This window comes from Eschrichtius robustus, chromosome 7, assembly GCF_028021215.1.
Source record: "Eschrichtius robustus isolate mEscRob2 chromosome 7, mEscRob2.pri, whole genome shotgun sequence".
Lineage (NCBI taxonomy): Eukaryota > Metazoa > Chordata > Mammalia > Artiodactyla > Eschrichtiidae > Eschrichtius > Eschrichtius robustus.
In genome coordinates, this window is record NC_090830.1 from 94463802 (window position 1) to 94535890 (window position 72089).

The window sequence follows — 72089 nt, forward strand, 5'->3', positions numbered from 1 at the left end:
GGTAGTGTATTTATGTCAAACTTAATTTCCCAATTCATTCCACCCTCCCCTTCCCTCACTGTGTCCACATGTCCGTTTTTACATCTGCATTTCTATTCCTGCCCTGCAAATAAGTTCATCTATACCATTATTCTAGATTCCACATATATGAGTTAATATACGATACTTGTTTGTCTCTTCCTGACTTACTTCACTCTGTATGACAGACTCTAGGTCCATCCACCTCACTACAAATAACTCAGGTTCGTTTCTTTTTATGGCTGAGTAATATTCCATTATATATATTTACCACATCTTCTTTATCCATTCATCTGTCGGTGGACACTTAGGTTGTTTCCATGTCCTGGCTATTGTAAATAGTGCTTCAGTGAACATTGGGATACATGTGACTTTTTGAATTATGGTTTTCTCAGGGTATATGCCCAGTAGTGGGACTGCTGGGTTGTGTGGTAGTTCTATTTTTAGTTTTTTAAGGAACCTCCATACTGTACTCCATAGTGGCTGTATCAATTTACATTCCCACCAACAGTGCAAGAGGGTACCCTTTTCTTCACACCCTCTCCAGCACTTATTGTTTGTAGATTTTTTGATGATGGCCATTCTGACTGGTGTGAGGTGATACCTCATTGTAGTTTTGATTTGCATTTCTCTAATAATTAGTGATGTTGAGCATCTTTTCATGTGCTTCTTGGCCATCTGTATGTCTTCTTTGGAGAAATGTCTATTTAGGTCTTCTACCCATTTTTGGATTGGGTTGTTTTTTTTGATATTGAGCTGCATGTGCTGTTTGTATATTTTGGAGATTAATCCTTTGTCTGTTGCTTCCTTTGCAAATATTTTCTCCCATTCTGAGGGTTGTCGTTTCATCTTGTTTATGGTTTCCTTTGCTGTGCAAAAGTTTTTAAGTTTAATTAGGTCCCATTTGCTTATTTTTGTTTTTATTTTCATTACTCTAGGAGGTGGGTCATAAAAGATCTTGCTGTGATTTATGTCATAGAGTGTTCTGCCTATGTTTTCCTCTAAGAGTTTTATAGTGTCTGGTCTTACATTTAGGTCTTTAATCCATTTTGAGTTTATTTTTGTGAATGGTGTTAGGAAGTGTTCTAATTTCATTCTTTCACATGTAGCTGTCCAGTTTACCCAGCACCACTTATTGAAGAGGCTGTCTTTTCTCCACTGTATACTCTTGCCTCCTTTATCAAAGATAAGGTGACCATATGTGTGTGCATTTATCTCTGGGCTTTCTATCCTGTTCCATTGATCTATATTTCTGTTTTTGTGCCAGTACCATACTGTCTTGATTACTGTGGCCTTGTAGTATAGTCTGAAGTCAGGGAGCCTGATTCCTCAAGCTCTGTTTTTCTTTCTCAAGATTGCCTTTGCTATTAGGGGTCTTTTGTATTTCCATACAAATTGTAAAATTTTTTGTTCTAATTCTGTGAAAAATGCCATTGGTAATTTGATAGAGATTGCATTGAACCTGTAGATTGCTGTGGGTAGTATAGTCATTTTTACAATATTGATTCTCCCAATCCAGGAGCATGGTATATCTCTCCATCTGTTTATATCACCTTTGATTTCCTTCATCAGTGTTTTATAGTTTTCTGAGTACAGGTCTTTTGTCTCCCTAGGCAGGTTTATTCCTTGGTATTTTATTCTTTTCATTGCAATGGTAAATGGGATTGTTTCCTTAATTTCTCTTTCTGATCTTTCATTGTTATTGTATAAGAATGCAAGAGATTTCTGTGCATTAATTTTGTATCCTGCAACCTTACCAAATTCATTGATTAGTTCTAGTAGTTTTCTGTTGGCATATTTAGGATTTTCTATGTATAGTGTCTTGTCATCTGCAAGCAGTGACAGTTTTGCTTCTTCTTTTCCAATTTGTATTCCTTTTATTTCATTTTCTTCTCTGATTGCCATGGCTAGGACTTCCAGTACTATGTTGAATAAGAGTGGTGAGTGTGGACATCCTTGTCTTGTTCCTGATCATAGTGGAAATGCTTTCAGTTTTTTATCATTGAGAATGATGTCTGCTATGGGTTTGTTGTATACAGCCCTTATTATGTTGAGGTAGGTTCCCTCCATGCCCACTTTCATGAGAGATTTTTATCATAAGTGGGTGTTGAATTTTGTCAAAAGCTTTTTCTGCAACTATTGAGATGATCTTATGGTTTTTATTCTTTAATTTGTTAATATGGTATATCACATTGAGTGATTTGCATATATTGAAGAATCCTTGCATCCCTGGGATAAATATCACTTGATCATGGTGTATGAGCTAATCATTTTTGAGGAAATAGGTCAGGAAAATAATAGTGACATGTAAACACAAAGGGAGTTTGTCCTTGGCCTACTTTAAGTTTGAAATTTATCTACATTGTTACTGTATACTTCTGCCAAATTTTTGCACTCTAATGTGCACTCTGACACTAGTTATTTGGGGTCAAAACTCGCCTAGTTAGAAATAAAGGAAATAGCCCGTTAGCATCTCAATATACCACTCTTGCATGATTTGCTTAAGCAGAAGAGACAAAGAACATTTATTACCAATTGGAAATTTGCCATGAAGTTTCTCAAGTGTTCTAAATCCCCGTGTTAATTAAATTTTAAGTAAGGAAATTACATTAACTGTTTTATATCATAAGGACACTGTTCAGCCCAACCAAAGGCAGTAATTTTTTAACTTTGACCCAAGTGACCTGTTAGAATTAATGACATTTACAAAAATTTATTATTTTCTCCCTGCAAGTTTACAGGAATATTGCCTGGATAATTATCTAAATTGTATCAGATGACAGTAGTAACGTAAGTGAGAAAAATTCCCTGAGAGATTAGGCAGAAATAATTAATTGTAGATTAGAATTGTTGGATGTATCTTTTCAAAAGATCGCCATGGGTAAGTTTTCCCAATATAGGCAATTTATCCTAGGTCACATAAATCCTGATACCAGAGCTAGTTGAGTGAAATATTCACATCTACCTTTAATGAAAGAGTTTTATGTGGAAGGAGTATGATTTGGAGTTTACCTATAATACAGTAGAACAATTTAAAATGTAATTTCAGGGGAAACAGCAACAACAAGAAAGGATGCACTAAGCAACCAATCCATGTCATGACCTATCCAAGCCCCTATTCCTGTAGCTATTTGTATCAACTCATAACTGAGCCCAAGGAAACAGCTGGTTCCTATCAATGCTGAGTAATTTTTTATAAGTAAGCCAAAATTGTAATAAAACATAGATTATAAACAAACAGGAAAGCATTCAAACAGCAAAGTTTTTATATGTATATATGTCACCTTTTTCTTTATTCCTCTGTCAGTGTACATGGGTTGTTTCCATATCTCAGCTATTGTGAATAATGCAGCAGCAAACATGGGAGTGCAGATAGTTCTTTGAGATCCTTATTTGAATTATTTTGTATACATACCCATAAGTGGGATTACAGGATCATTTGGTACTTCAGTTTTTTTTTGAGGACTTTTCTTACTGTTTTCCATAGCTGTGGCACCATTTTACATTCCCACCAAAAGAGTATAAGAGTTGCAATTTCTCTACAATTTTATCAACACTTATTATTTTCTATAATAGCTATCCTACCAGGTGTGAGATGATATCTCATTGTAGTTTTGATTTATATTTTCTGGATAATTAATGATGTTAATGATGTTGAGCATCTTTTCATATACCTGTTGGCCATTTGTATGTCCTCCTTGGAAACATGTCTATTCAAGTCCTTTGCTTATTTTTTATATGAGTTTTTTTTCTTCCTTATGGAGTTGTAGGAGTTCTGGAAATTAATTACTTATCAGGTACATGGTTTGCAATATTTTCTCCCATTCAATAGTTTGCCTTTTCACTTTGTTGACTGTTTCCTCTCCTGTGCAGAAGCTTTTTTGTTTGATGTAATCCCACTTGTCTATTTTTTATTTTGTTGTCTGTGGTATGATACCAAAGTGTATTGGGTATGATACCGAAGTATCATATCCAAGAAATCATTGCCAAGACCAATCTCAGGAAGGTTTTATCTTTTTTCCTAGTTTTACAGTTTCAGATCTTATGTTTAAGTCTTTAATTCATTTTGAGCTGAATTTTGTATATCGTATAAAGTAGGGGCCCAATTTTATTTTTTGCATTGGATATCCACTTTTCCAAACATTATTTGTTGAAGAGATTCTCCTTTCCCCACTGTGTTATCTTATCATCCTTGACAAAGATACAGTTGCCTGTATATGCAGAGCCTATTTCTAGGCTCTCTATTCTGTTCCATTGGTCTTTATTCTGTCTTTATGCTAGTACCATACTGTTTTAATTACTATAGCTTTGTACAGTAATATATTTTGAAATCAGTAAAAGTGATGCCTCCAGTTTTGTTCTTCTTTCTCAAGATTGCTTTGGCTATTATCAGTCTTTTGTGGTTCCGTATGAGTTTTAGGAGTGTTTTTTCTATTTCTATAAAAAAAAATGGCATTGAGATTTTGATGTTGCTAGCATTGACTCTGTAGATTGCTTTGGGTAGTACAGACATTTTAACAATATTAATTCTTCCAGTTCATGAACATGAGATGTCTTTCCATTTATTTGTTTCTTTTAATTTCTTTCAACAATGTTTTGTAATTTTCTTTTTTTTAATAACATCTTTATTGGAGTATAATTGCTTTACAATGGTGTGTTAGTTTCTGCTTTATAACAAAGTGAATCAGCTATACATATACATATATCCCCATATCTCCTCCCTCTTACATCTCCCTCCCACCCTCCCTATCCCACCCCTCTAGGTGGTCACAAAACACCAAGCTGATCTCCCTGTGCTATGCAGCTGCTGCCCACTAGCTAGCTATTTTACATTTGGTAGTATATATAAGTCCATGACACTCTCTCATTTCATCCCAGCTTACCCTTCCCCCTCCCCCGTCCTCAAGTCCATTCTCTACATCTGCGTCTTTATTCCTGTCCTGCCCCTAGGTTCTTCAGAACCTTTTTTTTTTTTTTTTTTTTTTAGATTCCATATATATGTGTTAACATACAGTATTTGTTTTTCACTTTCTGACTTACTTCACTCTGTATGACAGACTCTAGATCCATCCACCTCACTACAAATAACTCAGTTTCGTTTCTTTTTATGGCTGAGTAATATTCCATTGTATATATGTGCCACATCTTCTTTATCCATTCATCTGTTGATGGACACTTAGGTTGCTTCCATGTCCTGGCTATTGTAAATAGAGCTGCAATGAACATTGTGGTACATAGACTCTTTTTGAATTATGGTTTTCTCAGGGTATATGCCCAGTAGTGGGATTGCTAGGTTGTATGGTAGTTCTATTTTTAGTTTTTTCATTATGCAGATATTTCCCCTCCTTGGCAAAGTTTATTCCTAAGTATTTTATTATTTTGGATGCTATTGTAAGTGGGATTTTTTAAAACTTCCTTTTCAGATGGTTTGTCATTAGTGTGCAAATTTGCACTTGATTTTTGTACTTTGATTTTGTAACCTGCAACACTATTGAATTAATTGATTAATCAGTTGATTAATTCTAAGGTTTTTTTTCTTTTGTGCAGTCTTTAGAGTTTTCTCCATATAATATAATGCCATCTGCAAATAGAGACAATTGTACATCTTTCTTTTCAATTTGTATAATTTTTTTCTTTTTATTGCCTAGTTACTTTGGTTATGATTTCCAGTATGTTGAATAGAAGGGGTGAGTGTGGGCATCCTTGTCTTTTCCTGATGTTGAGTATGATATTAGCTGTGGGCTTATCATATATGGCCTTTATTATGTTGAGGTACATTCCTTCTACACCCAGTTTGTTGAAAGCTTTTATCACGAAAAGGTATTGGATTTTATCAAATACTTTTTCTGCATCTATTGAGTTTACTATGTGATTTTATCTTTCGTTCCTTTAATGTGGTACATTTCATCAACTTATTTGTGTATGTTGAACCATTGGCACATCATACAGATAAATTCCACTTCATTATAGTGTATGATTCTTTTAATATGCTGGTGAATTGAATTTGCTAGTATTTTATTGAGGAGTTTTGAGTCTTTTTATATGAAGGATATTGGTCTGTAATTTTCTTTTCTTGTAGTGTCTTTGTTTGGCTTTGGGATCAGCATAATGCTAGCCCCATAAAATGATTTTGGAAGTGTTCCCTCCTATTCAATTTTTTGGAAGAGTTTGAGAAGAATTGACATTAATTCCTCTTTAAATGTTTGGTAAAATTCACTAGTGAAGTCATCTTGTCCTGGACTTTTCTTTATTGGGCAGTTTTAATTACTGATTAAATCTTTCCAAGTTTCTGTTTTTTCATGATTCAGTCTTGGTTGGTTGTACATTTCTAGGAATTCATCCATTTCCCTAGGTTATTCAGTTTGTTGGTGTACAAATTTTGATAGTCTCTTATGCTCCTTTTTATTTCTGTGCCATCACTTGTAACGTGTCCTCTTTGATTAGGCAAGTAGCAGGCTGAGAAGCCTTGTCATCTACGAATAGGAAGAAGGAAGATGACACAGAAGTGGGCACAGGAGCCCAGAGAGCAGAAAGATTCATGACAAATAATTCCAGGGGAAAAGTACTGGACTATAACCAAGGTGCTGATGATATTTGCCTGGTGGGATTTCAGAATTTCTATATCAATTACTGTGTGCCTACCACCTTCCCCCTTATTAAATGGAAGTGTTTGTTGCTATTGTGCTCTTTGACTTCCATTGCATGTGAAGTGTATGTGAGGAAGAAAAGATGTCTCTTTAGTTAATAGGTATTTAGATTGAGAGGAATCATACCTGAGAAACTGAACTTACAGAGTCCCACTAAACAATGAATGTGAATGAGTTTCAAAAACCTGGACCTTGCGCCCAAGTCTGATACCATAATAGGTAAGATTTTAGGAAGTGTTGAAAGAGGTGAATGTATTTTGTAATAATTCCTTTCCCTGCAGGCAATTACTTCCTAATATTTTTCTATAGTTTTGTTTTACCTGATATTAGAGATTATATAAATGAAATCATACAGTGTCTATTCTTTTGTGTTTGGGTTCTTTATATTTTAAAGATTGATTTTTGTTGTTACATGTATCAGTAGTTTGCAATTTTGATGGCTGAGTGGAATTCCATTTTACTAATACATTACAGTGTGTTTCAACCATTCTGCTCTTGAGGGATATTTGGTTGCAAAGAAGATAACTCCTAGGAACATTCTTTACAAGTTTTTATGTGAACATATGTTTATATTTGTTTAGTACATACTTAGGAATCATAGGCATCAATTTGAATTCACCAGAAATGAACAAAACTTTTCCCTAAGTGATTGTTTGTTTTATGCTCCTGGCAGCACTGTATGAGAATTTCAGGAGCTCCATATTCTTGCCCACATTTGATCTTGCTATTGACATTAATTTTTGCTGTTCTAATAAGCATATAGTAGTATCTCATTATGATTTTAGTTTGTGTTTTCCTGTTTCACATGTGTTTACTCTCTTGAGCATATCATGATTTATATATTTAATTTTTTTCTGAGAACCTGCCCTCTTGTAGCAGCAGGAATCATGCCTACTTTGTTCACCCATTTGTCCACACACTTAGGACAATACCTTAATAGTTAAATGCTGAATGACCAAAGGAAAGTTTTAAAGTAAGATTGATAGAAGAGTCCTTAGTTTTTTTAATGTACTCATCCTGGATTCAGAGATTTTTAGTGTTAAATTCCAGTTCTGCCAATTTGCAAACGTGCAACATTAGGCAAGCACTTATTTTGGCTCAATTTCCTCATATTTACAATGGTTATGTCTTCCTTATTCTATTCTTCCTTATTCTATTGCTACAAAAAAAAATAATATATCTGTATTCTTCCTTATTCTATTGCTACAAAAATATCAATAAAATATCTATATTCTTCCTTATTCTATTGCTACAAAAAATAATATAAATTTTTTTGAACAGTGACTGAGATTTATTTAGCACTTAACAAATGTTAAATTGTTTTAAAAATGTATTTACATTTTTCTGTATTAATTCTTACGGGGGACAAAGGAATGAGTGAACAAGGAATACCTAATTTTAGATATCTCCCAGGCCCAGAATTAAGTTTCTATGAAGTGTAAAGCTGGCTTTCATTTTCTTGGCTACCACTGAATAGAATATGTACCATGGCTGTCAGTCCTGTTGCTGTTATTGACGCCAGGATTCTCATTTTCTACTTACCAGTATTCATAATAATGCTAATGTGGCCTTGGAACGTTTTCTCTTCCTGACTCTTTCTTGATAGCCACTTATTCTCCATCAGCTCAGTACAAAGTAATTGTTACAAAATACCAATTTTACCACATCACCTGCCTCATCAAATCACCACTATCAGTAGGAGCATTTTTTTTTTAGCTTGTTAGTAGTTTTATTGTATTGATTACATGTTGAAATAATATTTTGGACATACTGGGTTAAGTAAAATATAGTACTAAAACTAAGTTAACCTGTTCTTTTTATTTATATTTTATTTTACATATTTAAATGTAGCTACTAGGAAATTTATTATATATGTGCCTTGTATTATACTTCTGTTGGGTAGCACTATTTTAGACAGCCCAGCCAGCTGTGACTTATTCTGAAAGGTTACTGTATTTTGATTTACCTTTTGACCCCATTCTTCAACCCCCTGCACCCCACCTCTGGCAACCACCAATCTGTTCTCTTTATCTGTGAGCTTGTTTGGTTTTGCTTTTATTTTTCTTTTTAGATTCACATATAAGGGAGAGCACACGGTGTTTGTCTTTTTCTGCCTGACATATTATTAGTATAATGCGTTCAAGATCCATCCATGTGGTTGCAAATGGCAAGATTTCATTCTTATCACTGAATATATTACTCTCCATGTGCCACAGTTTCTTCATCCAGTCATCCATCGATGGATAATTAGGTTGTTTCTATATTTGGCTGTTATAAATAATGCTGCAATGAACATGGAGGTGCATATATCTTTTCAAGTTATGTTTTTCATTTTTGGATAAATACCTGGAAGTGGAATTGCTGAATCATGTGGCAGTTCTATTTTTAATTTTTTGAGGAACCTCCATAATGTTTTCCATGGTGGCTGTACCAATTTACATTCTTGTGCACCAGCAGTGCACAAGCGTTTCTTTTCTCCACATCCTCACCAACACTTGTTATTTCTTGTCTTTTTGACAATAACCATTCTAACAATTGTGAGCTGATATCTCATCATGGTTTTGCTTTGCATTTTTCTGATGATTAATGGTGTTGAGTATCTTTTTATGTACCTGTTGGCCCTCTGTGTGTCTTTGGGAAAGTGTTTTGTCAGATCTTAGCCCATTTTATTATCTGATTTTTTTAATTTTGCTATTGTATGAGTTCTTTATATATTTTAGATATTAACCATCAGATATATGATTAACAAATATTTTCTTCAATGCATTTAGTAGGTTGCCTGTTTGTTTGGTTTTCTTTGCTGCGCAGAAGCTTTGTAACTTGATGTAGTTCCCGTGTTTATTTTTGGTTTTGTTGATTTTGCTTTTGGTATCAGGTTGAAAAAAATCATTGCCAAGACCTATGTCAGGAAGCTTACTGCCTTTTTTTTTTCTTCTCGGAGTTTTATTGTTTCAGGCCTTATGTTCCAGTCTGAGTTGAGTTGATTTTTATGCATGGTATAAGATAGTGATTCAGTTTCATTCTTTTGCAAGTGGTTGTCCACTTTCCTCAACACCATTAGTTCATGAGACTGTCCTTTCCCCATTGTATATTCTTGGCTCCTTTGTCATAGATTAATTTACCATGTTTGTCTGTTTTTTTTTTTCTGGGCTCTTTATTCTGCTCCATTGGTCTGTGTGTCTGGTTTTGTGCCAGTAACGTTTGGTTTGCATTACTATACTGTTGTTATAGAGTTTGAAATCAAGAAGTGTGACGCCTTCATCTTTGTTCTCTTTCTCAACTTATCTTTGGCTATTCAGGGTTTTTTGTTGTTCCATACAAATTTTAGGATTGTTTGTTCTAGTTCTGTAAAAAATTCCATTGGAATTTTGATAAGGATTGCATTGACTCTATAGATTGCTTTGAGTAGTATGGACATTTTACCAATATTAATTCCTCTAATCTATGAGCACAGAATATCTTTCTATTTTTGTATCTTCTTCAATTTCTTTCCTTAATGTTTATAGTTTTCAATATACAGGTCTTTCACCTCCTTGGTTAAATTTATTAGTCAGTATTTTATTCTTTTTGATGCAGTTGTAAATAGGATTATTTTATTTCTCTTTCTGATAATTAATTATGAGTGTATACAAACACAAATGATTTTTTGCGTGTTGATTTTGTACCTTGCAACTGTACTGAATGTGTTTATCAGTTCTAACAGTTCTTTGATGCAGTCTTTAGAGTTTTCTTTATATAACATCTGCAAATAGTGACATTTTTACTTTTTTCTTTCCAGTTTAGATGCCTTTTATTTCTTTTACTTGCCCAATTGCTCTGACTAGGACTTTCAATACAATGTTGAAGAAAAGTGGCAAGAGTGGGCATCCTTTTCTTGTTTCTTATCCACACTATGAGTATGATTGTAGCTGTGGGCTTGTCATATATGGCCTTTATTATGTTGAGGTATGTTTCCTTTATACCCACTTTGTTGAGAGTTTTTATCTTAAATGGATGTTGAATTTTGTCAAATGCTTTGCATCTATTGGCATGATCATATAATTTTTATTATTCATTTTGTTTGTGCAGTGTATCACATTGACTGATTTGTGGATGTTGAACTAGACTTGCATCCTTGGGTTAAATATCACCTGATCATGTGTATGATCCTTTAATGTTATTGTGGAATTCAGTGTGCTAATATATTTTGAAGATATTTGCCATCTATGTTAATCAAGGATATTGACCTGTAATTTTCTTTTCTTGTGGTGTCTTTGTCTAGATTTGGTATCAGAATAATGCTGGATGTGTAAAATGAGTTTGGAAGTGTTCCCTTTTCTTCTGTTCTTTGTAGGAGTTTGAGAAGCATTGGTAGTAATTCTTTTTTGAATGTTTGAGGGAATTGACCAGTGAAGCCATCTGGTCCTGGACTTTGGTTTATTGGGAGGTTTTGATTACTGATTTAATCTCTCTGCTAGTAATTGATCTTTTCAGATTTTATATTTCTTCATGATTCAGTCTTGGTAAATTGTATGTTTCTAGGAATTTATCCATTTCTTCTAGGTTGTCCAATTTGCTGGCATGTAATTTTTCACAGTAGTCTCTTATGGTCCTTTGCATTTCTGTGGTATCAGTTATAATATCTCCTCTTTTATTTATGATTTTATTTATTTTGGAACTCTCTCTCTTTTTTTGATGAGTCTAGCTAAAGGTTTGTCAATTTTGTTTACCTTTTCAAAGAACCACCTCTTACTTTCATTGGTCTTTTCTATTGTCTTTTTAGTCTCTAATCGATTTATTTCTGCTCTAATCTTTGTTATTTTCTTCCTTCTACTAACTTTGGGCTTTGTTTGTTCTCCTTTTTCTAGTTCCTTAAGGTGTAAAGTTAGGTTGTTTACTTAAGAGTTTTTGTTTCTTGAGGTAGGTGTTTATCATTATGAACTTCCCTCATAGAACTCCTTTTGCTGCACCTCATAAATTTTGGTATATTATATTCCCATTTTCATTTGTCTCAAGGTATTTTTAGATTTCAATTTTGATTTACTCATTGACCCATTGGTTGTTCAATAGCATGCTGTTTAACCTCCATATATTTGTGAATTTTACAGTTTTCTTTGTGAAGTTGATTTCTAATTTCATACCACTGTGATCAGAAAAGATGCTTGGTATGATTTAAATCTGTTAAATTTATTAAGACTTATTTTGTGGACCAACATATGATCTGTAGAATGTCCCATGTGCACTTGAGAAGAATGTGTATTGTTGCTTTTTTTTTTTAACATCTTTATTGGAGTATAATTGCTTTACAATGGTGTGTTAGTTTCTGCTTTATAACAAAGTGAATCAGCTATACATATACATATATCCCCATATCTCCTCCCTCTTATGTCTCCCTCCCACCCTCCCTATCCCACCCCTCTAGGTGGTCACAAAGCATCGAGCTTTTGAATGAACTGTTCTGTATATATCCGTTAAGTCCATCTTATCTAATGTGTTGTTTAAGGCTAATGCTTCCTTATTGATTTTCTGTCTGGATGATCTGTCCATGGATGGAAGTGGGATAAAGTGCCCTACTGTTGTCTATTTCTCCCCCTTTAGGTATGTTGATATTTGCTTTATATATTTACGTGCTCCTATATAGGGTACATAGATATTTACCAATGTTATATCCTCTCATTAGACTGACTCCTTTATTATTATGTAATGCCCTTCTTTGTCTCATTACAGTCTTTATTTTAAGGCCTATTTTGTATTATATAAGTATAGCTATCCCAGCTTTCTATTGGCTTCCATTTGCCTGGAATATCTTTTTCTATCCCTTCACTTTCAGTCTGTGTATGTCCTTACATCTAAAGTGAGTCTCTTGTAGGCAGCATATAGATGGGTCTTGTTTTTTTTTATTCATTCAGCCACCCCATGTCTTTTGATTGGAGAAATTAGTCCATTTATATTTAAAGTAATTATTAATTGGTATGTACTTATTTCCACTTAAAAATTGTTTTCTGGCTATTACTGTAGTTTCTTTCTTCTCTTGCTCTCTTCTTTTGTGGTTTGATGACTTTCTTCAGTGGTATCCTTATATTGCTTGCTCTTTATCTTTTGTGTATGTAGTATAGGTTTTTGCTTTGTAGTTACCATAAAGCTTACATATAACTGCTTATATCTATGAGTCTATCTTAGGTTCATAACATCTTAAGTTTGATTACATTCTAAAGCTCACATTTTTTATTCCCCCCCACATTTTGTTTTTGGTGTCGTATTTTATGCCTTTTTATCTTGTGTATCTCTTAACTAATTATTGTAATCATCGTTACTTTTACTTCTTTTGTCTTTTAACCTTCATACTGGCTTTATAAGTGATTAATACACTACCTTTACTATGTATTTATCTTTCCTTTGAGATTTGTTCTTTCATTTTTTTTTGTTAGTAGTTGATACCTTTTCAACTTGAAGTCCCTTTAACATTTCTTTTAATGCCAGTTTAGTAGTGATGGATTCCTTTAGTTTTTGCTTCTCTGGAGATCTCTTTATCTCTCCTTCAATTCTGAATAACTTTGATGGATAGAGTATTCTTGGTTGGCAGTTTTTTCTTTCAGCACTTTGAATATATCATGATACTCCCTTTTGTTTTGCAACATTTCTGCTGTGAAACCTGCTGACAGTCTCATGGAATTTCCCTTATATGTATCAGATTGTTTACCTCTTGCTGCTTTTAAGATTCTCTCCTGTCTTTAACTTTTGACATTTTAATTATAATGTGTCTTGGTGTGTGTCTCTTTGGGTTTATCTTGTTTGGAACTCTCTGTGCTTCCTGGCTCTGGATGTTTGCTTCCTTCCCTAGGGTGAGGGAAGTTTTCAGCTATTATTTCTTCAAATAAGTTTTTTGCCTCTTTGTCACTCTCTTTTCTTCCTGGGAGCTCTATAAATTGAACGTTAGTCAATTTGATTGTGTCCCATAAGACCATTAAGCTATCTTCACTTTTTTTCATTCTTTTTTCTATTTGCTTCCCATTGTGTGAGTTCCATTTCCTTGTTTTTATGTTCACTGATCCATTCTTTTGCATCATCCAGTGTGCTGTTGAAATCCTCTAGTATATTTTTCAGTTCAGTTACTCTATTCTGCAGCTCTTTGGTTTCTATTTGGTTATTTCTTGTATTTTTCATCTCTTTGCTGATGTTCTCATTGTTTTCATCCATTCTTCTCCCCAGTTCGGTTAGCCTTTTTAATGACTGTTACTTTGAACTCTTTATCAGGTAAAATACTTATCTCTATTTTATTAAGGTGGTTTTTTTTTTTCCTGAGGCTTTATCTTATTCTTTCATTTGGAACATATTCATTTATTTCTTCATTTTGCTTGACTCATTTTGTGTTGGTTTCTCTGCAGTAGATGAAACTACCACCTCTTTCAGTCTTGAAAGAGTGGGCTTTTGTAGGAGATGAAACTTGTTGCTCAACCCTGCCCTAGCTCTTGGTTATCTCTCAATACTCTGAGCTTGTCCAATCAGTCTATTATATTTTTAATAGCTCCCAGTAGTTAAGTATGTGCCAAGACCTGTTAGTGTTCCAAATGAGAGGGTCTCAGCACCTAAATTCAAGCTGACTGGATGTCAGACCCTCAGATAGCAGCTTTTAAAAGTATACAAATATATACAGTCCTACGGGGCTGCAAGCATAAGCCCCAGTGGCCACCAAAGCCTGACAATCTGGAGGTGTCCCCTGGGTGAAAGTTGTAAAAATTGGAGCTTCAGATGAATGTATAAGCTCTCTTCTGGGAGATACCAATGAGCTGGAAAAAGGCAGAGGGAGAGCACCAAGATGGAGTCCACAGCCTATGCTCCTTGAGAGCAGCTCCATAGGCCACTAGATGTATGCTACCCTGAAGGCTGAAGCTCCAGGATAAGCAAAGAGGCCTCCTTCACAGAAAGACTCGGTGAATGTGCCCAGTCTGATGTCTGTACAGTGCCTTAGGTGTTAGCCTGCCAAGAACTGTCTCTCTGATTGTCATAGTCCTATGGGACCCAGGAATGAAAACCTCCATGGCTACCAGAACCAGGTGATCAAGGGGTGTTCTCTGAGCAGCAGCCACAAAACATGGGGCACCATACATAAAAACCAGGGTGCCAGACACATGTGCAAATCTCTCCTCTGAAGGACCCTGGAGCTCTGGAGTGCAGCAGAGGGAGAATGCAAAGGTAGCACCTGCCTCTGAGGTCTGTGGAAAGGATTATAGCCAGCCCCTAAGTGTATGTTTAATTAGAAACCTGCCCTCAGGCCACAGCCATGATAACTAGCTAATAGGTCTCCTTTACAGAAAGACCAGTCTCCTGGGTCTGTTGCCTCTTGTTCTACCCTAGGTGTGGTAGCTGTGTAAGAACTCTTTCTCCATTGGTTACAGCCTGTGAGACCCACAAGCATAAACCCAATGGCCATCAGAAACAGGTTATGTGGAGGTGTCCCCTGGCAGCAGCCATAATAATTGGGGTGCCAGGCAAGTGTATAACCTCCTTCTGTGTAACTGTATTTGTCACAGTCCCATAGGACCATGAACACAAGTTCCCGTGGCCTCCAGAGTCAGGTATTCAAGAGGTATCCCCTGGGCAGCAGATATAAAAATTGGGGCACCAGATGTGTGTAAACCCTTCCTTCTGGGAGATACTGTCACTTTAAGAACATGGCAAAAGGAAAACACAAAGACAGCACCCACCAGTCTCTGTCCCCAACGAGCGTTCCAGCAAGCTCCTAGATGTCTGTGCTAAATTAGATGCCTGCTCCTCCAGCTGACACTTTAAAATAAGCAGGTGAGCTTCCCTCACTTTAAGTGTGGGTGATATCAGCTGCCTCTGAGCTGGGCCCTGGTGTGGTGAGTCTGATTATGCAGGTGCTTTAAGAACCATTTGTCAGATTACTACAGCCTTGTGGGTCTCAGGATGGGAGCCCTGTTGGTTTTCAAAATTAGGTATTTTGGGAGCTTGTCTCTCAGGTGCAGGTCTTAGAAGTTGAGGTGCCCAATGTGGAACTCAAACCCTTCACTCCTCATGGAGAAACTCAGGGTTTTGAGTTCTCTCCCAATTGCAGGTCACATTGTCAGGGGTGGGATTTATGGAGGGATTGTGTCCCAGCCTCTCCTAGCTGCTTCAACGTGGTTTTCTTCTAATTTGCCTGTGTAATCATCACTCAGTCAGTCACTAGGTCCTTTTAAAAGGAAACTGTTCCATATGTAGCTGTAGACTAACTGTATTCCATGGGAGGAAGTGAGTTCAGGATCAATTTATGTTGCCATGTTGAACTGTTCTCGACTACCATCAGTGGGAACAATTTATATGCAAAAAATCATGAGTATTCTGTCTTTCAAAAACTGTATGTTTCTTTTCACTAAAGCAAAATATTTTATTCTCAAGTATATTTGGGCCTGAATTTAAATGTTTAGCTTCTAGCTATTAACATCATTTGCCTTGCTTTCTGAGGTTTTATTACCTTTTAATGAAGCAAAATGGATTATTTAGGTTGTCGTATATTTAAAAATGCAAATGGATGAGAAAACTGGGGGAAACTTAGAAATAAAAAATTTATGAATGTAATTACACTATTATAAGCATTTTAGATATTTCTTTAAATGCTTAGGGCCCTAACAAGACCAGCCCACTATTTTATTTCCTGAGCTTAACACAAGCTTAACAGGTGACCTAACAAGTAACCTATATACATAAATCCAGAAGATCTATTTAGTGTGGTTACATTTGGTGATCAAATGTAATGCCACACTTGCCTTAAAATGAACATTGATAATCTATGCTAATTTGTTTAGTTTAATTTTATTAAAAATGAACTTCCAGAGTTCTGAATGGTTGTTTTTTAATTTTTGTCAGTTTTGTCATTACCTTTGGGGAGAGGATTTGCTGACTTTCTAACTAAATCATTCTAGTATTCATTAGCTCATTAATAATACACTCTTTTACTATTTTATTGTTTATCCTAGAAATTACAACCTACTTTCTTGATCTATTAATGTCTACTATAAAGTAATTATTTTATAATTTACCTCACATGGCATTCACTTTAGAGTAGTGTATTTGTATTAATGCTTTCCTGCCTGTGTGCTACATGTATCATGTGTTACATAGATAGATAAGTAGGTAGGTAGGTAGGTAGGTAGATAGATAGTTTGCTTTCACAAATGTCATTGTTCTCTTATAAAACTAATTACCCACATGATAAGTCATTTCTCATTTTATCTTTCCTTTCTGCATCCCAGAATTGTTATGTATAGTTATTCTTTTTCACCAGAAAACGCACATTAGTATTTCCTTGAGTAAGTTATTTTAGTAACAAACTATGTATTTTTCTCTAAATGTTTTTATTTATTTATTTTTTATTCTTAAAGAACATTGTTTGCTTGTTATAAAAGTCTAATTTGCTTGTTATTGTCTTTCAATCCTTTAAACATGCCACCGCTTTGTCTTCTGTTTTTATCCACTCTGGTGAGAATTCAGCTGTCAGCTTTACTGTTGCTCTTAAAGCCATTGTGTTCATTTTCTTTTATTCTTTCAGTAGTTTTCCTTTTCTTTAGCTTTTATCAATGTTCTATGAGTCTTCCAATATATCTGTCTCTGATGGAAGTTTATAGCAATCTGTGGGGTCTTACCCTTTATTCAGTTTCTTTTAAAAAATTTTTTCTGTCCCGTCTCTCCTCATTTTTACATACTCCAGTTTTACTAGTACTGATTTTTTTTCATCATGTCCCGAATTGGTCTTATACTCTTTTCTGTAATTTCCAATTTTTCTTTCTTTGTGATGTACCTAATGTATTTTCTTCTATCTTCTAGTTTACCTATTTCCTTTTCAGTTGTGTCTAATTGGAAATTAAGATACATTGAGTTCTTAATTTTAGTTTTTGCATATTCAGTTGTAGAATTTCAGCATGCTTCATCTTTATATAGTTGCTAATTATTTTTTTTTAATGTTTTTAACATGTTAGTCATATTTATTTTATAGTCAGTGTCTGATCCTTTCATAAGCTGTATAACCTTTTGGTCTATTTTTTAATTGACTTCTTCCTCCCCCCACTCTTGTTTCCTTATTATGCTGTCATATTTTGACATATTCCAGGTTCTTTTGTCTTGGTTTCTTAACACTATACATGAAAACTGGTAGAGTTAATTTGAGGCTCTGATAAATATTGCCTTATTTTTGGTTCTGCCCTGCTTGTTGGCTAGTGGAAGATTGTCTTGATCCATTCAGTGGTTGAATTGGTTCAGATGTGGACTTCAGTTCTTTTGAAGGCTAGTCTGTATCCAGGAAGATTTACACACCATATAGTCTTCTGAATTTGGCAGGAATATGGCTTTCTATTAGCCATGATTATCTATTTATTTCTTCTATGATGATTATCTACATACTGACTTTTCTCACACTGGAATTCTGCTTTCCTCAGACACAAAAATTTCAGAAAGTAAGTTGCTGCTGAACAGTGATTTTTAGCTTTTAAAAAATGTCTTTCATACACTGAAATTTAATGATAAAAAGAGAAGACATAAGATTTATGCGTGCAATAATAGAACAGTGTTAGTTTTTCTGTTTTCTCACATTGCATAATTTTTGGCTTCTACCAAAGTTGTTCCATAATCTCCATCAAATGCTTCCCCCCTTAAAATATTTTAATAACATACTTTGCTATTTCTTCATTATTTTAGGTCAACCTAAAATAACAATTACCTCTAACTTTTCAAGTTTTAAGATGAAAAAATTCTTGTTTAAAACTCACGGACATAGAGAATAGACTTGTGGTTGCCAAGGGGGAGGGAGGTGAGGGAGGAATGGATTGGGAGTTTGGGATTAGTGATGCAAACTATTATATATAGAATGGATAAACAATACGGTTCTCTTGTATAGCACAGGGAACTACATTCAACATTCTGTGATAAATCATAATGGAAGAGAATATGAAAAAGAATGTATGTATATATATATATATAACTGAATCACTTTGCTGTACAGTGGAAATTAACACAATATTGTAAATCAACTATACTTCAATAAAATAAATTTAAAAATTTTTAAATTCTTGTTTAATTTTTTCCTGTGGTTTGCCTTTGATTTTCAAAGCATGATTTAATTTTTTTATCTCTAGCATTGCATGACTGTGCCTTACCTAACTTCTCTTTCACTCCTGCATGCGTGTATCACCAGTGCTCTTTTTTAACCTCCAGCTTATCAACTGGCTTTTTCTGACATATTCAAAATGATGATATTAGTTCTTAATATTCTTTTTTTAAAATAAATCTCATTTTTTTTCTATTTTCCATTTTCTCCTATATGAAAAAATGATTGTTTATATAATATATATGTATTAGGTACTATATAACATATATAATTATGTAATCTAATATATATTATATGGTATGTAATATATACACATATATAGTAAATAATATACTAATATATATAGTCTACATACTAATGTAAATGTCTTAAGTTAGGAGAACAGAAAACTTTAATCAAATTGATATTTTAATTTTCTAAACAAAAAGTTTGACTAATAAAGGTAATTATATTTCTTTTCACAGTGTTGGTTACAGTAAAGGCAGTCATTCCTGCACTCCCACTTGCCAGACTTTAGATACCCCTTCATATTTTGCTAAGTCAAATTATTCACTTTCTCCTGAAAGGAGTCAAAGTCTTCTAGGTGGTAGTCATGTTTTTTCCAAAATTCTCTTTTCTAAGAATGGATTGGCAAATAGAGATTATAATAAGGACTCACATTAGCAAAAGCCTATCATGAAAGATTGGGAAAAAATAAAATTGTTGCAGGAGCGTCATGAGTTAGTTGAAGATGGCAGCTCTGTACTAAGCCCTGTGCTAGGTACTGGTATAGGGTACTCACAAAACAGTTTCTATCTCTACATTGTCCCTATCCTCACAAAGCTTACTGTCAGGTGAGCAAGACACAAGTGTAACAGAAGTTAAAAATGTTAAAATAAATAAATGTCTTTGTAAAAATTGAAGTAAATATTCTGACTCTAAATATATTTCCTATATTTAGTATGAACACATTTAGTTTATTAGCCTAAACTAATCTTATATATAATATACATGTTCTATCTTCTGCTCCAGATAGTTTTAGAAATAATCATTCTAATGTCTAAAACAAGGTTTCTTAACCTTGGCACTAGTGACATTTTACATTGGGTAATTCTGTGTTGTGGGGGGCTGTCCCATGCACTGTAGATATTTAACAACATCCCTGGCTTCTACCTACTAGATGCCAGTAACATTCCCCTCAGTTGTGATATCCAAACATGTCTCTACACATTGCCAGGTCTTCCTTGGGCTGCAAAATTGCCCCCATTGAGAATCATTTATCTACAGGATTTTAATAGATGGATTCGTGATATATTAAAGGTGATCATGTTCACATTTCTTTGGGGGTTCTTTTAGTCATCAGAGTAGTCTGAGAGCTGCCTATCAAGAGGTCAGGGTCTAGATCTATTGCTGAAGACATAGCCTGAGGACATATCTCTTCCAGCCTCCTTGTAGGCCAGGGAATCGTTTTGATGACAGACACAGGAGGAATTGATCCCAGGATGATCACCTTAATATGGAATACACCATGATAAGGTGGAGAACTGTGAAGTGAATAGTAGCTCTAGGTGAGAATAGTAAACATTACACTTAATGTAAGATTGTCCTATTGAAAATTATTTTCTTATCAAACATTATATCAAAATTACTTCCAAGTAATAAAATTAAAAACAATAAATGTTTTTTAAAATGTAAGAACCAGTTAAGTCTATAAGATAAGAACAGATCTTGATAAGCTACATGGCCAATTTTGGCTCTCTGTCTGTTAAAGATATCAGCATTTCTTAGTGACTTTGATTTATATCTTTCACTTTGTTATGAAGAATCTGCCTAAAAGTTGAATCAACGTGAATTCATGTTGCTTAGAAATAGGTGAGAATTTTCTTACATTAATATTCATTTCAATGTATTAATTGAGCATCAACAGAGTGCTTTATAATTGCTACCTATATATTCAAAAACTATAACATGGTTCAAATTCCTTATATGAGAAAAGATTCCCAATTGTATTTTCTTTTTTCTTTCTATCCTGTTTATTTAAGTATGGACTGATAGCAGGTGGCACAGTCTTTTTGTTAGCATCTGGTGAAAAAATAAGAATTGGGAAATTTTAAGGGTTATTGAGCACCACAGGGAAATTTTCATCCTGGCACATGGGCAATTAGCATGTAGAACCATTAACTTTAATGGGATTGTGTGGCTAATCTGGACATTTTCACAGTGTATCAGCACAAAGTTATGTAGTACAGGTGTTTAATTTTTGTTGGAACTAAAACCAGAGCTGAATTAATTAAAAGATTAAAGAACAAAAACTTATCAATTGCTTGCAAAGGAAGGAAAGTCTAGAAAATAAACTTTTAGGTTACATTTGGCACAGATGAAATTATTTTATTAAAAGAATGAGAAGAATCTAAACATTAAACTTTCTTAATTAATATGTTCTTAATACAATGCAACCAGTACACCTAGGGATATGCCTCAGTTAGAGCCAGAAACACAGCTTCTTAGAATGTTTAGGCCATGTTTTGTAGTTACTCTTATCCAAGAATTATTGCTGTTAAGAAAAAAACTCTAAGTGAATGTGCATATATCAACAGGTAAACTATTATTACATTTGGTTTCTCTAGATAGACACTTTTATTCAGTTGCCATTTTGCAATTTCTTACTTAGGTACCTCATAATTAAATACCATTTCTGGATGCATTGCCTATATTATCATATGATGACAATGGCCAAACTTTTGCTTTTAGAATTTTAGAGTTTATTTCACTGTTCTGTGTTTCTTAATTTTCTGGGAAAGTATATTCACAACTGATTTTCTAACAACAAGAACAACTATGTCATCATGTATTCAGTATTTTTTAAAAGGACATTTGTGGATTATGTGATTTGTAGATTATACAACCTTCACGGGTATGTGTGATTCCAGTTGGTGGGACAAAGCTAATCTAGTTATTCATTCAGATGCCTGCACTCTGAAAATTCCTCTAAGTATGTATCAAGTAGGAGATAACTTCTGTAGTAGATTACTTATAGAATGTTGAATACTTACATATCCTCTTACAAATCTTACATAATCTTAAATTCTCTGAACCTCTGTTTCCTAGTCTATAATATAGTCGTAATACTATTTAAAATAATAATAGTGGGACTTCCCTGGTAGCGCAGTGGTTAAGAATCCGCCTGCCAATGCAAGGGACAGGGGTCCATCCCTGATCCGGGAAGATCCCACATGCCGCGGAGCAACTAAGCCCGTGCGCCACAACTACTGAGCCTGCGCTCTAGAGCTCGTGTGCCACAACTACTGAAGCCCGTGCGCCTAGAGCCCGTGCTCCGCAACAAGAGAAGCCACCGCAGTGAGACGCCCTTGCACCACAAAGAAGAGTAGCCCCTGCTCGCCACAACTAGAGAAAACCCATGTGCAGCAACGAAGACCCCACGCAGCCAAAAATAAATAAATTAATGTATTTTAAAAAACAAAAAAATAGTAATAGTATTAAGGATAAAGGGAGGTAAAGGATGAACTGTGTTTGCCATTTAAACCAAATCAGTAAATGCTGGACCCTCTTCTTCTTTTCCTCATACTTCAGCATAGGAATAACTGGGATGAAATAAAGGGCTGTTAAACATACACACTTTAGTGTCCCAAACCCATAGATTTGATTTGTCAGATTAGGGCTGATGCACTTGGTCTCTGGACCATAAATTGAGAAATTTTACCTTGGAAATGAGATGTTGTTTATATTTAAAGACAAAGTAGATGACTAGCTTTGTATAGTTGCTATGTAGACGAGCAAAAGTCCAATACTCTGGCTGTTCTACTAATAGCACATTAAAATGGATATTTTAAAAATTCATTTTATAAGGATCCATTGTTTTCCATAACAATCTATACTCTGCCCTTGTTTTGCTATGTGAATAATTTTTTCTTTATATCCTTGTTCCTAACATCATTTTTTCGATTAATCATGTAAAACAAATCACCTTTGCACAGAAACTTATGTATCTCAAAGACATTTTTTCAAATTTAACTAAATATTGGAAAAGGACTAAGTTATATTTCTGTACTTTTCATATATAGCCAGGTCCAAAAATTTGTTTTCAAAAATATAAATAAATAAAATATTTACTTTTATGTTGTTTATAATACATTTTTGTTATTCAAAGAAACAGTTTAGGCAAAACAGTGTCTCTACTAGAAATTATTAATTAAACCATGGAAAAATATTTAGGTCACAGAGCAATTATGGCTCTTTATGGAACCACATACACACACACACACACACACACACACACACACAGTGAAGACAACTTAAATAATTATCCAAAAATGTTTATGGTAACATGTCCCCTTATTATATTTTTAAAAAACGCTTTCCACTAATTTACACTGCTCTGTCTTTGCTTTTTCACATTGCATAAATAAATCTTTTTTGTATAAAAATAACAAATTTTATGTGCTGTCTTTGGAATTAATTTAATAGAAATATCAAGGACAATAAGTTCAATAAGATATAAATAGTCTCCTAATAGCAAGATATAGTGTTGAATTAATGAAATGTGTATGTCAAAATTTATTCATTTAAAATTTTTTAAACACTATGAAACTCTGAATATATGAATTATGTTTTCTTGCTTTCACAAATTATTATAGAACAATTCATAATTCGAATCATTCGTGATCCTTGGCACTAAACATCTGGTGCTATTTTTGATAGCAATATTATGCAAAACAACGCTGAACTTAGCTGACTGAGTAGAGTACTCAAAAGTATTGTTCATATCAAGAGAGAATTAGCAAGGTTTACGTGTTTGACACATGGTTACTTAATGGTGTTTTAAAAAATAACTTAGAAGTGTCCTTTTATTTTGAAGTAGTACTGATTGCTTTACATTTATTTCCACAGAATGAGTAATTTTATACTCTGCCTATCCACATGTTTAGTTCATACTGAGCGTGTATATGTGCACGCACGTGCATGTGCACAGTGCATCAGCACTTTAGTTTTCATATATTACTAAAAAATAATTCAAGCCTTTGAAGCAAAATATCCTAAAAAGGAAATAAAACTATTTTTTTTGCCCATTCACACCACAGTATTCATTAAAGTCTCAGAAAATACATGTTTTAATTAAAGTTAAATGTACCTACAAACTACATTTATGAACATTCTTGGACTGGCCTCTTACTCATAAGAAATGTTTATCACAATCTAATTTAAAGCTAACTACTCCCTAAGTTGTTGCGTGTTCTTGTTGCATGTTAACAGAGCTAATGGTCACTGTCCACTACTTTACAACGTAATTTTTTCTCTACTGTATGCAGTTTACTAAAGCCTAAGAAACACTTTATATTTTCACTTTTTAAAAAACATATGCAATGTCCTTTATTCCCTTCTACATTGGTTTCAGATTTTCTGAAGTAAATGTGATGCATTTAGACAAGGACAAAAATTAGATGCATATTTATCTACCTATCTATTACTTCCATTCGGAAAGGATTCTGCAGAGAATCTTATAACCACTCCTTTAGAGTCAAGTGTTTCTACTGGCTGAGGTTGTTACTTAAATTTCTATTTCTCCCCCTGTAAGACAGTTAGGAGAAAGGAACATTTGGGATTACTTGACACCATGAGGAATTAAAGTATGTTTTACAATTCTCTCTTTCTTTTAAATGTAAGTATACATCTCTTTTTCTAAAGCTACATGAAAAAAAAAAAAAAGGCTCAGGGCACTTCTGTTTTCATTATCCCTTCTACCTAAGTCTCTTAAAGCAGTTTTATTTTCATTCTCTCTTCCTGTTAACAGAGGCGGGGTTCAGGTGTTCATTGGAGTGAATTGATTGCTAGAAAATGAGTTCAAGTTTAAAAGAGTATTACTATTTTTTTTAAAACTTTATTTACAATTGGGATGTTATTTGCATATCATAAAATTCACCCTTTTAAGTGTAAAATCAGTGGTTTTTAGTATATTTACAAAATGTGCAACCATTACTACTGTCTAATTGTAGAACATTATTATCATTCCAAAAAGAAATCCTGTACCCATCAGCATTCACCCTCAACTTTTCCCTCCCCCAGCCCTTGGCAACCACTAATTGACTTTCTGTCTCTATGGATTTGCCTATTCTGAATCTTTTATATAATTTGATTCATACAACATGACATTTGTGCTTGGATTCTTAAACCTCTGATATGTTATAGCCTGGATCAGTGCTTCATTCTTTTTATGATATGTTCCATTGTATTGTACTTATCAATACCAAATTGTATTAAACTATTGATGAACATTTAGGTTATTTCCATGTTTTGGAGTTTTGAATAATGATGCTGTGAACATTCATGTACAAATTTTGTGTGGACCTATGTTTTCAATTCTCTTTGGTATTCATCTAGGCGAGGGATTAATTGGGTCATGTGTTAACTCGATGTTTAATTTTGGAGAAACTGCGAAACCGTTTTTCAAAGCAGCTGTGTCATTTTACATCCTGTCAGCGATGTATGAGGGTTCCAATTTCTCCACATCCATGCTCAGACTTTTTATTTTCTATCTTTTTGATTATAGCCATCCTAGTGTGTGAAGTGGTATCTCATTGTGGTTTTGATTTGTATTTCCCTAGTGACTAATGATGTTGAACATCTTTTCTTGTGCTTACTGGCAATTTATTTATCTTCTCTGGAGAAATGTTTATTAAAAACCTTTGTTCATATTTCCCCTTGCTCATTTTTAAAATTGAGCTACTTGTCATATATGGCTGAATTGTAAGTGTTTAAAATTTTTAAAAAGTTTTACACAATTTTTAAAGGTTACTTTCCATTTACAGTTATTACAAAATATTGGCTATATTCCCTGTATTTTACGGTACATCCTTGAGCCTATCTTATACCTAATAGTTTGTGCCTCCCACTTCCCCACCCTATATTGCCCCCTCCCTGCCTCTCCTCACTGATAAACCCTAGTTTGTTCTCTATATCTGTGAGTCTGCTTCTTTTTTGTTATATTCACTAGTTTGTTGTATTTTTTAGATTCCACATATAAGTGATAACATATGGTATTTTTCTTTCTCTGTCTGACTTATTTCACTTAGCATAATGCCCTCCAAGTCCACCCATGTTGCTGCACATGGGAAAATTTCATTCTTTTTTACAACTGAGTAGTACAGTAAGTCCCCTACATATGAACCTTCAAGTTGCAAACTTTCAAAGATGCGAACATGCGTTTGCATGTCCAATCATGTAAGTTAGTTCATGTGTCTGGAGTACATTGTCACGTGCGTGCATCCTCTATAAGTGGTTGTGCTTTTGTGTACTTTATTGTACAGTACTGTATAGAGTACAGTAGTACAGTATCTTTATTTCAAGCCCAGGATATCCGGAAGCGAGCGTAAAAGCAGCAGTGATGTAGCTGGTACTGCTAAGAAGCACCAAGTGATAATGATGGAAACAAAAGTGAAAATAATTGAGAGAGCGGAGCGAGGCTTGTGAAAAGTATTATAAACCTATTACAGTACAGTACTATATAGCTGATTGTGTTAGCTGGGTACCTAGGCTAACTTTGTTGGACTTAACAAACAAAGTGGACTTTCAAATGCACTCTCGGAACAGAACTCATTTGTATGTAGGGGACTTACTGTATTCCATTGTATATGGATACCACATCTTCTTTATCCATTCATCTGTCTATGGACACTTAGTTGTTTCCATATCTTGGCAATTGTGAATAATGCTGCTATGAACATTGGGGTGCATGTATCTTTTAGAAATAGTGTTTATGTTTTTTTCGGATATATACCCAGGAGGGGAATTGCTGGGTCATATGGTAGTTCTATTGTTAGTTTTTTGAGAAACCTCTATACTGTTTTCCACAGTGACTGCACTTGTTTATATTCCCACCAACAGTGTACAAGTGTTTTTTTCTACACATCCTCATCAGCAGTTGTTATTTGTGTTCTTTTTGATGATAGCCATTCTGACAGGTGTGAGGTGATAGCTCATTGTGGTTTTAATTTGCATTTCCCTGAAGATTAGTGATGTTGAGCATCTTTTTGTATGCCTGTTGGCCATCTGCATTTCTTCTTTGGAAAAGTGTCTATTCAGTTCTTCTGCCCATTTTTTAACTGGTTGTTTGTTTGTTCTTTTGTTTTTGTTTTTTTGATATTGAGTTGCATGAACTGATTATATATGTTGGCTATTAAGCCCCTATTGGTCAGATCATTTGCAAATATTTTCTCCCATTCAGTAGGTTATCATTTTGTTTATGGTTTCCTTTGCTGTGCAAGACCTTTTAAGTTTAATTAGGTCCCATTTGTTGTTGCTTTTATTTTCTTTACTTTTGGAGATGGATCCAAAAAAATATTGCTGCGATTTATGTCAAAGAGTATTCTGCCTATTTTTTCCCCTAGGAGTTTTATAGAATCTGGTCTTACATTTAGGTTGTTAATCCATTTTGAATTTATTTTTCTATATGGTGTTAGAGTGTTCTAATTTAATTCTTTTACATGTAGCTGTCTAGTTTTCCCAACACCACTTATTGAAGAGACTGTCTTTTCTCCATTGTATATTCTTAGAAAGGTATGTTTTAGTTCTTATTAAAAATACAACTGTATTGCTATTAACTTTATCTCCCTTTAGTCACATCAACTTTCTAACATCTTTTCTGTAACTAAAAATGTCACTAGTAATGTTCTGAAATTGAATGAAGAGCTAGATATTCAAACCCATTCTTTCACAGGTGAGATTAACTAAATGCAAATCCACGCTCTCATGGGGAATTTATATCTTACCCATTCTGGTAATTCTTACTGTATTGGGAAGAATACGGGAACATCCAGTGGGCCCATTTGTCTGTGGTATGTTTGTATTTGGCAGGTTATTATGAGAAGACTGTGTATTCCTGTGATTGCCTTAACATCTAGTGGTTTTTAACGGTGGTAATATGCAGTATTGAGTGTGCTAGGGTGAACACAGATAAACACTAACAAATCAATAATTTGAAGAAATAAATACAATTTTTTATTCTTTTAACTGGAACACATGTTTTGAAACTGTTTTTATTGCTGGATGATCACAGAGGGAAAAAAGTATTGTCTGTGTTATTGCTTCAAATCTTTTAAAAGTTAATTGTCTTGCAAAAAAATGTAAAATAGAATTTCTCCATCTCAAGTTAGAATAGGGAGGAAAAGTGTAAATGAACAAAATGCATTTTACTTAAATGAATAGAAATGAATTTTCTTTTCTTTTTTTTTACAAATATTGATCAAAGGAAAAGGCTTCTTTCTGGTCATGAAACACAAACTCCTATACAGTCCCTAGCTTATCTCTCACAATAATATCTTCCCTAGTTTACTTGTGTATTTGTTCATCATTTGTGTGTTATGTTTACTTATCTACATAAACGTGGATGCTCTTTGGTGGAGAGCTGCACAGCCAGGTTAATTCATTTTGAACAGTGCCAATTTTTGCAGATAGGCACTCAGCAAATGGTTTCAGTAAAACGTGGCACTCAGTATTTTAATGTGTTGTTGTTTTCTTTCAGAAGTTCAGAGTCACACCATTTAAGGTGACCTGGATTTATTACTTATGTTATATATAGTAAAAAGCCTAGGTTATTGCAAAACATTCTCAGCTACTAAGAATAGATTTTTTTATGTAGCAAGTTACAGAGTTACCTTTAAATAAAAATCTCATCAAGGTATATATTTAACTCCAAAGAAATATGTAGAGCCATTGTCAAGTTAAAAAGTGGTTTTAAATTGACTATTAAATTCAGTATATTGATTTAATAAACTTGGACCTTTTCCATTTTCTTAACTAAGAGGGAGACTACAGTCAATTAAAGTTGAAGTATTAGGAAGTCACATTAAAATTGAACATAAGGCAGTGAAGCAATATCTGTAAAAAGCAAGCTCTGCTTTTCAGCAGCTGCTGAGCATATAACCAACATACAGCTCCAGATAATATTTAACATTTCTAATGACATATACCTCCTAAGATAAAGTTATGTGTTTAATCCCCCATCTGCCACTCTTCACCTAGAGATAAATATAAATATGCACATACATAGATTTGTATAGAATGCACACGTACAGACTGATACCTGTTAAGAACTGATGAGAAAAGCAAATCCATGTACCTCCTACCCAGAGTAAAAACCAGAGCATTACCAGTAACCTTGAGTTCTCCCAAATGTCCCTCCACAAGTTTATCATTTCTCTCCTTCCAGAAGTTAACCACTCTTACAAATTTTGTATTAGTAACTGGTTTTCACATTAAATGTTGTGCTATATTAGAATTTATTCCTAAATACTTTTATTAATTTTATCTTTTGATCTTTATATGAATAGAAACATAATTTGTGCATTTCTCGATGACTAGATTTCTTTTTTGCTCAAAGTTTTGTATTTGCTAACATTGTTGATGCATGTAATTCTAGTTCATTTATTTTATTTTTCACTCTGTCATTTTCCCATTGTACTACTGATACACAATTTTCTTCCTATTTTCTTAACTTCCTACTATAAAATACTGCCTAGAACAGTTTTTTGCATGTTTTTCAAAGTGCTTGTTTTTAGGGTATATTATTCATAGTTACAAAGTGATGCCAACAGTTTTCCAAAGTGGTTATACTTATATACACATTCACTAAGATGGTCATTACAATGAAAATTTTAATGAGTGGTTAAACATTAGATAATAATAAAATGAAAAAAAGTTGGTAAACTGTAAAATAGATTTGATGTGTAAAAGAAGAATTCAGTTCAAATGTTAAAGAGATGGAAAGATATTAATGAGAAGGCTGAACATGCCTGTGATAAAATTGCAGAAGTACAAATTAGAATGAATAAAGAAATGTAATATTAAAAAAGGTAATGTTTGAGATTTTTCACAAGTTGATGAAAGGCATAAATCCTTAGATTCAATAGAAGAGCAAATCCTGAAATGTTTATCTTGGTAAGTACAAAATAATATTCCACCAAGATACAATGGGGGTAATTTTCACCATCAAAGACAAAGTAATATCATCATAATTAGAAAAAGGAAAGATAACATACTAGGAGGAAGCAATTAGGAATTATTAGAGATCAAAAATATTGGAATAATGCCTTCAAAGTGCTGAGTAACAGCTTACCTGGAATGCTGTGCTGATCTCAGTCATCATTCCTTTATAAGGATAAAATAAAAGCATTTTGAGAAACAAAAAGAAAAGGAGAGAGAAACTTAAATTTTGCTAAATAAACTAATAGAGAATTTCCTCATCAAGAAAGAAATAGGAAATAAGTGAAAATAAACAGTGGCAATAATATTAGTAATATGAACGTCTCTATAAAAGTCATAATTTTTTAAAAAAAGATGAAGAACACACGTGAGTAACTTAGATATAAGGTAGAATAAATTATAGACAACACCAAAAGCATGATAATGAAAGAAAAAAGTTAGAATTAATTAGAAATTTTTAAAAAACTTCTCTGTGAAAGATATTGATAAGAGAATGACAAGCCAAAAGCTGGGGAAAAATATTTTCAAAGATATACATGATAAAGAAAGTGTATCTAAAATATACAAAGAATTTTTTAAAACTCAACAGTAAGGAAACACCTTGCTGGATCAAGATATAGAGTAGGAGGATTTTGAGCTCACATCCTCCCATGGGCATACCAAAATACAACTACTTACAGAGTAACTATCTCTGAGAACAACCTGAAGACTAGCAGAAAAGATTTTTCACAACTAAAGATATAAAGGAGCCAAAACAAAATAGGTGGGATAGGCAGACATGCATTTTAGCCAGAACCTACATCCCCAGTGTAGCAACCAACAAGTGGGAGGGATATCACAACCATGGAGGTCCTCCCTGAGGCGTGATAGCTTTCAGCCCCACATTGGGTTTCTCAGCCCAGGGTTCCTGTACCAGGAAGTTTGAAAGTTGCCTGGGTCAGACCCACATACTGACCTTAGCCTCCTGAAGAGGAAGGTGACAGCTGGGACTCCCCCTGGGGACTGAGATGCTGGCAGCAGCCATTTTTGTGATACAGTTTTGCCATGCTGACATCAGCACTGTCAGATGCCATTTTGAAATTCTCCCTGTAGCCTAGTAGCACTGGGGGCCTATCCTGCTTATCAGCACACCTGCAGCAGTCTCGTGCTCCAGGCCTCACACCCAGCTGCGCTGGGGGTGAGCCTTGCCTATCAGCATGTCCACATTAGTTGGCCCTGCCACAACAGGAGAGAGTACACTGCCCACATGGGGAACACACCTGAAGCATCTGGCTCTAGTGGCCAGAGGGGAGAATGCTGCTGAGGCCTGTATGACGTTTCCTAAATAACGCTACTTCTCCAAGATTGGGAAATGTAATGGATGTACCTAATGCATAGAAATAAAGACTGAGGGCTGGGAAACAACCTTTTCTCACTGATAATAAATTAAAGCTGCAAGAATGCACATTTTTTCTTAGGTTCAGTTAAGGTTTTATTTATTTATTTATTTTTTTAAAGAAATTCACGTTCTTTTATTTATTTATTTATTTATTTATTTATTTATTTATGACTGTGTTGGGTCTTCGTTTCTGTGCGAGGGCTTTCTCTAGTTGTGGCAAGTGGGGACCACTCTTCGTCGCAGTGCGCGGGCCTCTCACCATCGCGGCCTCTCTTGTTGCGGAGCACAAGCTCCAGACGCGCAGGCTCAGTAATTGTGGCTCACGGGCCCAGTTGCTCCGTGGCATGTGGGATCTTCCCATACCAGGGCTCGAACCCGTGTCCCCTGCATTGGCAGGCAGATTCTCAACCACTGCGCCACCAGGGAAGCCCCAGGTTTTATATTTTGAATGACAAAAAGACATGAGTGGACTAATTTTTTTTTCCTGAATTTTTCTCTTAGAGAACAAAAAGCAAAATTAAATTAAAATCTGCATGTATAAAGCCCTGCCCAGTGATGATCTCGGTAAATGGTGGAAAGTCCTTGGTCTGACATACAGCGATTTGCATATCTGGACTCAAGTTAACTTGAATGCCACATGCATTGCAGTCAGTATTCACCAGACTATTATCTTCTGCATCATATTGCACATATATACACATATTTCTCGAATTTTAAAAGTCTCTTCTCCTTTCCTACCTGCTAAAATGCTAATTAGCTATTAGAGCCCCACTTTCATAATTATTCTGACTCTGAGCCTCCAGTAATTCCTCCCTCCCTTGCACATTTACACACTCTGTCTTCTATTACAGATAATTGTGCATATTTCAGTCTCCAAGACTAGACCCTTTCTTTTTCTTTTTTTTTTTTTTTGGCTGCGCTGCATGGCATGTGGGGTCTTAGTTCCCTGACCAGGAATGAAACCCACACCCCCTGCATTGGAAGCGTGGAGTCCTAACCACTGGACCACCATGGAAGTCCCAACCCTATCTTCTTTAGGGCAGAGGTTACATCTTACTTTTTATTGAATGTATTACCTGCTCCTAGGAAAAGACCTTTACATAGCAGATGTTAGATTGTCCTGAAAGTTATTATGAGATGTTTTCACTTCACCGTGTCCCACAACACTGGTCTTACAAGAAGGTTGGTGATGACAGGTGGTGATTTTCTGAAATTTCTTAATGCCGCATTGTCACAGATAAAATGAGAGCTATGATCAGCTTTTATGCAGTAATTCAAAGTGTGTTTGAAAATAATCTCCAAATGTGTATAATTTGCAATGTAATATCAAAAGTCATTAACTGGGAACATACCCTGTAAAAATGTTTACAGATAGCACTCTGTTAATGACTTTTACTCTAGATACTAAACTAAGAGTTTTATTTCATCTGTACTGCTATGTATCATTTCTCATCTTTATTTTTTGACACCAAACTTTATGGTTATGTAACTCTTTTAATTTGTGCTATAGAATAAAAATCCCTGCAATTTTTTAATTGGATAGGGAAGGAAGAAGGGAAAGACAGTTGCATGGAGAACAGAGACTGTAGATCAGTGATAGAATCTTTGGTTTAAGGAGAAGACAAGACCTGGAACTATGGAGTCAACTTATTTGGAGGAAAGGGGTAGTCCAAGACTTGGGGTGAGAAAGGAAGAGAGTTTCTAGTTTAACATGCAAGTTACATGCCTTCTGAACAATTGAAGATGGTATGTCATACTCTAAACTGATTCATTAAAAAAAGAGAACATTGAAATTCATTAGGTACCAGGCTTCAGTGACATAGCAAAAAAGCATTCAAAAATCTCTTCTCTCACCTCATTAGATATAGTGATACCTACTTTCTTTTACTAGCTGTCCATAAATGATATAGAGAAACTCAGAATACGATCAAAGAACTTAATGGTCTCATAGTCAAACCACACTTCGGAGATGGATGTGGTAAAGAGATGTGAATAGTTTTACTACAATGTCATCATCTTTACTGAAAAAAAGCTCAAAACACATGATGTAACAATGTTGGGTTAGTAACATCATTTTCATATGACATGGACCACCCATATATATCATTTATTACATGAAGGATTAAGATCTCTATTAACATATATATCAAAAATTGCTTATGTATTTCTACAATAAACCTGACTTGGTATGATTCATAATTCTACTTCTGATTATCAAGTAATAAACTATACCTTTATCTCTTGAACCTCTCTCAGTATTGCACTTCAAATGTACATAGATTAGTGATAATAGCAAATGTATACTATGATGGTATGAATGAATGAATTTATACATGTAAGGCAGTAGGCTAACTAATTGGGATACGGGAATGGTTAACAAATATTAACTATGAAAAAGAGAGGATGTATTTAACCAAGAAATGAGACTGTTGTGAATCCACCCTTTAATATGATTAAAATAAATCATGTAATTATAGATTTTGGAAATTAGAGAAATTTAAGACTAATTTAACATGTATATTTTCCCCAAATTTGCAAACACAGGACATTAAAAAAAAAAAGTAAGGCAATTATAATTAAATTATCAGGGTTTTTTTTTGAAATTTAACAAATTTTATTACTAAACATTAAATTTTCAAATAATTTATAGTCAGTTCACAGTTTGTAAAGGAAGTATATAAATCTATACATTTAATTCTATTCTGTTCACAAGCCTACTTTAAGTAAAAATGACCACTTTCATTATTCGGCTAAAAGTACTCTTTTGTTTTTTATTATTTTTTTTTAAATTTTATTTATTTTTTTAACATCTTTATTGGAGTATAATTGCTTTACAATGGTGTGTTTGTTTCTGCTGTATCACAAAGTGAATCACCTATATGTGTACATATATCCCCATATCCCCTCCCTCTTGAGCCTCCCTCCCACTCTCCCTATCCCACTCCTCAAGGTGGTCACAAAGCACCGAGCTGATCTCCCTGTGCTATGTGGCTGCTTCCCACTAGCTATCTATTTTATATTTGGTAGTTTATATATGTCCATGCCACTCTCTCACTTCATCCCAGCTTACCCTTACCACTCCCCATGTCCTCAAGTCCATTCTCTATGTCTGCGCCTTTATTCCTGTTCTACCACTGGGTTCTTCAGAACCATTTTTTTTTTTTGAGAGTCCATATATATGTGTTAGCCTACGGTATTTGTTTTTCTCTTTCTGACTTACTTCACTCTGTATGACAGTCTCTAGGTCCATCCACCTCACTACAAACAACTCAATTTCATTTCTTTTTATGGCTGACTAATATTCCATTGTATATATGTGCCACATCTTCTTTATTCATTCATCTGTTGATGGACGCTTAGGTTGTTTACATGTCCTAGCTATTGTAAATAGAGCTGCATTGAACATTGTGGTACATGACTCTTTTTGAATTATGGTTTTCTCAGGGTATATGCCCAGTAGTGGGATTGCTGGGTCATATGGTAGTTCTATTTTTAGTTTTTTAAGGAACCTCCATACTGTTCTCCATAGTGGCTGTATCAATTTACATTCCCACCAACAGTGCAAGAGGGTTCCCTTTTCTCCACACCCTCTCCAGCATTTATTGTTTGTAGATTTTTTTGATGATGGCCATTCTGACCTGTGTGAGGTGATACCTCATTGTAGTTTTGATTTGCATTTCTCTAATATTTAGTGATGTTGAGGATCGTTTCATGTGTTTGTTGGCAATCTGTATCTCTTCTTTGGAGAAATGTCTCTTTAGGTTTTCTGCCCATTTTTGGATTTGGTTGTTTGATTTTTTGATATTGAGCTGCTTGTATATTTTGGAGATTAATCCTTTGTCAGTTGCTTCATTTGCAAATATTTTCTCCCATTCTGTGGGTTTTCCTTTCGTCTTGTTTATGCTTTCCTTTGCTGTGCAAAAGCTTTTAACTTTCATTAGGTCCCATTTGTTTATTTTTTTTTTAATTTCCATTTTTCTAGGAGGTGAGTCAAAAAGGATCTTGCTGTGATTTATGTCATAGAGTGTTCCGCCTATGTTTAACTCTAAGAGTTTTATAGTGTCTGGCCTTACATTTAGGTCTCTACCCATTTTGAGTTTATTTTTGTGTATGGTGTTAGGGAGTGTTCTAATTGCATTGTTTTACCTGTAGCTGTCCAGTTTTCCCAGCACCACTTATTGAAGAGGCTGCCTTTTCTCCATTGTATATTTTTGCCTACTTTATCAATGATAAGGTAACGATATGTGCATGGGTTTATCCTCTGGGCTTTCTATCCTATTCCACTGATCTATATTTCTGTTTTTGTGCCAGTACCATACTGTCTTGATTACTGTACCTTTGTAGTATAGTGTGAAGTCCAGGAGCCTGATTCCTCCAGCTCCGTTTTTCTTTCTCAAGATTGCTTTGGCTATTCGGGGTCTTTTGTGTTTCCATACAAATTGTGAAAATTTTTGTTCTAGTTTTGTGAAAAATGCCATTGGTAGTTTGATAGGGATTGCACTGGATCTGTAGAATGCTTTAGGTAGTATAGCCATTTTCACAATGTTGATTCTTCCAATCAAAGAACATGGTATATCTCTCCATCTGTTTATACCATATTTAATTTCTTATATCAGTGTCTTATAGTTTTCTGCATACAGGTCTTTTGTCTCCTTGGGTAGTTTTATTCCTAGGTATTTTATTCTTTTTGTTGCAATGGTAAATGGGAGTTTTTCCTTAATTTCTCTTTCAGATTTTTCATCATTAGTGTATAGGAATGAAAGAGATTTCTGTGCATTAGTTTTGTATCCTGCTGCTTTACCAAATTTATTGATTAGCTCTAGTAGTTTTCTGTTAGCATCTTTAGGATTCTCTATGTATAGTGTCATGTCATCTGCAAACAGTGACAGCTTTACTTCTTCTTTTCCAATTTGGATTCCATTTATTTCTTTTTCTTCTCTGATCACTGTGGATAAAACTTCCAAAACTATGTTGAATAATAGTGGTGAGAGTGGGCAACCTTTTATTGTTCCTGATTAGTGGAAATGGTTTCAGTTTTTCACCACTGAGAACAATGCTGGCCGTGGGATTGTCATATATGGCCTTTATTATGGTGAGGTAAGTTCCCTCTATGCCTACTTTCTGGAGGGTTTTTATCATAAATGAGTGTTGAATTTTGTCATAAGCTTTTTCTGCATCTCCTGAGGTGATCATATGGTTTTTCTCCTTCAATTTGTTAATATGGTTTATCACATTGATTGATTTACATATATTGAAGAATCCTTGCATTCCTGGGATAAAACCCACTTCATCGTGGTGTATGATCCTTTTAATGCGCTGTTGGATTCTGTTTGCTAGTATTTTGTTGAGGATATTTGCATCTATGTTCATCAGTGATATTGGCCTGTAGTTTTCTTTGTGACATCTTTGTCTGGTTTTGGTATCAGGGTGATGGTGGCATCGTAGAATGAGTCTGGGAGTGTTTCTCCCTCTGCTATATTTTGGAAGAGTTTGAGAAGGATAGGTGTTAGCTCCTCTCTAAATGTTTGAAACAATTCATCTGTGAAGCCATCTGGTCCTGGGCTTTTGTTTGTTGGAAGATTTTTAATCAGAGTCTCAATTTCAGTGCTTGTGATTGGTCTGTTCATATTTTCTATTTCTTCCTGGTTGAGTCTTGGAAGGTTGTGCTTTTCTAAGAATTTGTCCATTTCTTCCAGGTTGTCCATTTTATTGGCATATAGTTGCTTGTAGTAAGTGTCATGATCCTTTGTATTTCTGCAGTGTCAGTTGTTAGTTCTCCTTTTTCATTTCTAATTCTGTTGAGTTTTCTCCCTTTTTTTTCTTGATGAGTGTGGCTAATGGTTTATCAATTTTGTGTATCTTCTCAAAGAAACAGTTTTTAGTTTTATCGATCTTTGCTATCCTTTCCTTCATTTCTTTTCAATTTATTTCTGATCTGATCTTTATGATTTGTTTCCTTCTGCTAACTTTGGGGTTTATTTTGTTCTTCTTTCTCTAATTGCTTTAGGTGTAAGGTTAGGTTGTTTATTTGAGATTTTTCTTGTTTCTTGAGGTAGGATTGTATTGCTATAAACTTCCCTCTTAGAACTGCTTTTGCTGCATCCCATAGGTTTTGGGTCATTGTGTTTTCATTGTCATTTGTTTCTGGGTAGTTTTGATTTCCTCTTTGATTTCTTCAGTGATCTCTTGGTTATGTGGTAGTGTATTGTTTAGCCTCCATGTGTTTTTATTTTTTACAGATTTTTTCCTACAATTGATATCTAGTCTCTTAGCATTGTGGTCGGAAAAGATACTTAATACAATTTCATTTTTCTTATATTTACCAAGGCTTGATTTGTGACCTATGATATGATCTATACTGGAGAGTGTTCCATGAGCACTTGAGAAGAAACTGTATTGTGTTGTTTTTGGGTCGAATGTCCTGTAAATATCAATTAAGTCCATTCTGTTTTATGTGCCATTTAAAGCTTGTGTTTCCTTACTTATTTTCATTTTGGATGATCTGTCCAGTGGGGAAAGTGGGGTGTTAAAGTCCTCTACTATGATTGTGTTACTGTCGATTTCCCCTTTTATGGCTGTTAGCATTTGCCTTATGTATTGAGGTGCTCCTATGTTTGGTGCATAAATATTTACAATTGGTATATCTTCTTCTTGGATTGATCCCTTGATCATTATGTAGTGTCCTTCTTTGTCTCTTGTAATAGTCTTTATTTTAAAGTCTGTTTTGTCTGATATGAGAATTGCTACTTCAGCTTTCTTTTGATTTCCATTAGCATGGAATATCTTTTTCCATCCCCTCACTTTCAGTGTATATGTGTTCCTAGGTCTGAAGTGGGTCTCTTGTAGACAGCATATATACAGGTCTTGTTTTTGTATGCATTCAGCCAGTCTATGTCTTTTGGTTGGAGCATTTAATCCATTTACATTTAAGGTAATTATTGATATGTATGTTCCTATTACCATTTTCTTAATTGTTTTGGGTTTGTTTTTGTAGGTCTTTTCCTTCTCTTTTGTTTCCTGCTTAGAGAAGTTCCTTTAGCATTTGTTGAAAAGCTGGTTTGGTGGTACTGAATTCTCTTAGCTTTTGCTGTCTGTAAATGTTTTAATTTCTCCATCGAATCTGAATGAGCTCCTTGCTGCGTAGAGTAATCTTGCTTGTAGGTTTTTCCCTTTCATCACTTTAAATATGTCCTGCCACTCCCTTCTGGCTTGCAGAGTTTCTGCTGAAAGATCAACTGTTAACCTTATGGGGATTCCCTTGTATGTTATTTGTTGCTTTTCCCTTGCTACTTTTAATATTTTTTCTGTGTATTTAATTTCTGATGGTTTGATTACCGTGTGTCTCGGCGTGTTTCTCCTTGGATTTATCCTGTATGGGAATCTCTGTCCTTCCTGGACTTGATTGACTCTTTCCTTACCCATATTAGGGAAGTTTTCAACTATAATCTCTTCAAATATTTTCAGTCCCTTTTTTTCTCTTCTTCTTCTGGGACCCCTATAATTTGAATGTTTGTGCATTTAATGTGTCCCAGAGGTCTCTGAGACTGTCCTCAATTCTTTTCATTCTTTTTTCTTTATTCTACTCTGCAGTAGTTATTTCCATTATTTTATCTTCCAGGTCACTTATCCATTCTTCTGCCTCAGTTATTCTGCTACTGATCCCTTTTAGAGAATTTTTTATTTCGTTTATTGTGTTGTTCATCATTGTTTGCTCTTTATTTCTTCTAAGTCCTTGTTAAATGTTTCTTGTATCTTCTCCATTCTGTTTCCATGATTTTGGATCATCTTTACTATCATTACTCTGAATTCTTTTTTCAGGTTGACTCCCTTTTCCTCTTCATTTGTTCGGTCTGGTGGGGTTTTCCTTGCTCCTTCATCTGCTGCTTATTTCTTTGTCTTCCCATTTTGCTTAACTTACAGTCTTTGGGGTCTCCTTTTCACCGGCTCCTGGTTCCTAGTTCCCAGTGTTTTTCGTGTCTGCCCCCTATGGGTAAGATTGGTTCAGTGGCTTGTGTAGGCTTTCTGGTGGAGGGGACTGGTGCCTGTATTCTGGTGGATGTGGCTGGATCTTGTCTTTCTCATGGGCAGGACCACGTCCAGTGATGTTTTGTGGTGTGTCTGTGAACTCATTATGATTTTAGGCAGCCTCTCTGCTAATGGGTGGTGTTGTGTTCCTGTTTTGCTAGTTGTTTAGCATAGGGTGTCCAGCACTGTAGCTTGCTGGTCATTGAGTGGAGCTTGCTCTTAGCATTGAGATGGAGATCTCTGGGAGAGCTTTCACCATTTGATATTACATGGCGCTGGGAGGTCTCTCATGGACCAGTGTCCTGAACTCAGGTCTCCTACCTAAGAGGCTCAGGCCTGACACCCGGCTGGAGCACCAACACTCTGTCAGCCACATGAGTCAGAAGAAAAGGGAGGGGAAAAAAAGGAGGAAAGAAAGAAAAATAAAGTTATTAAAATTAAAAAAATTATTAAAAACAAAAAAATTTTTTAAAAAGAAAGAAAGAAAGAAGAGAGCAACCAAACCAAAAAACAAATCCACCAATGATAACAAGCACTAAAATCTATACACACAAAAAAAAGGACAGAACCCTAGGACAAATGGTAAAAACAAAGCTATACAGACAAAATCACACAAAGAAGCATACACACTCAGAAAAAGAGAAAAAGGAATAAAATATATATATATATATAAAAGAAAAGGTAGAGAGCAACCAAATCAATAAACAAATCTACCAATGTTAATAACCTCTAAATACTAAACTAAGATAAACATAAAACCAGAAATAAATTAGATGCAGAAAGCAAACCCCAAGTCTACAGTTGCTCCCAGAGTCCACTTCCTCAATTATGGGATGATTCATTGTCTATTCAGGTATTCCGCAGATGCAGGGTACATCAAGTTGATTGTGGAGATTTAATCTGCTGCTTCTGAGGCTGCTGGGAGAAAGTTCCATTGCTCTTCTTTTTTTGCACAGCTCCTGGGGTTCAGTTTTGGATTTGACCCCGCCTCTGCGTGTAGGTCACCTGAGGGCGTCTGTTCCCTGCCCAGACAGGATGGGTTTTAATTAACAGCTGATTCGGGGGCTCTGGCTCACTCAGTCCAGGGGGAGGGAGGGGTACGGAATACAGGGTGAGCCTGTGGCGACAGAGGCTGGCATGACATTGCAACAGCCTGAGGAGGGCCTTGTGTACTCCTGGGGAAGTTGTCCCTGGATCATGAGACCCTGGCAGTGGCGGGCTGCAGTCTCCTGGGAGGGGAGGTGTGGATAGTGATCTGTGCTTGCACACAGGCTTCTTTGTGGCTGCAACAGCAGCCTTAGCATCTCATTCCCCTCTCTGGTGTCTGCAGTGATAGCCACAGCTTGTGCCTGTCTCTGGAGCTCGTTTAGGCAGTGCTCTGAATCCCCTCATTGCACCCCCTGAAACAATGGTCTCTTGCCTCTTAGGCAGTTCCAGGCTTTTTCCCAGACTTCCTCCCGGCTAGCTGTGGTGCACTAGCCCCCTTCAGACTGTGTTCATGCAGCCAACCCCAGTCCTCTCCCTGGGATCTGACCTCCAATGCCCAATCCTCAGCTCCCAGCCCATGCCCGCCCCAGCGGGTGAGCAGACAAGCCTCTCAGGCTGGTGAGTGCTGGTCGGCACTGATCCTCTGTGCAGGAATCTCTCCACTTTGCCCTCTGCACCCCTGTTGTTGCACTCTCCTCTGTGGCTCTGAAGCTTCCCCCAACCCATTCCCCATCTCCACCAGTGAAGTGGGTTCCTAATGTGCGGAAACTTTTCCTCCTTCACAGCTCCCTCCCTGAGGTGCAGGTCTCATCCCTATTCTTTTGTCTCTTGTCTTTTCTTTTTTCTTTTGCCCTAGCCAGGTATGTGGGGAGTTTCTTGCCTTTTGGGAAGTCTGAGGTCTTCTGCCAGCATTCAGTAGGTGTTCTGTAGGAGTTGTTCCACATATAGATGTATTTTTGATGTATTTGTGGGGAGGAAGGTGATCTCCATTTCTTACTCCTCCACCATCTTGAAGGTCCGTCCAAAAGTACTATTTTAAAAAGTTGCTAACTATGGGAGTTTTGAAATGGGCCTTGGTAGGCATCTAGAGAAGGTGTAATGATTAGAAAGAATTTAATGATGTGATCCAACTGCTTCAAAAATTGACAGTTCTGTTAATAGGGATAAATGATGCTGTTTTTTCCTTTTCCTTTATACTTTGTCTAGTTTCACTTGCTTATACGGTGCTGCATGCAGACGCCTCACACTGGGCACTTCAGACCAGGGTTCCCAGTGTGAAACAGCTGCACTGATGCCTCACATCCACGGGCGGCCACGTGCAGAGACACTGTGCCTGGCACTGCGATCTGGAGCATGAGCCTATCAGTTATTCTTGTTTCCAAAGGTAGAAGGGCTTATACTGTTTTATTTTCATAGTTGATTAAATTTCACCTCTTATGAAGATCAATTTTCTTTTCTAAGTGAAAAGCACATACAGGGACTTCTTATTTGCCATGGAAAATCAATTTCCTTTATTACCTACAATGTAGGAGATAACTGAAAGGTGACCAGGACAGAGAATATAAGCACTCTATGGCACATTCATGGTCTCATTTTATATAGCAGATATTTCTTGTGAAATATGTCATGTAATCATTGAATTATACAAATAAAACATAACTTTGCAGTTGAAATATCTACCATTAAAATTGTCTCAAATTTGAATGTTAGTCAGTTAAAATTCCCATTAAAGTAGAAGCCTAAGAATTCTGTATGGAAATAGTGATATGTGATCATAAATCATTCTGAAATACCTGAAGTCTTCTTTCTGAAGTGTGATGTTTACACACTTCATCATCCGTACACGGGACAGAATGTATATTATTTCTAGTGGTGAGGTGATAGAAGACACACTTGCTTATTTGATAAGCTTTTATCTTTCCCTTTCTAGCTCTTATTTATCACATAGGTAGCTTCATTTACAGGAATTTTCTCACTCTTTTTGTAAAATAAACCTTACATTTAAAATATTAATCTCTATACAGCACCCAAAATTTTTCATGTATTTATGAGAACTGTAATTTTATATGATGTATTTGATATTATTCCTAAAAGATGGTTGAAAGGAGACTCTCTGGGCAAAATGCTCAAGAACAAACAAAATCAAATAGACCACAGATAATTTAGTAATAAAGGGAAATACTGCCATTTTATTCTATTTAAAGGTAGCTGAGATCAGGACAGGAATATAATCATAACAAGGTGTTTTTTACTTTAAACTCCTGTCAACTCCTTTCTTATACTAAGACTCCTGTAACCATAGAAATTATTGTTGCCTTCTTCCTAGGTAGCAATATTATGGGGTTGTCGTCTTAGAGGGAAAAATATCTTTCTACAATTATACTGGGAGGGATTTGGCAAGACTCATGAAAAACAAGGTTGACTTAAAAATATTTAGTCAACTTAAAAACTGGAACATTTGTTTCAGATTCCCCCAAAGTTCAATATCTTTTCTATAAAGGATAAATTTCTAAATATAGGGCAGATACTCTCATTACAGAGCACTCACGGCCGGTATGTCCTTCCTAATGCAACTATAGGAAACCACATTCCGTATCCTTTGGTAAGCAGTATGTAAACATTATTTAACTAATAGAAAGTCCAACATTACTGGCATTTTCTTTGTTTATGAACTATTTTCATTGTCTTTATAGGCATACACAATTCTATAATAATGTAAACAGTACTGGATAGATTATTTGGAACACAATACACAACTTGCTAAAATAGAGATAATCCATTTGTTCCAGGAAACCTTATAAAATTTAAATCAACAGTCCACTATAAATAGATTTATAGCTGTTATTAAATGACAAACATCTTTATCTCTTGTTCTCACCAACTTGGCCATCTTTGACTAACACTTAATAAATGCACAAAGAAAACTGCATGACATTGAGAAGTTGGATTGAATAGTATGGGATTGTAAGGTTTTCTCTTTTCTCCCAGAAACACTGATGTGTCTGCTGAAGCCTATATCTAATAGGAATTTTTAGTGTTATTTTAGCCAGCAAAGATATACTTTAAGAAATCATATCTCTGGTGACCCATTTCTTGTGTAAGTAATCATTGTGATAGGCAGAGTTCTAGAGACCATGAAACAAAATAGGAGATCATAACATTCTTCTATTGAAAAAAAACCCTCTGAATGCTGGAACAGCTTAACTAGGCCTCCAATTGTGAATCTTTTTTTTTGTTGCTTACTCAAGAGTTGTGTATTCTATCTATATTGATCTAGTTTAGTAGGAGCAAGAGTTAAGTAATTGATTGGATATTTATGTGAAATATAAATGTGCATGATGTGCATGTGTGTGTTTGTGTGCCTGTGTATTTTTGTGTGTATTCCTTGATACATGGCACTACTCCCAATCTTAAATTTTCCTAAATATATTTAAACTTACTTAGTTATATTAACCTTTTAAAAATAACATACCATTAGCAATTTATAAACTTCAGGAAGGCAGGTGATTTATCTTCTACAAGACCTATAAATATTAGGAGGACAGGGAGAAATACATAGCATAACCTGCTAACATTAATTGATGATCCTGCTCTCACTCAGAAGGCAATAGGTGGAAAGTTAGAGATTGTATTGATAATTCATCTTTGTAATCTGTTATAAGGTACACTTTCTTTTCTTGGTGTTTTTAATCTTATTCCCATCCCTCGCTGCCATTTTCCCCATAATTAACAAAGCTTTACAATGGCGGGTGGTGTGGAAGATAAAATAGTGTTCATTCTACCTTGTTCCCTGGAAACCTACTAGAAATTTCGTAAGTAAATTTCTATAGTGAGTTAGTGCTTCAAGAAATTCTGTGAAATTCCACTTTCTATTTGAGCTAATAAACAAATTTGTAATTGTGCAAAACAATTATTTATCACTGAACTGAGCCCTCATATGAATTTTAAAATCAATTTAATAAATTTTTAAATATCTTGAAAATTTAATAATGAGCACTAAGGTATTCTTTATTAAAAAAAGAAATGTGAGGAAAAATAGAATATCAAACTATGCACTCAATGAACTCAAATTTGGTTGTTTTGTGTTTGTGTTACATTTTATATGTGAAATATTTGTTGTGGGGAAACAAAATGGAATTATTTAGCAAATATTTTATTCTGAATTATTATTAAAGAAAGGTATTGAATATATAATATTTAAAGGAGTACATTTTTCTTATATATATGTGTGTGTGTATATATATATATATATACACACACACACATATAATACATTTAGGTCACAGTTGTAGACTCATTGTTTTTAAAAAGAAATGTGAAAGTGTTGTAATCATATGAAAAATTTGTAAGAACATGTTTAAATCATGCTTTTAAACTATATTTCAGTATGTTTCCAATACAGAATTACTTTATTTTGCATACTCTTTTTTTTCTGTAAATCTAAGGTGAATTTTAGTTTGGTTTTCCAAATCATATCACTGCAATTAGTTGCTCTGAAGTAAATCACGATTTTTGTTTGTTTGTCAGCTGAAATGCGATATCCTTCTGATTGTAACTGCATCCCTACCAACAGTCCTGATTTATCACTGGGGTTAGGGACATAGTCCCTTCTAAAATCCATGGACACTACTGATTTATACCCAACCTCTTCAAGAAACTTTGAACCTGATGAAGAAAGCATCAGGTTTCTTTTATTGCTTTACTGTTGCTGCCTCTACTGATTGGGAATTTCTTTCCTTACACCCTGCCCTCCCAAACTATGCTATTTATTTAAAGCCCAGCATGTATATCATTTCCTTAGAAAGATTTCCGTACTTTCACTCAATCTTCAGGCTATTGTAAAGACTTGTGTACATATCTGTCCGTATATATATATACAAGAGAGAAGGAAGGACACTGCATAATGATCAAGGGATCAATCCAAGAAGAAGATATAATAATTATAAATATTTATGCACCCAACAGAGAAGCACCTCAATATATAAGGCAAATGCTAACAAACATAAAAGGGAAATCAACAGTAACACAATAATAGTAGGGGACTTTAACACCCCACTTACACCAATGGACAGGTCATCCAAACAGAAAATAAAAAAGGAAACACAAGCTTTAAATGACAGAGTAGACCAGATAGATTTAGTTGATATTTATAGGACATTCCATCCAAAAACAACAGAATACACTTTCTTCTCAAGTGCTCATGGAACATTCTCCAGGATAGATCACATTTTGAGTCACAAATCAAGCCTAAGAAATTTAAAATCGTATCAAGCATCTTTTCTGACCACAATGCTATGAGACTGGAAATCAATTATGGAAAAAAAACTAAAAAACACAAATACATGGAGGCTAAACAGTGCACTGCTAAATAACCAAGAGATCAATGAAGAAATCAAAGAAGAAATTAAAAAATACATAGAAACAAATGACACTGAAAACATTATGACCCAAAACTAATGGGACACAGCAAAAGCAGTCCTAAGAGGGAAGTTTATAGCAATTCAGTCTCATGTCAAGAAACAAGAAAAATCTCAAATACACCTTACACCTAAAGCAACTAGAGTAAGAAGAACAAAGAAAACCCACAGTCAGTAGAAGGAAAGAAATCATAAAGATCATAGCAGAAGTAAATGAAATAGAAACAAAGAAAACAATACCAAAGATCAATAAAACTAAAAGTTGGTTCTTTGAGAAGATAAACAAAATTGATAAACCTTTAGCCAGACTCTTCAAGAAAAAAAGGGAGAGTACGCAAATCAATAAAATTAGAAATGAAAAAGGAGAAATCAAAACTGATACTGCAGAAATACAAAGGAATATAAGAGACTACTACAAACAACTATATGCCAATAAAATGGACAACCACGAAGAAATGGACACATTCTTGGAAAGGTACAATTTTCCAAGACTGAACCAGGAAGAATTAGAAAATATAAACAGACCTATCACAAGTAATGAAATTGAAATTATAATTAAAAATCTTCCAACAAACAAAAGCCCAGGACCAGAGGGATTCACAGGCGAATTCTATCAAACATTTAGAGAAGAGCTAACACCCATCCTTCTCATACTCTTCCAAAAAATTGCAGAGGAAGGAACACTCCCAAATACATTCTATGAAGCCATCATCACCCTGATACCAAAACCAGATAAAGGTATCACTAAAAAAGAAAATTACAGATCAATAACACTGATGAACATAGATGCAAAAATCCTGAACAAAATACTAGCAAACAGAATCCAACAGCACATTAAAAGGATCATACACCATGATCAAGTGGGATTTATCCCAGGAATGCAAGGATTCTTCAGTATACGCAAATCAATCAATGTGATACACCATATTAACAAATTAAGGAGTAAAAACCATATGATCATCTCAGTAGATGCAGAAAAAGCTTTTGACAAAATTCAATAACCATTTATTATAAAAACTCTCCAGAAAATGGGTATAGAGGGAACTTACCTCAACATAATAAAGGAAATATATGACAAACCCACAGCAAACATCATACTCAATGGTGGAAAACTGATCCTCTAAGGTCAGGAACAAGACAAGGATGTCCACTCTCACCACTGTTATTCAACATAGTTTTGGAAGTCCTAGCCACAGCAATCAGAGAAGAAAAAGAAATAAAAGGAATCCAAATTGGAAGAGAAGAAGTAAAACAGTCACTGCTTGCAGATGACATGATAGTATACATAGAAAATCTTAAAGATGCCACCAGAAAACTACTAGAACTAATCAATGAATTTGGTAAAGTTGCAGGATACAAAATTAATGCACAGAAATCTCTTGAATTCCTGTACACTAACAATGAAATATTAGAAAGAGAAATTAAGGGAAAAATCTCATTTACCATTCCAAAAAAAAGAATAAAATACTTAGGAATAAACCTACTTAAGGAGGCAAAAGACTTGTACTCAGAAAACTATAAAACACTGATGGAAGAAATCAAAGATGACATAAACAGATAGAGAGATACACCATGTTCTTGGATTGGAAGAATCAATATTGTGAAAATGGTTATACTACTTAAAGCAATCTACAGATTCAATGCAATCCCTATCAAACTACCAATGACATACATTCACAGAATTAGAACAAAAATTTTACAATTTGTGTGGAAACACAAAAGACCCCGAATAGCCAAAGCAGTCTTGAGAAAGAAAAATGGAACTGGAGGAGTCAGGTTCAATGACTTCAGATTATACTACAAAGCTACAGTAATCAAGACAGTATGGTACTGGCACAAAAACAGAAATATAGATCAATGGTGAAGGATAGAAAGCGCAGAGATAAACCCACACACATATGGTCACCTAATCTATGACAAAGGAGGCAGGAACATACAACGGAGAAAAGACAGCCTCTTCAATAAGTGGTGCTGGGAAAACTGGACAACTACATGTAAAAGAATGAAATTAGAACACTCCCAAACACCATACACAAAAATAAACTCAAAATGGATTGAAGACCTAAACGTAAGGCTGGCCACTATAAAACTCTTAGAGGAAAACATAGGAAGAACACTCTTTGACATAAATAGGAGCAAGATCTTTCTTGACCCACCTCCTAGAGTAATGAAAATAAAAACAAAAATAAACAAATGGGACCTAATTAAACTTAAAAGCAGTTGCACAGCAAAGGAAACCATAAACAAGATGAAAAGACAACCCTGGGAAAGGGGGAAAATATTTGCAAATGAAGCAACGGACAGTGGATTAATCTCCAAAATATACCAACAGCTCATGCAGCTCAACATCAAAACACAAACAACCCGGTCAAAAAATGGGTGGAAGACCTAAATAGACATTTCACCAAAGACATACAGATGGCCAAGAGGCACATGAAAAGATGCTCAACATCACTAATTATTAGAGAAATGCAAATCCAAACTACAATGAGGTATCACCTCACCCCAGTCAGAATAGCCATCATCAAAAAATCTACAAACAATAAATTCTGGAAAGGGTGTGGAGAAAAGGGAACTCTTTTGCACCGTTTGTTGGAAATGTAAATTGATACAGCCACTATGGAGAAGAGTATGGAGGTTCCTTTAAAAACTAAAAATAGAACTACCAGATGACCCAGCAATCCCACTACTTGGGCATATACCCTGAGAAAACCATAATTCAAAGGGACACATGTATTCTAATGTTCATTGCAGCACTATTTACAAGAGCCAGGACATGGAAACAACCTAAATGTCCAATGATAGATGAATGGATAAAGAAGATGTGGTACCTATATACAATGGAATATTACTCAGCAATAAAAAGAAACGAAATTGAGTCATTTGTAGAGATATGGATGGACCTAGAGTCTGCCATACAGAGTGAAGTAAGCCAGAAAGAGAAAAACAAATATCGTATATTAACGCATATATGTGGAATCTAGAAAAATGGTACAGTTGAACCTATTTGTAGGGCAGGAATACAGACGTAGACATAGAGAATGGACATGTGGACACAGAGGGGGAGGGAGGGTGGGACGAATTGGGAGATTAGGTTTGACATAAATACACTACCATGTGTAAATAGATAGCTAGTGGGAACATGCTGTATAGCACAGGGAGCTCAGCTTGGTGCTCTGTGATGACCTAGATGGGTGGGATGGGGGTGGGAGGGAGGTCCAAGATGGAGGGGATATAGATATACGTATAGCTGATTCACTTCACTGTACAGCAGAAACTAATACAACATTGTAAAGCAATTTTACTCCAATAAAATACATATATATATGTATTTATAGTAGGTCCTTGTTATCTATTTTAAATAAAGTGGTGTGTACGTGTCATTCCCAAACTCTCAATCTACCCCTTCCCCCACCCTTCCCCCCACTATATGTTTACGTGTTCATTTTTTTAAAGTTTACAGTTATCTTCCTTTTTTTTTCCGTCTTTCTGTGCCCTTGACAGCAGTAACTCCATTTCATCCATCATTTGTGTCTTCTGCATTTAGCATAGCCACAGGCAGAAAGCTAATGCTTAATTACTATGTATGTGTATATGAATGAAAATGTCTCATATTTCTCTAATTTTCCATGTTTCCACTGCAAACCAGTCCCCTTTATGACAATCTTGCTCTTCTGTTGGATTTCTTAATTACATTCATTCAGTTCTTTCTCTGGTGTAGGACTTTGCATATCCCCAATATATTGATTTACCTACAGTAAACTATGAAAATTCATTATGATAATAAACCCTAGTGTGCTGTTATCTGACAATTTAATTGTATTACCAATGGTAATTAAGTACAAATTACTACTTTTAACATAATTTTGAATTCTTAATGGAGAATGAAATATTATTTTAACAAAGAAGTCTATGTTAAGGGAAAAATGACTACCCAGTGGAAAGCAGTCATTTAGTGGGGCTGAGAACACTACTCGGATCACAAGAAATCTTTTTAATTTCACGAAGCTATTTAACAGTACAGTGACCCTAAAGAAGTTAAGTAACCTCTTTTTTTATCCAAAGCAAGGCAATTGGATTTAATGCTCCCTAGTGGTCCTTCCATTTCAAATATATTTTTTAAACATCTTTATTGGAGTATAATTGCTTTACAATGGTGTGTTAGTTTCTACTTTACAACAAAGTGAATCAGCTATACATATCCATATATCCCCATATCTCTTCCCTCTTGCATCTCCCTCCCTCCCACCCTCCTTATCCCACCCCGACAAAGCTGTCCTTTTGTTACTCCTTTGGAATTTATGAAAGTCCATTTCAACGATTCTATGCTAACCTTTCTAGTATTTAATTTATTCCATTCTCTGCTAAAGCTAAGATTTTCCTTTTACTTTCAAGCTGCTTTTTATAGCTAGAAAGTTATAAAAAGTATGATCTTGTATTAAGTCTGACAAATTCAAACCTGTTTTGACTGGATATTTCTTGGTCTAAGAAGTATAAACATTTCTATGGGCACTCATTTTCTTAAAACTCATGAAAGCAACAATAGTGGATTAAGTTCAAAGTAGTTTTATAGTCATTGTGTTTCCTTTAGGTCTGTGATTGATTAAGTGAGCAATAGCCGTGCCATCCCATTGAGTACAATTCTTAAATTAGACCCACATTAATTTCTATTTTAGAGAGCATGACTATGATAGTGGAGGGAAAGAAGTTAGGATACAATGATCCCATTCCTACTCACTTGATGATAGGCAAAATGTGTGAATTGTTTACAGATTATTGGCAGAGACCTCGTATTATAAATAAATGAGGCCAGAGTAGAATGTGGGGCATTTGAAGATGAAGAGGCTCTTAGAGACATCGTTTCTTCTTTGTCATCTTTACATTTAATAAAGATGAACTCTATTTATGTTTTATGAGATCTATGATCTATTGAACTTTTGTTAAAAAAAAAAAAGTTGAGAGTTTTTATAGAACATGACATTCCTTTATTTTTACGTGGATAATTTGGTAATTGTGGTTATTTGTACTTTGATTATCATCCTTTCCAAAATGTTAAATCTTATGAGAGCAGGGATTGTGTTTTCTTGGTTATATTATCAAGCGCAGTAACTGATACATATGAGATGCTTAATAGTTTAGTAAACATTAATTGAGTTAATACTATATAGTCCACTGATTGCCATTGTTCCTGAGTGCTTACTAGTCTTTGTTTTTCTCATTAGTCTCTGAGTTCAGAGGCTGTCTGGGATTTGGGGAAGGTTAATCTCAATTTTCCTCATTGCAGAAAAGATATCTTTCTTAGTGATTTTCAAATGATAGAACTATTAAGTCTATTCTTGGAATTGTAGGTATTTTCAAAAGAGTCATATACTATATGTTCTGTTTAGAATCTAGATTTCTTTTGTGTTTATATGATTTTATTGCAGTTATGAGTCACTGATATGTTTAAATGATCTTTATAGTTTCGTTTCACCTAAAAATGTGGTTTTGTTGTGGCTGTCTTGATTGTTGATGTTTCTGCTGTGGTTTTGTTTTTGAATAAGCTACCTATTAACACAAATAATTTTTATGGAGTTATTAGTTGATATGATAATAGTTACTTCACTTGCACCCAACAATGGAAGTCAGATTACTTCTTTTTTTGAAAAATAATTATTAATAACTTCAGTTATTACAGAAAATTTTGGTTATTTTTATGATTGCATTTTATCACTCTGAAGAGCATATATCCATGGAGTGCAAGAAAATTTGAGGAGTAAATGTGAGTTCAGGATAAGAAATACTTAGCAGAGAAAATTCTTTGTAATGGAATTTATATTTGACAGCATCTCAAGCAAAGTATGAGTAAAAATATAGATGTATGTCTACTAAGCAGCATAACTGCTTTTGTAACTGTATATGGACATTTGTTTAATATTTTATAATTCCATACTTAGGACAAAAATTAATCTGCAATACTACATTGACAAAGTGTTTGAGATGAACTTAATACTACATCTAACAAATATAAGTACAATTATTTCAGTTAGGCACTATACTATACTTTTTAGAAAATGGGTGGGGAGAGTGGATACTGAAAACAAACCGCATGAACAGTGTTTTCTTTCAAAGAGCTCTACTGTGAAAAGAACAGTATCAACAAAAATGCAAGGCATAAAATTATAAAATATTGATATAATTTGTACAGTTGTGATTAACAGGGGCAATTACTATTATGGGCAGTATAGAAGAAAAGAGATCAGTTTTGGTTCCAGATTTTCAGCCTATAATTCTAATGGCAAGTATTATTTCATGTTGACTTCTTTTTTCTTCATGTCCTGGGACAAGAATGTTCAGTGTCCAACTAAATATAATCAGACACCTCACTTGAAAATAACACGTGAGTTTGAATCAAGAATTTTGATGATCCTGGAAGAGATCATAGGCAAAACATTCTCTGACATAAATTGTATCAGTGTTTTCTTAGGTCAGTCTCCCAAGGCAATAGACATAAAAATAAACAAATGGGACCTAATCAAAAAAAAAAAAAAAAGAAAAAAAGAATTTTGATGAAAATTTGTTTGGCTAACTTTGCTTTAAAGGTTTATTGTTACATGAAACATCTTAAAATCTCAGATTTCCAAGGCCTATGACATTAAGATGGATAAATAACTGTAAATTTTAAAAATCATACTGTACATAAATCTATGTGTAATAATTTCAGGGAAAATTTTGCAAAATATACTGTAGTTTAAATATTCAATTAAAAGAATAGTCTGAAAACCACATTTACTTTTCTAGCTTTGATAAAGAATGCCTTCTGAAAATTATGTTCATCCTATTGTCCTAAAAGTATGATGAGACTTCAGTTTTTTTTCAGTTTGCCTAGTATTATTTAAATACCTAGTACCACCAACTATCACAAGACCCATGTGTTTATTGTGAAAATGAAAGTTTCTAATAAGACTTCAAAGAAAGTTATGACTTGTTTATAAGTTCCAAAATGAATTTCTTTTGTCTCATTTTTCTAATTTTTGTATTGATTAGTGCAGCATATACCATCAGCTCAAATGTCATTTTAACAAATAATCTATTTTGGTGACAGATATGAAGATGAATTAATAAAGTTAATTATTTTCATAACTTGTTTTATGCACAAGTGCATCTTGAGTGATGGATAGCAATAAATAATTAACATTCTTAAGTATATATACACTAGAAATTTTAGACCATGCAGTATTTTAGTTCAAATTTGATTATGAACTTCTTTTTCAAACCAGGTCTCACAGAGTATACTAAGCACCTCAGTTTTCCAAAGGGGAAAATGCAAATCACATACGAGCTGCAATCTGATATTGAGCTACACATTGTTCATGGAAAAGTATAACACTTTTTAAACTTTATAAAGTTGGCAAGGCTATGACTCCAGGAGCAGTATTATTTTCTCCTGGATACTATGCACACAATTTGGATAAATTGTCACAAATAAATGCAGTTTATGTCTTCATACCATGAACATTTACTGTTACTTTTTTAATGTTTGATGACAAAGGTGATTGTAATTTTAGCTTGATGCATTTTCTAATGAAAATATAAATCTGTACAGAATCAAATATTAAAAATAACCTAGGAATGTTTAGAATATTTTACAATATAGCCTAATTCTGAGCAGATCTTCAAAATATACTCAACAAGCATTTGTTAAGTACATGAATTGCACCCAGGTAACATGGCAGAAGCTATGTATACATGACTTATTTTCTTTATAGAGCTCAAAGAATAGCAGGGAAAATGGGATGGAAAAATAATTATAAAAAGAAGAATAAACATAATAATGAGCATATGCAGAAATATGTGTGAGACTACAAAGGAAGAAGGCACTTAATGGTGACAGGGAAGGTTAGGGTATAGTTATGGAGAAAGTGACTTTTGAGGTGAGTGTTGAAAATATTTACTAAATGGACAAGTGAAAGGACAGTCCAAGCAAATGGAATTGCATGAACATTTTTGGAGGGATTGGATAAAACTACAGTGGAAATGAATATGGGGATAGAGGTATATTATAAGGATAAATTTGACTTGAAATTCTTACAAGATAGTTAAGAGGAGATTAAAAAGAAAGAGTCTCATATCCAAGTCTGTTTCTCACAGAAGAAGGCTGGGCAATGTAAATGAATTTGATATATAAAGATGGTATTTAAAGTCTTAGAAATTCAGATCAAGAACTAGCATGAGGCCAGAAAGAGTAAGATTCACTTACAAATTACAGTTTGTTATAACCAAGTTTTATTACTATTTTATAGGCTATTAACATAACCTTTTAATTTATCTGCTTGCAACATTAGGACTCTCCCAATTTGTCATGGATAAATAGATTTATCTTTCCAACACACACACATAATATACATAAATGTTTGCTTTAATCCTCTGCTCAAAAATCTTTCCCAACTTTTCATTGCCTGCTGTATCAAAGTAAAATGTTTTAGCTCTGCATTTCAAAGATTTTTTTTTCTGAGTTTCTACTGTATCTTATGAATTCACTTATTATGTTACTCTTATGATACCCCAGTGAAGGGAAAACGGTACATCACAGGATTTCTCCTTAAAGTTGTAACCTTCCCTGCCCTCTAATCATATTATTTATTTCTCATTCATTGGGACTGCAGAAGCCTGTGTGCAAACCCTGAAATTATATCACCTTACCAGATAGTACCCACAGTTTTTCTGTATCCATATTTTTTATTATAGAGAACAATCTTTTGTACTTAAATTTGCCGAATAGTACCATCACTTATGTTGTACAATTATTTAATTTGAAATCTGTTGTACAATTATTTGAAAGCTAATTTGATGAACTAAAACTTTGTGTGTATGTGTGTATGTGTGTATATATATATACTTACAAGTATTGCCATATTCCTTTTGGGAATTGAAAATTGAAGAACTCGGAGAGATCTGTTTATAAAGTAGATGAGAAACTGTGTGAGATGTCTTTGGTAATATTCAGTATGGTCTGGTTATATTCCCATTTTTTCATTTACTATTTTTGGCAACCTTTGATCTCGGTCCTGAGATCTTTCTTGTTTTGCTTTCTTTTAATCAGTGAACCTGTTTAGCCTTGTAATTTTAAATATCATTACTCCATCAACAGTTTTATGTTTAGCCCTGATCTCTGCTCTCTGAACTAGAGACTTGGAGAGCAAACAGCTAACTTGACATCTCTACCTTGATAATTCTTAAATATTTTACAGTCAACTTCACTAAAACAGAATTCCCTATCCCTAACTCTTTCATTAAGCTGTTTCCTTCTAGTTTTCTCCATTTTAGTAAGTTATCAATCATATATCCTATTGCTGGAGTTTGTCTCCCACATCCCACCCTGCAGCAGACCTATTAGTTTAATTTCAAAATATATCTCACATCTGTCCATTTCTCTCCATGCCACTAGCAACTCTCCTACTATAATCTCCCAGTTGGAATATTTACCTCCAAAGGAGACTGAATATGACCTCTCTGCACTCTTACCCTACTACAACAGCCTCTTGTCTGTATTCTGGTTTCCACTCTTGCTTGCACATTATCTGTATTTATGTAGTAGCCTAAGTAACCAGGCCCTTCCTACCTCCACCCTCATCTCTTGCATTCTTTGATTTCTCATTATACTCCAGTCATTCTAGTTTCTTTCTGTTCTTTAAACACACCAAGTTCTTTCCTAGTTTAGGCAAATGATGTTCTCCCTGTTGATTCTTAGTTGGCAGGACATTTCTCATTCTTACACAAGCATTATCTCCTCTGAAATTCCTTTCCACACCATCATTACAAAGTAGCCCCCTTCTTGCCCTCTCCTTGCCCACTGAGTTGGTATGTTAGACTACTGTTCTGAATTTCTTCCATTTACCCCTCCAGATCCACTCTCATTGTTCTCCACCTTGCCTTCTTCTCGGGGGGCTCGCATCTATAGAATATATCAATAGCCTTCATTGCCCTTTGAGTTCTAGTTAGCTTCAGCTTGGGAGGAGCTTTGGTAGGAGGTCAGAGTGAGAAATGAGAGCAAAGCCAAGGAATTTACAACTCTACCTCCCTCCCTGTGAAGTTTCTTTGTACTGGTTCCTGAATCCTGGACAACTTCACACAACCACAAAAGTGGTTTCCAGTAACCCTTCCCACTTCTTATCCCTTTAAACCTAGGGTGGTAATAACTATTCTTAGCTATTGTATAAGTCACTGCATGATCTCTTGTTAATCCATTAAGCTCAAATCTTTGTAAACAGTCCTTTCTAGGAAACAAAACAAAGGAGAATGCAAACAAATTATTTTGTTTGGATTATTCTAGTGTAAGTCTGCTTATCTGATTTAAGTATGCTGTTGGTTTTTTTCATGGGACCCTGTTACCTTCTTGATTTCCATCATAACATGATAATAACGTGTAATAATATTTTACATTTATTGGTTTACTATTTACTGTGACTCTGCTTACTAGAATATAAACTCTATGAGGGCAAGGAACTTTCCTTTTTTATTCATTGCTATTTTTGTCAGCTTCTAGAATAGTGTCTAATATAAAGCAGATACCAAATAAATATTTTTAATAACTGACTGAAGAATCAAAATTAGAGTAATTAGTATGTTAACATATAGAGAGTCTAAATGGAAGAATTGAGGTTAAAATTAAAGCCATTATACCCAACAAGTTTTATTTCTTTGAGAATTTTAGTGTGGAGGGATATTCCAGTGATTCTAAATTTATAAATTCAAACAGTTGAGGATAATTCAAATAATGTAGAAAACAAAATCATATGTTTAAATTTTTTATAATGCCAAAGAGGCAAATAGTTTAAAAGAAATTAAATTTTAGCAGCAAATATCAGTTTTATGCAGATTTTTTAGCATTATATAGCATGTAATTGAAGCATATATGATTGCTTGCCAAGTCCTCTGTTCTCTGTTACCATACTAGTAGAGGTAATGGATAACCCTCAGTCACTAACTCTTTAATTAAATATACCAGGCCACTTCTGGCAGAAAAATCAAATAAACAATTGCTCGCATACATAGCTTTGACTTACTAGAAATGAGAGTTGTTGTAAGCAGTAAGTGACAAGAAGTGACTCTAAAAAAATAGAATAGGTTCAGTGAGAAGATGTACTGTCTCTTATTATTTTTAATCCTTTTTGTGTGTGTTACTAGAGCAAAGAGTTTTCTGACAAGTGGTGTACTTTCTATACTCTGACTGACAGCCTAATCTCCAGGGAAAGCCTGAGCTTTTCAGTAGGTCAAAGCTATGCCTTTCACTCTCAGTGGCTGTGACACCGGGAGATAGTGCAGGGTGACTTCTGCCAGAGTGAGGAAATTAGAGATGCACAGAGCATTGTTTTGAAAATATTGGAGGCAGTTCCTCATTGTCCACCTTAATGGACTAAAATCTTCCTTGTTAAATGAGAAGATTGAATTCCCACATCTTGAATCCTAAGTATCATATTCCATTCAATCAGTGTCCCTTCATTTCAATATAATCATTATATCTCTTCATTTAAATATGAAAACAATTAAATGGTGCTTCATTTTTTGTAAGAAGTAGAAGGATTTCTCTGGTTTCTGGACAAATCTATTGTTATAAAACAATATTCATTGGCATAGAAAGATTCTCTTGATGTTTTCTTCATCAAGAAAAAATAGACTATAAAATAAGAAGCTGATACAATTTGTATAATATATATAATATCTAATATTATATAATTTTATCTGTATGTTATATACATCTTGTATAATGTATATAACATAAATACAAAATATAAAAGTGTATAATATATTTATAGGTTATAAGTTTATAGATATTTTCTTTTTATCACTATTTTTGCTCATTTATAATGTCAAATTTTCCTAATATAAAATACATACTAATATTTCCTAATACAAAATATAATACTATATTTTCATATATTTATTATATATCTACTATATATTACATGATTTATGTTATATTAAATGTATTTTACATTATATGTAATAAGAAAAACACTTAATTGTAATTATAATTTTGAAAAGAGCTCATGAATGATATGGAAAAGATTTGTAGTAACCAATAAAATAGTTTCCACCTGGTAAAGTTGAGCAGTAAAGACAACTTTTAACATATAGTCACTTATTCATCTCTGTACAGTACCTAGAATTGGGCCAGTCTTGGAAGTATACATGTTTTTAAATAAATAAACTAAGGTAGAATTCACAAATAAATTGGCAATTTCATAGAATAAAATTAACAAAATTCAGATGAGTTATTTGAACGTTCATGGGGGAAAAAGCAAAAAACTAAGGTGTAAACAACAAATTGGCAAGCAATAACCTTTAGATAATAGTAAACAATCTTAGTTTTTGGTACTTCTGAATTCTTAGTACAGTAGTGAATTAACTTCAGCAAAATCAACAGTGAGTAATGAAGCTAGACCTAGAAATACTACTCTATATTTCTAGTCCTATTAATCTTTCTCTAAATATCTAGCACTTTTCACATCCCGGTAATGCCCATATAGAAATGGAAGTTAGTAGGGAATTATCCAATATTATTTTAGGAAAGTTAAGCAGATATAACTATCTAGAAGGAGCCTTGGGATCATTTGAATGTAATGGAAATCTCAGCAATTAGGATTCTAAGTCCAGATTCAAGGCTGAGTCTGAGAACTGGAAAATCCTTTCCAAAGATTAGTTTCACAACATCTGGATGGCAGCTGAAAAATCCAGTCTCCAGCAACATTCTATGTATAGTTGAAGCCATGCATATCCTTGATTACATGTCATTTACATTCTTATGTGTTGAAATTGTCTTATGGAGACTCACCACCATTTCCAAATCTATTTTTAATAATACATAAATTAAAGGTGAATTCCATTTATTTCAACAGACAAGGCCTACTCTGTTTTAGGCTTTCAGTTAGACAGTGGGAACACAGTGATAAAAATGATATAGTCCTTGGGTTCAAAGCCATACAGTTCATCCAAAGAGATAGAATTTTATCTTAAGGAATTTAGTGATATAATGAAACAGGGATAGTTACAAAGTGGCATAGACATGATGATAAGATAGCACCTAACTGTATTTGATGGGTTTAAAAGACATTTGAGCTAAAGTTCTAGGAGTAACTTTTGAGTAAGCTTTGAACAGGCAAGGAATGCCTAAAAACACTGGAGAATGGTTGGAAGAAGTGGATTTCACATGTTTTCAAAGATGTATCCCCAAAGCCTAATTAGCACCATTCTTTAGAATGTACAGCAAAATATTTTCTACTGTCCTCATTTTGGACCTCCTATGGAACCTTGAGACAACAGGGAAAGTCACACTTAGGTGCCTATTAAAGGAGTGCTATGGTTGGTTGGACTTTGCCACTGTTTGCAGGCACATATTCCTTTGTCAGAAGACACCAGAAGAGAGAAAACGCCAGAGAAGAAAGGCTCTTTCTCTGTCTCTGTAAGCCCAACTCACAACCTCTTTTCTTCTAATTGTAAGCAAAAATCATTGTTTAAACAACTGCTAGTTTAAAGCAAATTTTTAAGATAGTATCTCTTTTTGAACTTAAAAATGTATAGCAGCTAGAACAGAGATGTGCTTTGCAAGAAATGAAAGTATCCAATATAATTGTTCACTAGAATTAAATTGAAATCTTAAAAAAATGAAAAGATGAAGGAACCAAATACATAGTTTTGATGAGTTTGTTTTATAGTTATTTTTGACTATATGTTAAAGTATGTAAATAATGATAGATAAAAGATACATAAAGACAAAGAGAAGTTTGTGGTTGCATATGTATGTGTGTGTTTTTGTTCTTCAAAATAATTTTTGAAATATTCATGATCCACAGTCAAGTGTACTCTGAAGAAAGTAAAATCAGTTACAATTTGTGAGTAGAATTTTCCAATAGCTTAAAATTCTAAAGAGAAATTTAAGCTAACATTTCTACTTGCTACTTGTAAACATTGGCAGTGTTTGCATAAACATTGAAATCAGTACACTTTTTCAAGAGCTTCTTAACAACCTTACTTTTATTCACCTTGGATTCAAAGATACTAACGAAAATAGTAGTGATATAACCTCTCCTGTATAGGTTTGTGTTCTTGAGTGTCAGCTGGTGACACTATGATGATACATGGCACTAATAATTGATTAAAGTGACTTCTCTCCTTGCCTCAGTGCTTACTGATATGTGACACTTGGCAATATATTATTAAAGCCCCGTCATACTCATGATGCACTGGGACAGAATGTCACTAGAGAGTCCTTCCTTGAGTGATCTATTTCTCATTCACAGGGTCATGAAAGTCTAAGAATGCACATTCAAAGCCAGTCTATTTGACTATTTTAAGAGTAAAATCAACTTTAAAAATATATTAGTATTTCAAAGATTGCAATGGGTGTATTATGGCTGGAAACCCAGACAATCCAAGCTCGTAAATAGTGCATTCTGGTAGAATTGTGTATCTATGAAAAGGGGAGCCTTCCTCTTGAGAAAAGAAATTTATGGTAAAAGGCAGACACACTGAAGGATGGTTTACAAAATGAGGTGTGATTATGGGCCTAGAGATTTATGGGAAAAGTTCATATGAAGTTTAAAAGAAAAAAAAAAAAAAAAGACTCCATTAGACTGTAGAATCCCCAAGGAACTAGAAATGATAAAGCTGAATGCCTGTGGTTTTAACCCCATGTATTTAAATGCCTATGAACAGCACAGGAGAACAAATGGTCTCAGAGTCCTGTCTGATATCCAAAGATACGGGAATAGGTAGTATTTATCCGCACATTATAAAGAATGGTGCTAGACCTTCTTCAGAGGACTTTCCATAAAGTATACCAAATTGATCATTTAAATATCCATCTTTATCAGCTCCCCAATTTTCAATGTGGGGAGCTAAGGCTAAATATCTCTGTAAAATAAAGGAAGGGATTTATAAAATGCTTTCTTTAGCTATCGCTATGTACATGAGAAAAAATAAAATTTAAAATGATTACCTAAAAGTTTTCCTATCTTAAATATCAAAAGTATTCTGAATTTGGGGTTATGCTAGCACATAGGAGTAAGGAGTAAAAAAGCCAGTAATTTACTCAGATCTGTTATTTTGCTATCATTACATGTTTTTAAATTATTTTCAGTTGAGTAAGTATAGACCAGGAATTCAATTATATATCAATATCTCCAAAAAAACAAGTCTCTAAAATCATATTTTTGTACATTTGTTCTTTTGTTTCATATTTTCAAAAGAAACCCCTAAATGACCATGAACTGCAACAATATTTCATTAAATAAGGAACATATTCCTAAATTACAGGCAAGTAAAGGAGAAGGAAAAATGTGTGTGTGTAATGTGTGTTTAGTTTTAATTTAAAACAATAGTATAGTATTTTTTTACTGTTATAATAGCCCAACAGTTTGTTTTTAATTGTCTATTGAAATTTCTTCTTTCTTTTTCTCTCCTTAATTCCAGTCCTAAACCTGTATCTGTAAATCAAGTGATAGAAACTTTGGTTTAAATATAGAGCAAAGTAATATTCCAGCAAAAAGACCAACATTAAAACAATTTGAAGCTAGTTGTAGAGATGTCTCAAGTCAATTTCTAACTGTTTTAATTAGGCAGTAATCAGACTATCACAATGTGAACCTTTATGAAAGCCACTCAGGTTGTGTAAAAACAGTTTGGGACAATCCTCATTTGTTGCCTCTACAATGGGAATTCAGAATGAATAAAATAATAGCAGCAATTCAAATGAATCAAATTCTCTAAAACTAGCTGTTGTGTTTACTGGCATGTCTAGCACATACTATTTCTTTCTAACTTGCATACACCTACACCTACTCCTTCTATATATATGCTAATTTAATTTAGAGATGACAAGTCATTGTCAGGATTTTCTAGGGAAAACAAATGCACATATTTGCCCTTTTTTCTCTTGTGAACTTCTACTTTCAATTACTGCTTCTTATGTAGAATTGCTGCATGCAAAAGAGGCCCTGTAGTATGGGATCATCATTTGCAGTTAGTGAGAAACCTAAAAGCCATCATTTTCCTCTAACTTTGGAAATTAATCTTGTCTGTCTATTCTGAGTGTTGTTGCCACTGGTATTTTCAAATACCCACTGACTTCAATCAGAGATTATATATTATTTTATAAAAGCATTACAACAGAAGAACATCTTCTGAAATATTTTAACCTGATCAGATGTCAAGATACATCTACAGACTGAAATCCATTTTTATGTGACATTTGTGTGGAAAGCTATAGCTTCTGCTCAAACTTTATAAATGTCCCAAAATTGTAGGTATGGGGATAGGATTTGAGGAGGAGGTGTGGAGACATAGAGGTAGATACCAAAAAAATAATGAAGATATGGAATCACAGCTACATATATTTTCCCTTTAGCTGGCCCTGTTAAAATGTATGGTTTCCTAGCATTTAAGAAGCACTTATAAATATTTAGTAAATGAAGTAATGTTATTTTTAGATAATTTGCAGTTCTTCTTTGATACTTGAATTCTCCTCAATTCTTTCTTTCTCAGTGGTATGACATAGGAACAGGGAGGGACTAGGGAAGAGAACCAGGATTCCAGCATAGAGTAATTTTTATATCATGCACTCTGGAATGAGAGACAAGCGAGCTTTGAACCCCAGATTATTTAGTAACCAGCCACCTAATATTTGATGAGTTTCTTAAACTTTTTGTGATTCAGTTTCTTCATTTGTAAAATAAAGATAATTCTAGCATCTATTTTATAGGTTTCTTATGGATATGTAGTGAGATCATTTCTGTAAAGCACATAAAATAGTCCATGGAACATGTTAAGCACTAAGTGTGAGCTGCATAGTTTGGTTGAAACTTGAAGAATTTTCTAATATATTCCACTTTTATGAATCAAAGGGCAGGGTTGGAACTGAAAGAGGATAATCCCTACTCCTTCCTCTCTTGGAGAGTGCAGTACCATTTGGTGACCATCTTCCTCCCCAAGGGGGCCAGCAGCACCCTTTCCCTGGGTTTTCCTCCTTACACAGAGACATTTACCCCTGTACCTTCAGCATGCTTATCAGAAATGGGAGGTGTCAGAGAAGTATCAGAATTTGAAAATGTGAGGAGTTCCCATGTCTCCCATTTTTATAGCCAACAAAAGAAAACAACTAAGGCAAATTAACCTGTAAGCTGCATTTTTTAATAAATTGGGCTTATTTATTCTAGACTTCATTGCATTTAACATTAAAAATGTCAACACTAGAACATGGAATCTCCTTTAGAGGTATAGGTTATAAGTGACTGGAATTTTACCAATAGATAAGATGAAATAAAGATATAGACCAAAGATAACACCTATAAATTATAGACCCATTCAATATCTTCCATCCTGAAGAAAGGCTAAGGGTGGCCCTAACAAGACATTGAAACATGTCAATTCAGAGCCAAGAGACAGTTAAAATGGATATAAAAATGTTTATTAAAATACTTCTTTCTCATCCATTGTTTCATTTGCTCTAAGAGCAGAGACCATCTATCTTATGTCAAACCCACCTCCCTATACCCACATCCACAGCCACACACAAATCTTTCTTCCATCTTACAGATGAAACAGAGAAAAAGGGAAAAATAAAGATAAAGCCCATTGAGATCAAGATTTTTCTAGTTGTAGTGGATGCAATGGTGTGCCACCCCAAACCCCCAAGTTATACAGGTATACAGGTGACTAAGGTATACAGTTTCCCAGGTTCTGGGTATGTTGGCCGCTGACAGAGCTTCTTTCCCCCCAAATTGCCTTGATATAAGGAAGCTGTCTGTCCCAAATTTATGCCATCTCCTTAGTGGCAGCTTGCATCTAACAACTGGTTGATTCGAGAATAAAAGTGTCTTGCCCCCTTGACACAATTTAGTTTAACTCTGAACTGTCATGTTAGCTTCCATGCTCCCTCTGAGATCCACTAAGGATAAAATATACTTAATATTCTTAATTCCATATTGTAGTGTAATATACATACATTTGTAGACTATATATATATATATATCTGATATGTCTGTTTCTTAGGATCACCTTGTAAGGTTTTTTTTTCTTTTTGTCATTAAAATTCCTCTGTATCCCTGAAACAAACTGACTAAATTGGTAAATGGAATCTACATCTGCTTCCCATGTACAACAGTGTTGTAGGTGGAAAAGTCTTTTTAAAGTTATTTTAAAAAGCCAAAAGCAGAACCCACAGCAAACACTTGTGTGGAAATGTGGAATATAAACCGTTATGCAAGGGTCCGTTTTACAAACTCCATAGTTTACTGAGTGGAAAACATTATTTACAAAAGTAACCAAGGGTGAAGTGTCTTTATCTTCCTCTTTAGGCTGCTTAGTTCTCATAATTATGACTTTTGTGGTTTTCCCAACCTGCTAGTGATTTTCATCACTTTGAGACAGGAGAGACTTGTAAAAACGATGAGCATGCCTTCAGAGAATTACACCACTTACTAACCATTAAACTAGTCCCAGCCTTTAACAAATGATGCTCAGCTGTTTCTCCCTAGTTTGTCATTGATGTTAGTGTATTTCCCCTTGCTAAGTGAATGTGTCTTCCATCAGATTTCAGACTTCTAGATGATAACACTAGCTTATAAACTCACAAGGAAATAATTACGGCTGATTAACTGCAAAGAGGACTTATTTCAAAGAAAATATTTGCCAGTTGACAAATGCTCCCTAGGGCTTTTCTTTCAGTACATGGCATTTCCATTTGTGACTTTACAGATAAAATAAAGTTCACTACTATCCATTAACATAGTTAACATCCATAATTTTGCTTCAGTATGTTTATGTACCATATATTATAGATTCATGTCAGCAATAGTTTCTCTCAGAGATCTAACACTATATAGGCTCCTGATAGTTCTGTTATGAAACACCAAGCAATATTTTATACAACCAAATAATCATGGAGTACTTAATTCTTAATCCTGTAAAAGGAAACAAAAATCTTTTATAGCTGGTGTACTAATGATATGATAATTATTTTCATTTTCTGACATGGTTGTAATGACAAATTAATGCCTACTTTCAAACACTTCTCCCTCATTCATTTATTTCACTGACCAGTGTGGTATGGGTGAATATGGGTGAAGATTTTTAAAATGCACCTGAGGAGAATTTATGGATGCTCTCAAATAGCGTATCTCCTAAATTTAGTGGACTAGAAATAAAGCAGATGGCATTGAAGAGCTGTGTTCAGGTGGATGTGTTAACAGTTGGTTTTAGGGATTGATTTTGACATGATAAAATAAAGAAAAAGTGAATGGGTTGCTGCTTATTTGAAGCAAAGATGTCTAATTCCAAAACAAAGGGTGGGAAATGGCCTGCAAAGAAGGCTTAAAGAGGAAGTTAAGAAGGCAAGAACAAAACTTTTAATCATTTCTAGACATAGAAAAAGGATATGCTGACCCATTACCATAGGGATTTCTATATAATCACTAAACTGTAAGACTCCATAAGGTGAGAGTTCACTCTGATTTTTTAACTTCTGGATAGTAGAATATAAGATGAAAAAGGTTATTATAAGAATAAGGAGAATCATAAAGAGATTAATGTTCCTTCAAACAATGTAGCCTTACCACAAAAAAACATTCATACCAACCTCATCTGACCTCAGTTTCTACTAAGAAAAAAGAGGTTACCCCTGATTCTTTGTCTAGTGGAGAAACTGGTGAATCCCTATTGGAGGAATAAGACATTATCTGAATTCTCTGAAATTTTTTATACAATGTGGTTATAAAAAAATCAAAACAACACAGTTAACAAACATGACTAGTTACAGAACTGGATACATAACATGTGGGGGTTCAACACAAGATGAAAATGCAGGGCCCATTATTCAAAGTGACTCAGAATTTTAAGATGGTGACAACAAGTATGGAACCATTTTAAGCACAGGGCCCCATGTTGTACACATCCATAAAACTGGTTGGAGAGAGAGAGAGGGGGGAAGAGATGGTCAACATTAACAGAATGCATATTATTTTATAGTACATATAGAATATTTATATATAGAACATTTATTATAGAAAATAATCTGAGTCATAGAGCATGTATCATTAATAAATTTCAAAAAGTCAAGCCATTCGAAGTACATTCTATAACCACTATGGGATTATGACAAAAAACAGCAGTAGCATGTAACTAGAAAACATTTAACCATTTGGAAATTAAGTAGTGTACTTCTAAATAATCAATAGGATAAAGAAGAAAGGACACAGGAAAATAGAAATCATATTGAATGATAATACATATGTGACATGTCAAAACTTTCAGGATGCAGCTAAATCTTAGTTAATAGGGAAATATATAACCTTAATTAATATATTAGAAAATAAATAAATATATAGTTAGAAAATTTGAAATTCAATGATTTAATGTTATATCTTCAGAATCTAGGGAAAAATTAGCAAATCAATCCCTCAACATGAGAAAATAGTAATAATGAGTAAAAATTAGTGAAATAGAATAAAAGCATTAAAAACATAAAATCAAACAAGGCCTAAGTTCATTATGCTATAAGATTAACAAAATTGATAAATCCCTGGTAAGACTGGTTAGTAAAAAAGGGAAGAAGTACAAATTACCATTATCAGAAATAAAGACATCACTGTACATTTGTTGTGTTGGTCCCAGCCTATTGGTAATCCTCTCAGCAAAGAATGTCTGAAGCATTCATCCAGGATATATTACTGAATGGGAGAAGATATTTGCAAAGATATATGTGATAAGGGGTTAATATCCAAAAAATACAAAGAACTCATACAACTCAACATCAAAAAACAAACAACCCAATTAAAAAATGGGCAGAGGACCTGAATTAACATTGTTCCAAAGAAGACATACAGAGGACCAACAGGCACCCGAAAAGATGCTTAACATCACTAATCATTATGGAAACGCAAATCAAAACCACAATGAGCTATCACGTCAAACTTGTCAGAATGTCTATTACCATAAAGACAGGAAATAAGAAGTGTTGGCAAAGGTGTGAAGAAAAGGGAATCCTCATGCACTGTTGATTGGAAGGTAAATTGGTGCAGCCACTATGGAAAACAGTATGGAGATTCCTCCAAAAATTAAAAATAGAACTACCATGCCTTCCAACAATTCTAGTTCTGGGTATTTTTCCAAAGAAAACAAAAACACTAATTCAAAAAGATATATGCACCCTTATGTTCATTGCAGCATTATATACAATAATCAAAAGATGGAAGCAACATTAAGCGCCCATCAGTAAATGAATGGATAAAGATGTGGGGGGGGGGGTGTCTGTATATATATATATAATAGAATATTACTTCTAAAAGAATGAAGTCTTGCCATTTGTGACTATATGGATGGATCTAGAGGGCATTATGCTAAATGAAATAAGTCAGATGGAGAAACAAATACTGTATGATTTCACTTATATGTGGAATCTAAAAAGCAAAACAAATGAACAAAGGTAACAAAGGAGAAACAAACTTACAGATACGGAGAACAAATAGGTAGTTGCTGGAGGGGAATGAGTGGAAGATAGTGTGAAATAGGTGGTCGAGACTGAAGTACAAACTTTCAGTTACAAAATAAAGCATTATGGGGATAAAATGTACAGCATGGGGAATATAGTCAATTTTATTGTAATATCTTTGTGTGATGACAGGTGGTAACTTATGGTGATCATTTTGTAATGTATTAAAATATTGAATCACTATGTTGTACACCTGGAATGAACATAGCGTTATAGGTCAACTATAATTCAATTAATAAAATGTAGACACTGGGGGGAAATGCGTCTAAATGCTAATGGTATTTATCTCTTCAGGGGTGTGGATTATAGGTGATTGTCATTTTTGACTATATGTTTTTATGTATTTCTGTTGATCTCAGTGAACATATATTACTTGTAAAATTAAAAAACAATAAATGTCGTTAAAAATGAAAAACAAAATAAATGAAAACCACTAGAGTTCATTTTAACCTTTGGAATACTCAAGAATCTAGCTACCTAAAAGCTTCTAGTGCAATTTATCTATTTCCTATATATATAATGCCACTGAAGTATACAATCAGAACCGTTAGCCACTGTGGAAAACAGTATGTAGGTTCCTTAAAAAACTAAAAATAGAATTACCATATGATCCTGTAATCCCACTCTGGGCATATATCTGGAGAAAACTAATTCAAAAAGATACATGAACCCCAATGTTCCTAGCAGCACTATTTACAGAGGCCAAAACATAGAAACAACCTAAATGTCCATTGACAGATGAATGGCTAAGGAAGATGTGATACACACACACACACACACACACACACACACACACACACAGAGTGGAATACTACTCAGCCATAAAAAAGAATGAAATAATGCCATTTGCAGCAACATGGATGAACCTAGAGATTATCATACTAAGTGAAGCCAGTCAGAGAAAGACAAATATCATATGATACCATTTATATGTGGAATCTAAAATGTGATACAAATGAACTTATTTACAAAACAGAAACAGACTCACAGACATAGAAAACAAATTTATGGTTACCAAAGAGGAAAGGGGAGGGGGAGGGATAAATTAGGAGTTTGGGATTAGCAGATATAAACTACTATATATAAAATAAATAAACAACAAGGTCTTACTGCATAGCAAGGGAACTATATGCAATATCTTGTGGTAAACTATAGTGGAAAAGAATGTGAAAAGAATATATATAAGTGAATCACTTTGAACACATTGGCTTGGAATTTAAATTCAAAGAGATCCCTATCTTTGGTCCCTACTACCATAACCATCTTCTTAGCTAATATTTGCACAGGACTTAATGTTTGAGGATATGGCTTTATCTAAATCATCGCAATTGATATTCACAGCATAATGGTAATACATGCAAGCCAGATGCTAATATCTCCCTTTTACAAATGAGGGACCTCTGTTTACAGTGTTAGTTGGCCTCCATCATAGAGCAAATAAACGATGAAGAACAGTTTAACTCAGGTTTTCTGATTTCTAACAGCATGTATTCCTTCCTTCTGTAAAATATTTCAAATGTAGAAATCAGAAAGCTTTGTGTGTTAAATAAATGACCAAAAAACTAAGAATATTCATCTTTTTAACTTAAAAATTACTTTGAAAGCATTGGGTCAACTGGTGAATACTGTTAAAAGAAACCCACTTGAAAGGGGCTGTGACAAATGCAATTCTCAGTTTGTGTTTATGTATGTTTGATCATGTTGAAGAGGAGAAATTTTACCCCCTACCCCTCTTGAGTTCTTATGGTTGGACTAATAATAAAATTGACAGAAGACAGATTAATGGGAGAAAAAGAAACATTTTAATTCATGAGCATGGAGGTATCATAGTAATAGGATCTAAGAATTGACCAAAGCAGGAAGATTTTATACAAAGAAACAGTAAATTTGTGAGGAATTGACAGGACAAAGAAACTTAGGTTTTGGGTACTCAACTAGTGAAGAATCTAAACAGACTTTGGACTTGGTGTAGTAAATTAAAGAAGTGACAAGGTTTGCTTACATAGGCTTCTCAGCCTGGATTCCCTGTCTCTGGCAATAAGGGTGTCCTTCACCTTCAGATGCAGGGAGCGCACCTTTCTCATGAGAGATTTATATCCTGCTTTCGGGGAAACACATTAGCAGGGTCAGTGTCCCTTTTGCCTCAGCTGTTTCTTAATTAACTTTAACTCAAAATAATCAACATGCCATTGTGGCATATTTGGGGGTGGCCTGCTCTGAGCCAAAACAATAACAGGATAACTTTAAAAGATAAATAATTTTATCTCTTCAGTTGAAAACTGCAAGTTCTGTAGGTTGAGAACAATGAGGAAAAAGAAAAAAATTAAAGAATTTATTGCAAAGTGTTTGGTAAAGTGTTTTGATTATTGTCTCTGTAATTGTCATCCTCCTAAAATCCATGTTTTCATTGTTTTAAGCTAAATATGTGCATGGAGTGTAATCCATCATGGAAGGTGCATATGTTCCAGGGAAACTTACCTCAGGCACACCTGCCCAACTTGTTAACTTTGGGTCAGAAGGCAACCTATGTATAAGGAAACTGATTTCTAGCCAGTCACAAATGCAGGTCTGCCTCTTATAGATAAGGATTCATCTATCTGTTGCAAGAAATTTTCTTCAGTTTTCTTGATTCATAACTGTCTTTCACTCCTGAGGATATTTTCTGCTTTTTCATTATGTATTACACTCTAAAAGGAGTCAGACCTCAACTTACAGCTGTCCCCCATATGGACCCCTCTCTGCTTATATTCTTCCTGCCATTTTGGGAAGATATAAGATGAAAAATCTCTATCAGATTCTCACAATACTGTTGATGTTTGCAGCTAGTGATAGTCCTCTCCAGCTACCAGCAAGTGGCGGTATAGCCACAGGGCTTGCCCAAATTGGCGAATGAGTAAGAGCAGTGGTCTTTTCAAAAGATAGTACAGTGCCCATTAAGCCAGACTTGGAAGATGATTTCATTGGGGTTTCAATTTAAGATGAATGGTCTGGGTACCTTTAGAAAGCCAAGGTTTAGGAGGAGAGTCTTTGCTTTCTAAGACTGGAAATAACTGCTTGGTTTGATTTTGTGACTTAGTGTTTATGCTATTCATTATGTAGAGCATATATCGTCAATTGTAATATTGTTGAAGATTTTTTAAAACATCAGGAGGGAGCTAAACACATAGCACAGAATTTCACTTGGAAGGTCTCCATCAAATGAATTTATAGCTATTCTAAATTATTTTCTTTTGGCTCTTATCTAACATTTGTTTTTTGTTTTGCTTTGTTTTCTTTTTTCCTGAGTTTGTTCTTACTGGCAGAACTCAGCCTCTCTAGCCTTCTTCCTTTTTCTTTCTTTTTAAAGTATTCATGCAAGTTAGCTAGGGTATTTTTTCTTTAAAAAATGCAAACTATAGAGATTCTGGAGCTTTACTTTAACTTGGAAGTGATTTATTAAAGAATCACAGATTTCTCCCTTCAAGAACATTTTAGTACCATCTGCTACCACCCGATATAAATAATACTTATCATAGGTAAGTGGGACATTTAGGGAATTTTTCAGCTTTCTATTCTAAAAGCTGTTCTAAGAACATAAATTCATTGTAAAAGTAAGAAAAAAATTATATATATATGTATATATATAATTTTATTTTCAGTCAAAAAAGGAATAATAAAGCACCATTTTCACTTACTTCCTCATTTATTTATATCTTTGATATATTTCCCCCAGAGTCCCCATCCAGAATCCATGATTAGTAATCCTTTTAAGAGGGCAGATTATACAATCTTTATTACTGAAGAAGGAATTAACCTTCATCCTCTCTCAATTCTAATCCTATTGAAGAATATAAATGAAAAGAAAAGGAGAAAATTTGTTTAGTATTTCACAGTATGCCATGTATGTAATTAATCTTATATCATCATGGATACTCAATCTTTGCTGTCTCTCTGTTCAATTCTATAATTCATTCCAAAAGGAAGTCCTCAGGCATTTGAAACGAATCCAAGGCCAACTCATTTTCATTCTGTTGCTTGGATTTGTGAATATCCCCTCTTAGGGTTATTTCAGCAAATTAAATATGATAATACTAAGAAGGACTTTTGAGGTTCTAATTATATCTCCTGTGTATCAGTAGTAATATTTGCAAAAACACAAACAAGAAGATGCTTAAAAATAGTTGATTATGAATAGATTTATTGTTGACAAAATTCACTGCCAACTTACACTATTTTTCTGACAATCAGTAATTAAAAGTTAAAGCGTTATCTTTCCTTTTTTATCAGAAAATAACTTTGGAAGTTCTACTAATTAAATTTCTCTTAAACTTGTCAAGAATATTAAAGACACAGGTCAAATGTGTGGTAGTTATAATTACCATGCCTGTACTTAGCATTTTTAGTTAGGCAGGGTTTTTCTTTGCATTTGCAAACAGACTGTAAGTATTCTTGTCAATTTCAAATACATTACTCTGAGAAACACTGCAGTTTGCCTCTGGACCAAGTTGTCTTTTTAATTCTAATTCAAGGTCCTGAGAAGGGATGTTCTCTGACTCCACTTAAACAATATATCTCCAAAGTTTTCTACCTGTTTATCTCTATTCTAATCGTATCTGTGTTGGAATATCATACCGGAATTGACTGAGCCTTTTTTGGCATGGTTGAGAGTACTCTTGATTATTTTAAGTTACACAAGTGTGAGAATGTAAATTGAATGTAAAATTGGCCTAAATCATTGTACGAGATATTAACCGATTGTGTCAACGATAAAATAATTCCAAACTTTGGAGAGTACAAGCCAGGGGCTATTATCTGGATATGAATTGCTGGATAAAGCCTAATTAATCACGTCTCAGCCTGTGTAATATTCTTGTAATAGCAAGCATTCTAGAAATTTCAATCTGTCTTTAGTGCACGACTTGATACTTTTGAGACTGAGGGCTTTAATGATGTTAGGTAGCAGTGTTTCTGTAGAGGTGTATGGAAAGAATAGTTTTCTTGCTGCAACATTACAAATTGATTTTCTCTTTTTAATTTTAATCCCAACACCCTGTCATGGAAG